The following is a 72,089-nucleotide window of genomic DNA, read 5'->3' as shown; positions in this document are numbered from 1 at the left end:
AATTTGAGGAGACAAGATTCTCAAATCTCGCTCTCTTAAAGATGAATAAAAATCCTCTGGACGGTTGTATAACATTGGAATAAACGCCAAGATTTTTTGGTTATTTTCTTCAACCGGTGACTTGCATTCAAATTCGCTCGTCCGATCTTTGTGTCTCCGGAATTCCTATAATACTGGCCACATGTCTGTATCCAATATTAATTGACTACTGACTTATATTCAACCTGCCACCACTGCCACATGTCTGCTCAAGAGATGTCCACCTATAAACTCTAAATTTTACCCAAGACAGATAGTCCCCCTACTTTCCGGTGACTTAACTTGATGTAACTGCAAAATAGATAAGACATTCTCTTTTTTTTGTGGCGAGAAAATTATTGAACGGCTTCTGACACTTGAAAGGACACATGCCTTTTTGCATTTGATGATCCTGACATGTGCCTCTCCGTGATTTGTCGAACAGTTTCGCCAATTACTAAGGTAATGATGACTTTGCCTTTTGAACCACCTATAATGTTACCCTTCTCATCACTTTTACGTGACTCTATTAAAAATTTCTTCAGCAAATCCTTCAATTCTCGGCAGCATCTCCTTCTAGAAAAACTCCAGATTTTCAACAACAAATTTCTCCGCTTCTGCCATTACACTTTGATCTATTCCATCATGTCTTCTGTTATTTCCATCTATGGTAACTCATTTGATGTCATTAAACAATAGACCTTGTGGTGGCCATGACTTCACAAGGTATAGACGTTGAGCCCCCTACCATAGGTACGATCATTCCTAAAGAATAGTATTTTATCAAGGATCTTCAGATCCAAAACACCTCTTCTAATCTAAAAAATGACAGAGATAGAACTGTCGGTGAGTCTCCTTCGTCCATTCAGTCGGCCAACATTCCTATTGTAAAGGAGGACTGTGGCTGGAGAAATATTAAAGTGTTGGCCCCACTTGAAGTGGAGAGGGCCACTATCAGCAAACCAGGGTATTTCATTTTTATACATATCATTTTACCCTCAGTCTCGGAAAGGAGATTAACCCCATTATTCTCAAGTATTTTCGGAATTACCAAGTCTATTTAGCTCAAGTAAGTCCGGTAATATGGTGTACTGTAGCGTGTCTCTGGCATCTAACCACCCGAGCATAAGAAAATCTCACCCTTGTGCATCTGATTCTTCTTTATGCTCCAAAATCTTTCGAGGGTGGTCGCAAAGCTACTATCACCAGCGTGGATGATGACAATGACCGTGGTTGGATGAAGAAGTTTGTTGTCATCTCTCTCGAGAACATTGTATCCATATCAGAATCTCCAATTCCTGAGACTTGGAACTATACACGTATGTTCTTTTAAATGCAGAATGTTTCTTTATTATTTTGAAAAAGTTTTTTTATCCTATTGATTCTTCTTTCTTTTCCTCTTTCTCTTTAGTTGTGATTTGGGTTCCCCTAGTAGTTGAATACCTACCCCGATGGGCTTAACAAAGTTAGGATACTTCCATGTCGGAACTCCATACGTGAATAGAAAGTTTAATAAAGAAAAACTGGAAGTGCAAGAATCACGATGAGAATTCCCTTTTTCAACATCCTTCTTAATGTGTACCTTATTTTGGTAATAGACTCTTGACCATTCCATTTTGTGTTACATATTAAGGCCTTCCAAAAGGATCATCTACCTGTCCGATATTGGAAGTTTCACTCGACCCCAACAACAACGTCAATAAGTCTTGATAAAAAAAGGGCTCGTGATATAGCGTCTGCTTCTGGTGAAGCTACATCATTCGTCTGTCCCCAACCCCAGGAGAAGTGGACAAGAAGAAAAACTCCTCCAATACTGGGGAGAAAGTGCAGCCTTCGTGGCAGAGGAAATTCCCGAAGGACCGAACACAGTGGTCCTTGATGAAGAGGAAACTGAGGATGATATTGAAACGATTTCTCTTCAAATAAGAAGAAGAAAATATACAGCTCCATTAGTCCTTCCGGAGGTGACAGAGAGACTCTTTCAAGAGTCTGAATTGGCTAAAAAGGCCGACTCTCCTTTCCGGTTTATGATTGTTTCTCTTAGCCAGGTGGGTGTTACTCCATGTGCTACCCCAACTTCTGCTCCACCATCGATCGCTGATGATCGGGAATAAGGTATTTGTTCCCCCGGTCACCGGACCATAGGAACATATAAAATATGTTTTTGTATTTAATCTGACCTAATGGTAAATGTAGTGTTACCATTATAGTTTTGCGTGAATGCTACATTCTTTCTAAATCATTTGGGGTAGCCAATGACATGAAACCTTTTGCTACGGAGAAAGACTGAAAGAAAATGGATGCTCTTTCTACTGAGTGTCTCATTAACAACAACATGCACCTTTCTACCCAGGTATCTTTTGTCTTCCTCTTTTTTCCAGGATTGTTTTTACTTCTTTTTCTTCTAACTTTAAACTTTACTTCTCAGGCCAACCTACTTGCCTCCAAAGGTCTCCAAAGTATGATATTGGAGAAAACAAATCTTCGGTTTGAGCGGGATCAACTTATAGAGCGTCTTCTGGCCTTAGAAACCCAACTTACACAAATGGAAGAGCTCGAGGCTCAGTTGGATCAAGTGGAGCAAGAAAAAAGAGCTCACAGTCAAGAGGCCACTTAACTACTTGCTGAACTTGCTGAGGTAAAGGGCAAGTGGGCGGAGCTAAAGGATGCTCTAACTTTGGTCCTTAGAAGATGATTTGCATTCTAAAATCTAAGAACCTACAGTGGCTGAAGAGAAAAGGAATACAATAATCACGAGTGGCTGCATCACCTTGACTCGAGCTTTAGAAACAACCTCCTTTGAGAATATACCTGCCCCACCTACTGCATTGAGTTCTTTAGAGACATGCTCCGAATTTTCTGAACTTGAAGAAGAAGATGAAGATATTGAGCATGAACATGAAGAAACACATGAGCAACCTTCTGCTATGAAAATTTTGGGTCCGCGGAATGCTCCAACGTTATAGACTTCCCAACTCTCGACATCAGCTGATAAACCAGATTAATTTATCATGTAAAAAGAATTTTTTAAAACTCTTGTATCTTTTCTAGGCTCTCTTTTGGACCCAGAACTATCAAATGAAAGATATTGTCATTATACGTTTGAGTTGCCTTAGCTTCTCAGGGTTTTAAGTTAGCAAAAGATGTCTCTCGATCCATGCTCTTCCATTGATAAAGTCTGATAAATTTCACACCTGGTTGACTTTATTATCGGGTATTCTAGCTTTCGATTTTTAACTTTTGACAAGTTTTATAAGTGAGGGCCCTTATGTTTATGGTATTGTAGAAAAGGATGTCTCATGTTCATTCCAGCACAATTACTTGATGTTTTTGTAACATTCAAATAAATGAAACACATAACTATTTGAACAAGAAATAAGAGATGAATAAGAACAAAAGGAATTTTTTTGTTATTTCTTCTATTTACAAAAGTACATTTGGACAAGTAAGAAAACTACATCTGCCAAATAACTGAACTACCAGTTCATGTGGCTAACTCGTAACTCTTATTTCTATGGGGCTGGATGTACAGTCCTCAGTCCCAGCCTTAAGTGATCCAAAATGATTGAACTTCTAAGTTCAGAACATGTTACCCCGATTTCAGTAGTACACTGTATTAATGCGTTTTCGGATAATATTTTCCACTTGCTTTTACTTTTAAGCTAGCATCAACACTCTCAGTATTATCGAACACGATTTGTTATCGATAAGGATAGTTCCCCTCCAGTGTTGGAATGCAATGTATGAGGATTCGAAAATTGAATTTCCTATTTACAGTAAAAATTTATCCTCGTAATATGATGTACATTGCTACCTCATTTAAAACCTTACAAGAAAAACCTATTTTGGAGAATAATGGACGAAGGAACAAAGAGTGCATAGCGTATTTTTAATTTAATCATCAACTTTCAACAGTAATACCTTTTGAGATGGCTCCCATTCTAGTTGCTTGACAATTTAACTCCATTTTGATTTTCTATTTAATACCAGCCTTTTCTGGTTATAGCTGAAATCTAGTAAGGTCCTATCCAATTTGGTCTCAACTTTCCGGCGTTGACTTCTCGAGTGTTATGAGTTACTTTCCATAGAAATAAGTCATCTACTTTGAAATAACGGAGATTTTCTCTACAGTTATAATACCTTTTCATTCTTTACTTTTGTGCCATCATCCTTACATAAGACAAATCCTGGTGTTCATAAAGCAAATCAAGGTTAATCAACATAGCTTCAACTTTTTTTTGTTCGTTTGTCCAAGTAAATCTCACAGTTGGTTCACCTATCTCCACTAGAATCAGAGTCTCTATCCCATATACAAGAGAAAAATGTGTTTCTCTGGTGCTTGATTTTGACGTGGTACGATACGCCCAAAATACTCATGGTAACTCTTCAGGCCACCCACCTTTGGCATTGTCTAACTTTTTCTTCAAATTCTGAATTATTACTTTGTTAGTTGATTCTTCTTAACCGTTAGCACTTGGATAATACAAAGATGACGTAATACTTTTGATCTTAAATTCCTCTAAGAATTTTGTGCTTTTAGAGCCTATAGTTGTGGCATATCGTCACATACAATTTCTTTTGGTACTCCAAAGAGAAAAATAATATGATCCCAGATGAAATCTATCAGCTCATGTTCTCAAACCTTCATGAAAGCTCATGCTTCAACCTATTTAGAAAAATAATCATTCATAATTAAATGATATTTTACCTATCCGGTTCCCGGAGGCAATGGCCCGACTATGTTCATACCCATTTCATAAATAGCCATGGTGACACAACCGAATGCAAGAGTTCTGTCGGTTGGTGTACTTGTAAGGCCCCGTAAAGTTTCGCCAAGAAATTCAAAGTTTCTTGTTGCCAAGGTAGGCTAATAAATTTGAGGATTGTACAAAACGAGCCACGGTACAGACGTTTTGGGTTGAAGAATGCACTAAAGTGTTGATGGAAATTTATGGCAGAAGAAGGCGATTATGCGGTCAATTTTGCAATCGCAGAACGGTTCCGCGGACCGCATAGGCATCGCAAAGTGGAGCAGAGAATGGGCAAATTTTGAAAAACAGTTTTGCTGGTCGCATAATCATTTTACGGGCCGTAGAAAAATTATTTTGCCTACATAATCATTCCGCTGACCACATAATCGATTTTGATGCCCACATAACGATTCTGCTACCACATAATTGACTTCGGGGGTCATTTTTGAAAAATTTCTTATCCGACCCTATTTTGATATAAGGCCTTAGGGTTCATTTTACAAGGTAAAAATCTGATTTTTAGAGAGATGAGAGAGCTATTATAGAGTGAGAAGGAGAAGACCTAGCATGATAATCATCCATTCTTGCCCCAATCTTCAAGAATCAAGGAATCCAATCACAAGATCTTCATCTGTGAGTTAATTGGAATTGCTAGAAGTGTTGGGACGTTGTGGTAATCTAAGGGAAGCTCAAGCAAGGTATGTTGGCTAAACTTCTCTCCTAGAATTGAATCCTATGATGGTCTTGTAAGTCCCGAGTTATTCATTATAAATTGACTATTCCGAATAAGCTTTGTGTCGAAAGGTATATGTTCAAAACATGTTCTGAACGCTCTTGTCATATTATGATATCATACGAGAATGTGTTCAAGTATGGGATATGTGTTAAGATGTTATGGCTTCAAGTCCAGTTTTGAATTAAGGCTATTATGCCAAATTATGTAAGAAATATCGATGTGCTTAAGACTCTTAATTACTCATGTGTATAATGAAAGACGTGATTAGAGATGCTTTGCTGTTGATAATCTGTAAAGATGCTTGAAAGTGAAAGGAGTGAGTTGGGGATATGAAGTATGGCCACCGTGCCAAGAATGAAAGTTATACTTGTGGCCAATAGTGCCAATGAAATGAAATGATGTGTGAAAGATTATGATATGAGTCTTGATTCAACTGTTCCAAATTGACTCCGTAAATAGAATTGTCCAAAATCTTATGTACTCAAGTCATATCCAAATGTGGTTGTTCTAACTAATACTATGCTTGGTAGGTATTTTCAATATATTTTGAGTTCTTATATATTATTCTTGAGTGAAAATTGTGTATTGCCCTTTTGGGGAAAGGCATTTCAAGAATACTCTATATGTTGATGTTTATGATGATAATCCTTGAAAGTAAAGAATTTAAAGTGTGTAATATGATATATGACTACAGTGCCATGAATAAAGAATAATATGTATGGCCAAGGGAGCCAATGAAATAATGATGTTGTAAGTATTTGAAACTACTAATGAAGTGATATATGGTGTGAAAGGTTATGAGATGAACGTATTCGTACTTATGCTTTCAATATTCTATAAGCTCCTACGCTCTCATGAGGAGAGGCTATGGTGTTACTAAATGTTTTAAATGTTCTTAATGTCCTATGATCACCCATGGCAAGTATAGGCAAGTGATAGTATGAACATGAAATGCGGCCGTTTGCCAAAATAAGAATTATGAGGCATTGTATGTCCCAATGGTTTCAATCATAGCATGTATGCTTCTAAAATAATAAATACAAATGACTTCGATGTTAAGTCCCCAAGAATCATGAACATAGCTAATGACCTTAAGTTGATAAGAGGGTATATAATGAGGTGAAAGAGAGATGTCCTATGCTAAATGATGATAAATCTTATGAAAACAAATTTGGGCCATGTGCCATTGAAATTGACTTATTGATTCACCATACATATGCTAACGTAATGAGCTATGTTTCTCCATAATGAGCATGAAGTGTTCCAATGATCCAAGAACTTACGACCTTAAAAGTAGTGTTAGTCATGTCGCTTGAGTTTATTTATGGTTATGTGCATTATAATGTGTTATGAATCCTATGAATGAGCTATGAAATGCATAGGTGTATTGTATATGTGATACTATGGATGGGCTATGAAACGTATAGGTGTATTGTATATGTGATCCTATGGACGGTCTATGAAACGCATAGGTATAATGAATCCTATGGACGGTGTATGAAATGCATAGGTGTATTGTGTATTGAATCATATGGACGGTCTATGAAATGCATAGGTGTATTATGTATGGAATCCTATGGACGGTCTATGAAACGCATAGGTGTATTGTGTATGAAATCCTATGGACAGTCTATGAAACGCATATGTGTATTGTGTATGGAATCCTATGGACGGTCTATGAAACGGATAGGTGTATTGTGTATGAAATGTATAGGTGTAAAATAAGAGAGGGATATGGACGGTCTATGAGACGCATAGGTGTATAATATGATATGTGAATACTAAGAACGGTCTATGAAATTTATGTGTAAAATAAGAGAGGGATATGGACGGTCTAGTGAGACGCATTATTAACGCAGACAATAGGTGCCACTTTCATTGCCCTTTTTTGTACATGTTGCTTCAATTACATTATATTATGTATTTCACGTATAGTTCATATGGCTCAGTTGATCATAAAAGAAGTTTAAAATGATGCAAATATAATAAGACTTGAAATGTGATTTTATAGGATGTTTTTGTAGTTTCTTGATGTACTTCATTTGCCTCTTATTTGAGTTACCATAACTTCATATGTTGTTCTGTTTTCCTTCCATGCGAGTACTATTCCACATGTACTCATGTCCCTTTTGTCGGGGGCGCTACATCTTTAACGGATGCAGGTGGTTCCACAGCATGTGGCATTGATCAGTGATAGCAGTACACCCTCTTCCCCAACAGATAATGGTGAGCCCTCTATAGTTCCAGTGGGTATTCGAGTCTAGTTTGTTTTATGTACTTAGGTATCTATTTTCATAGAAGCTCCATGTACACTATGAGTCATGTAATTAAAGATTTGAGTTTTGTCATGTATTTATGTTCACAATATTTGTGAGGCTACGCACCCATCATGAGAAAGATTGTAGGCCGTTGAGCCAAATGTATTCAATTTAAAAGTCATGATCTAATGATGTTTTGATAAATCATGAATGAGTTATGATGAGATGTTGATGTAAAGTAGGCTTGTTCGAACAGGTTTACTCGGTTGAGCACCGGTCATGATCGCCAAGTTTGGGGCGTGGCAGTACTATTTGAGCATAACGTTGGCATTTATCATAATTTTAAACAAATATTTTAGTGTCTTGCTCCATTCGGGGCCAATAGTAACCGGCTCTCAATAACTTGTGCACCAATGAATCTGCTACAAAATGATTACCACAAAATCCTTCGTGAATTTCTCTCATTACATAATGAGTTTATGCAGGACCTAAGCACCGGGCTAATGGACCCTGAAAAGATTTCCAATATAATTTCCCATCGACAAGACAATACGGGGCAGCCTTTGTTCTGAGTTTCAAGGAGGCTTTAGAATCTTCATGCAATTTGTCGTGTCTTATATAATTAATAAATTCATTTTCTCTAATCCCAAACAAGATTTGTCGAATTAGTTTTGAAATATCCATCCATGTCCAGAAAGGAATGCAACAATTGCACAACCAAACCAACATTAGCGCCTTTTAACACTGTTGACAAACCCAAGTTGGCTAATGTATCTGCCTCTATGTCCTCCTCTCTCAGGATATGAATTATTGTCTATTCCTTGAAACAAGAAAGCATGCTTGAACTTTGTTTAAGTATCGCTGCGTACGTTCTTCTTTGGAGTCAAATCCCATATATATGATTGACCACCAGCTGAGGATCACACTTTAATTCAATCACCTCGTTGCCCAATCCAAGGGCTAATTCAAGTCCTACAATCATAGACTTATACTCAGCTTTATTGTTAGTTAAAGGAACAGTTTGTATGGCCTACCTTAGAATTTCTCCATATGGAGATCTAAGTACTATACCCAAACCAGACCCTTTAACGTTGGATGCACCATTCATAAACATGGTCCAGACATCGGGCATAGTTCATTACACCAAAACTGCTTCTTTTGCAGCTCGAGACATCATTCTGGCACCGAAGTCAGCCACGAAGTCGGCCAAAGCTTATGACATGATAGCAGTATATGGTTTATACTTAATATCAAACTCTCTAATTTCTACTGCCCATTTAGCCGTTTGACCTGATAACTCACACTTATGAAGGACGTTTCACAAGGGAAACGTTATCACACCAGATATCCGATAACATTGAAAGTATGGTCTAAGCTTTTGCGAGGTAACTACGAGAGCCAGAGCCAACTTTTCCAGGTATGAATATTGAGTTTCCGCACGTGACAAAATTTTAATAACATAATAAATAGGATATTGCATACCTTCTTCTTCCATGACCAGAACTGCACTTACCACAACATCTGACAACGCCAAATATACTAACAATTGCTTTCCATCTTTTGGTTTGGACATCAAAGATGGACTGGATACGTATTTCTTTAAATAACGCAATGCTTGTTGACATTCTGGTGCCACACAAAGTCATTCTTCTTTTTTAATAATGAAAAGAATCGGTGAAATATTTTGGAGGATCTAGATATGAACCTACTAAGGGATGCCAGTCTCCTGGATAACCTTTGCACTTTCTTTTTGTTTCTCCATTGGAATATCATCGATGGCTTTGATCTTGTCCGGATTTACTTCAATCCCTCGTTGTGATACCAAAAAAATCGATGAACTTTTGGAACCCAACTGAGAAGCACATTTCTATGGATTAAACTTTATGTTATACTTCCTCACATTTTCAAATGTTTCTTGCAAATGACTCAAATGATCCTCTGCATTAAGAGACTTAACCAACATGTCATCAATATGGACTTCTATTTTCTTTCTAATTTGATGTTCAGATATTTTGTTTATGAGCCTATGATAAGTGGCTCCATCATTTTTAAGCCCAAAAGGCAATACATTATAACAATAAGTAGTGAAATTAGTGATAAATGATATTTTTTCTAAATCATCTGGATGCATTCTTTTTTTGTTATACTTGGAATACGCATCAAGGAAACTCATCAACTCATGCCCAGTCATGGCACAAGTCATTTCATCAATGTTCGGCAATGGGAAAGAGTCTTTAGGGAAAGGATTATTCAACTTTATAACATAAATGCACATTCTAAATTTATTCTTTTTTTTCGGGAGCACTACCACATCATCCATCCAATTAGGGTACTTAACTTCTCGGATTGAACCAATATTAAGTAACCTAGTTACCTCCTCCTTGACAAACTTGTTTCCAACCTTAGCTATTGGTCACTTATTTTGCTTTATCAGAGGGAAACTGAGATCCAATCTAAGCTTGTAAACTGCCACTTTGAGTGGGATACCTGTCATATCTAAATGGGACCACACACAATAATCTACCTTAGCTTTAACGTATTCAATAATTTTACTTCTGAGTTCGGGGTTTAACCCCATCCCCAAGTAAAGCTTCATGTCGGGGAACTTAGTGAAAAAAATGACTTGCTCGAGCTCCCCTGCAATTCACTTTGTTTCATCCGTATCTTTGGGTACCTGGAAAGGTCTAGGTACTTGGTACTCATCCGGTGTCTTTCCCTCAATAACTTCTTCATTCGATGACATCACCAGAATCGACTCGAGATTTGATACCAGAATCTGTTGTTGCAATTTATCAACTCCAACTACCTTGCTGCTAGATAAGGTAACTACATTCAGTTCCTTAGCAGTGGGTGGATCTTCTCTGACTAATCTACTTGACTCCATCAGATGTTGGAAATTTCAACATCTTATGGTAAGTCGACGAAATAGCTTTTATATCATGAATCTATGGCCTATCAAGAATCACATTAGATCCCATATCTCCGCCCACAACTTCAAAAGTTATTGGCCTTATCACCCCTTCATCGTACGTAGGCAACACGATCTCCCCTCAAGTCTTCACACTTTTTAAATTGAATCCAGCCAAAAGCTTCATAGCCTGAAAAACGTTATTGCTCAACTTTTCTTGCACTAGGACTCTTAATTGAATGATATTGACCAAACTACCTGAATCAATCAACACAACTTAATTTAACATATAAAACATTTAAAGATATTACTGGAGCATCATTATGGGGTAACGTAAGGTCGTCTGCATCTTCTTCATTGAAAGTAATTTCATCATCTTTTGGTACCTCGTGGAACTTCTTTCCATGATTGACCGATATGTTTCTCTTTCTTGTAGCCAAAAATGTCACACCACTCACTTCAACTCCTACGAAAATCATGTTTATTATGAGACGGCGAGACCCTATCGATTTCTCCAATTCCATCACATAACAACCTTTGTTGTAACTATTCTTAGCCCGGTCACTCAAGAACTTTCTATGATATCCATTTTAAGCAATACTATCACTTCTTCATAAAGGTGCCTACAGTTCCCAGTCCTATGACCATGGGTACCATAAAATTCACACCACAAGCTTGCATCTCACTGTTTAGGGTCCGACCGAATTTATTTTGGGAACCTTGCCTCTTTTATGTTTTATGGTAGAAACCAGCTCCACAAGGCTAATATTGATACTACAATCAGACAACTTGCGATAACTAGAGTCTTGGGATCCAGATGTCTCTTTATCTTGCAAACTTCTACTACTCTTTCCACAGTCAATTCTCCTATCTGGGCCAGGTCTTTCCAACGACCGATAACTCTAATTCCATGTCCTTGCCTTGCCCGAGAATCTGATCTTTCCTTTGACACATACAATCAGAAATGGCTCCATGAGGACCTCCGATCCGTATCAAGGTGAGTTTATTACCTTTCTAGCTTTCGGTCGTTCTTATGAACTTTGAAAGATACCGGAGAGCTCAAAGGATTCTATCCTAATATTTTATTCATAACAATTATGAACATCATCCCATGTGATTGCCTGAAACTCCAACAAGCTTTTCTTCAACTTCCTTGAGGCATTAGAGCTTAAAGGATTAAGACCCTTAGTAAATGCTTTCGCTTCCCATTCATCTGGTGCTACCGGTAACAATATTATTTCCTTCTGGAACCTTATCACGAACTCTTGAAGTAATTTTTAGTTTCCTTGAGTGGTTCGGAGGATGTCTTCCTTCCATGCTTGAACTTTCCTTGCTCCAGCGTGTGTTTTAATGAAAGAATCTGCAAGCATTTCAAAAGAATCAATTGAATATTTAGGTAAGAGTGAATACTATGTTAAAACACCTTTTGGTTAAGGTCTCTCCGAATTTGGTTAACAATACTGATGTGATCTCATTTGGAGCCAAATCGCTTCCCTTTGCTACAATGATGTACGTTATAATGTACTCCTGTGGATCTGATGTCTCATCATATTTAGGAATGTCAGGCATCTTAAATATTTTTGGGATCAACTCTGAAGCCACACTAGGTTTGAATGGCAACTTTATATACTTCTTTGAGTCGGGAACCTTAAAGATCAAATACGCTATCGGAATCTAATCGATCCGAGCATGAACTTCTGTAGCATTTTGATCGATTCGTGTATTTATCTCTCTCATGCCCCTCATGAGTTTAACAATGAATGGATCGTCTGCAATGTTTTCATTTTTGGATCCATTGCCTGTGCCGCCTACTTGGTTGTTATCCGATCTAAACTCACCCATTGAAACTATGTTATCAGTTCCTAGAGTCATTTCATTTGTAGGCACGTCAGGAGGGGCTCAAACTCCTCCATTTGAATTATTTGAAGCTGCCGATATTGCTTGTTGAAGCTTAGTCATTATCCAATCTTGTCTTGACAGATGATTCATAATTTTCCTTTGCCGAGCTCTCAAAATATTCATGGTATGAGCAACGAGCTCATCATCCAAATTATCAGGAGTGGGAATCATTGCATGCCGAGTATTCCTTTCCATCCGACATGGAGTTGATTCGTTCCCATCATAGTGAGTTTCACCAGTTGAATCGTCTTGCTGCGACCCACTACGAACACGATGCTCATTACCATAGACTCGTTGTTGTTCTTGATACCAGCATTGAGTAAATTGTTGACATCATTATGTGCCATAACTGTTGTATGCTTACAAAAATAAATAAACTTTTAAGAAAGTTAGTATAATATAAATAAATCAAAATAATACCACAATTGTCTAGTCCCCACGGTGCGTGCCAAAATATTTATCCCTAAACAGGTATAGTTGAATTTGTATACGTGATTTATAGATACATGGATTAAGATAATCTAATGAATAAAATCGCAAAGTATAAATATATTAAAATAAAGATACTCAAAGAAAAGAACAAGCATGTATTTCAGTTGTACTCCACCAGAATCAAGCTAATAGCGAAGCTTCGACAAAAGCCTTTTAGTATATAACTATGGAAAATAAGAGAAAGATAACTTTGTTCATTCTTGTTCATCGTGTCCTACAATGAGTAAAAATTCTGTTATTTATAGTTAAATTTAAGGATACAAGATACTAAAATCCCGCCCTCTTAAAGATGAATAATAATCTCTCTTGATGACTGCATAACGTTGGAATAAATGCTGAGATTTTCTATAACTATTCCCCTTTAATGTTATTTTCTTCAACCATTGACTTGCTTTCAAATTTGCTCCTCCGATCTTTGTGTCCCCGAAATTCCTATAATACTGGCCACATATCTGTACCCGGTATTAGTTGACTGCTGACTCATCTTCAATCTGTCACCTCTGCCACATGTCTACTCAAGAGTTGCCTACCTATAAACTCTGAATTTTACCCAATTTAGCAACCTTTATAATATACAAACTTATAAGCAATACCAACCATCTAACCTGAGCGTCGATTTCAATTGGGCTCAATCGAGTTTACGGTAGTACCTAGGCAAGCCCAGCCTAAGCCTAGTCGAGATTTGTACTGTATCAAACTGAGTAGAGATGGAGGTGGAACATAATTGAGCTTTCAATTTAACCGAGAATAACGTAGCATTATATAATCGAAAGTTAATTTATATTATTCTATGTTAGTGATTAATTATGGATTTAAACTAAACTCTTAAATTAGGTGATAGACGGCATTAACTTACTGCCGAGCTGTAGGGAGACATTCAATCTAATATCAAAGGGGCCCCTGTCTTGAAGATCAGAATAATGTATGATATAATCAAGTACCGTTTATGAAGATTCATAACAATATAATAATTATCATGTCTCATTTCTAAAGATTGAAGACGTAGATACTGAAGCTAAAAATATTGTTATAGAACATACATTTAATGTATCATATCTCAAGAAATTTAGAAATACTTGTTGAAACTAGAATCATGATCATCACATGTATCTCAATGGAAAAAATATATATATCGTAGATACTGAAACATATAACTTTACTCAAACACGAACCTGCTCCAAAGCGACTACTTCGCCTAGTCTATCCTCTTATTCGCCCTCGGTTTTCTATGCTAGGTTCAACAATCAATCTCAGATCCATCTATTTGAGGGAGGTCCAATTCACGCTTTTCTAATTTCTTAGAAGGGTTCAACAATCCCTCTACATCTAAAAAAGCCTAACAAAGAAGAAAGATGATAAGATCGTCAAAAAAGATCTAGATGCACCGGAAAATGCATCTTGTGATGATTCTATTAATGATAATGTGGAGGAAGTTTAATCCTTGATGGACAACGATGAATCTCACTCATAGAATTAAGACATTCATTCCTTGATAGCCAAGGATGAATCTGATTCAAACAATGAAGACACTCTTGCCTTGATGGCCAACTTAGATACAGATATGGAAGACGACCAAACTGATGTAAATTTTCATAACATAAATGAAAGAATTTATACTTCAAAAAGAAACTAGTTTCGTTATTTAAGGTCTTAATTGATGCATAACTGTCACGACCCAAAATCTAACCAAAGGTCGTGATGACGCCTAGCTTGTTTGCTAGACAAGCCAATACTCAATAACAACAATATATGCCAAAATAGGAAGTAAAAGTGGAATACGTCTCAACATATTATCATGAATACATAAACCAAGATAAGGTCTAAACGCGATCACAATTGTCTCAAAATATGCTTAAAACTCGATTTCACATCGTCACAAGCATCTAATCAAGAGTGAATGGTTTCAACTAACAACAATATCTGTCTGGAAATAAGTACACAGACAGAGAGTAGATATATCAAGGGAGGGGGACTCAATGTGCTGTGGATCGAACAAGAGGGAAGCTCACCACGAAGTCTCTAATGCAATCTCCTAGGTAGCTGGATGAGTATGACTCGGACCATACTTAGAATCTGCACAAAAATATGCAGAAGTGTAGTATGAGTACAAAACTACGCTACTCAGTAAGTATCAAGTCTAGTCTCGAAGAAGTAGTAACAAGAGATCAGCACCGACATTTGCTAAACACTATAAATAACCAAGTGATAACATAAATAAATCAGGGAAATAAAGCATGATGACACCAAATAAGATCAAAGGTCACAATAAATTCAGAATTTAGACATGCTTTTTAGATAAAAGAAATATAATACAATGTTAAGTAGCTCAATTACTGGAAGGACTCGACCGGTCATTTTGAGTACTTGAGCCTCGTTCCCTTATTTGATGATTTCCGTATGTGTGTTTGTTGTTGCGGGGTTGGTTGGTTTGGCTTCGGAAAGGATTGAGATTTATTTGGGCCACTTAGTCTCAATTTGAATCAAGGTTTTACTTTTGCATAAACGATATCGGATCAGAGATTGGGTGATTCCAATAGGTTGGAATGATAATTTTGGACTTTGGCATATGTTAGTATTTGGATTTTGTGGTCCCTATAAGATTTTGAGCATATTTGCCGAAAGCTAGCAATTTGAAGAATTGGATAATTCTTAAGTTTGATAGATAGTTGACTTTGATAATATCAGGCTCCGAATATTGTATTGAAACTTGGAATGGTATTTTTGTTGTTGTTTGCAACTTGTGTGCAACATTTGGATGTAATCCGAATTGGTTAGGCTTGAATCGGACGTTTGGTTTGAAGTTTTAAAGTTCTTGAACTTAAAAGATGTTCAACTTGTGATTTGATCTTTGATTTATTGATGTGATGTTATCGTATGCGTTTCGAGGCTTTGGATAGATCCAGGTAGCATTTATGGACTTGTTGATATGATTGTACGGGGTCCTAGGTGGCTTGGGTGAGTCCAGATATTCTGGTGTCTGGTGCTTATCGCATGCGCGAAAGGAGTCTCATGTGAAGGACTTTTAGGGAGGATTTGTCCTTCGCATTCGCGCCTGGACGGTTGTGTTTGCGATGGATTTTGGATTTGTTCTTTACATTCATTTCTGGAGGGTCGCGTTCGTGACGTAGAGTTGGGAGCTGAGGGCTTTGGCTTTCGCATTCGGGGGGCTTGGTCGCGTTCGCATATGAGGTTGGCAAGGAAGCTTCACGTTTTCAAAGGGGGATTCACGTTCGCGAAAAGGAATTTCCGGCAAAAGCATATTTGTGCTTCGCAAACATGAGTCTTGTAGCGCGTTCGCGAAGAGTACCCCTGCACAGAATATTTAAGTAGTCATTTCGGGATTTTAGTCCATTCTCTGATATTTTGAGCCCTACACTTGGAGAGGTGCGATTTTGCTTAAATATTTTGATAGAAGATTTTGGGTTAAGTGACTTCTACTTAATTTTGGTATTATTTCAAGAATCTACATGGAATAATAACACCAAACACTTGGAATTTTTAGGTAAAAGTTGGGGGGGTTTTCTTACAGCTTAAGAGAGTGAAAATTGATGATTTGAGCTATGATTTGGACTTGGATTTGAAAACCAACCAAATATTTAGACTCATGGGGTTATGGGAAGTCAGGATCTACCTATTGAATCGTGTTTTGACCATATTGGCCCGGGTTGATTTTTGTTAATTTTTTGGGAATTAAATAAAGATTGAAACTTTATTGTTTGGAATTGATTCTTATGGCCTTGATTGATCTTTCAAGTGGTATTTGACTAGATTCTTAGCCGATCGGAGGTGGCTTCGAGTGGAAAGCGATGTATATGCATTGTGACGAGCGTATATGCGGGAGCTTTGTATGATTTATTAAATTAGACTTTAGGCTTCTAATATGCCTTGTTTGGATTAAGTGCTTTATATGGTACATGTTTAAACATTTGTATGATTACGTGAACTTATCCTTCTATGCTAGAGACCATGTTTTGGATCATTATTTCCTAATTAGCCAAGGTAGGCTATTGTGGAATTGTTGCTATAATTGATTTACTTGTAGTTGTGTCTCACATTCTGAACACACATCCGCGCTTTATTATTAAATGTCCTTGTGCACCTTATTGATGAATTGTGAGCATATATCGCTTTTATTATAAATCGGCATCTTGAATTGTTATGATTATGGAACATATGGACACATTGAGCGGATTAATTTGGTGTTGGCACGATGTCTTTTTTGTGCGGATATTGTGGTGATGATGATGGTGTCGCACGAGGTCTTTGCCGTGCAGCTATGATGATATTATTACTATTTTGCATGATATATTATACCGTGCAGCGTGCGGATTTGGATCCATCCCTTAGGGTCGCCTTCTCATATTTCTCTCTTGATGGCGTACACGCGGATTGTGGTAAGTTGACAAATATTGGTTGATTATGATATAAAATCCGGTGATTGTGAGTTTTGAACATAAAGGTAGAAGCTTTGACCGTTCAAGTGAATCATTTATGCCTTATTATGCACTTTATATACTTCTACGTTGAATTCTAACATGCTACTCTATGCCTTTGTTACTGGTTGATGACTCGATTACCAAGATTTATTTATCTTGCAGAGTTGATGGTCTTGATTTGATAGTTGATTATATTGCATCTTATTATATTCTTGTCGCAAGTTATTATTTATTGCATAGGTTCTTTGATTAGTCAGTATCACATGACTTGAACTTCGTCAATACTTCATCGATGTTAGTCTTGATACTTACTAAGTACACGTTGTCTCGTACTTATACTACACTTCTGCATTTTATGTGTAGATTCAGGCATTGGCAGCAACAGATCTGAGTAGTGAGCATTATTGTTGATATAGAGGATTCAAGATGATGCTGCACGATCGCTGCAGACCCTTTGAGTCCCCTTCACTTGACTTCATACTGTTATTTATATATTCAGACAGTAACATACTATTGAGACATCTTCTTGTATTTAGTTTTAGATCTCATGACTTTATAGTACCTGGTTTTGGGAATTTCATGTTATGGTATCATGGTATTAGCTATTGTTGGGGTTTTTCCCGCTATTTATGTTATTTTAGATATATTGTATCTTGTTGTTTTGTTCTAAATCCTTATTGCATATTGGCTTACCTAGTCTTGGAGGTTAGGTGTCATAACAACCTTTGTGGGATTTTGGGTCATGACAAGTTGGTATTAGAGCGCTAGATTCATAAGTTCAGATCCCTAGGTTCATGGGTTTTATGGCTCACGAGTATGTCTAATAGAGTCTAGCGGATCGGTACAGAGACGTGTGTACTTATCTTCGACAAGCTCCAGACTATTAGGAAAACTTCTCTTTCATTTATTCTTTGTCACGCCAATTTTTCTATCATGAAGTTTGAACTTAGTGCCCCTATTCAAAGCCGCAAGAGGCTAGGGCATCGACCGAGGCGGGGCACGTGTCACAATTGGGGGTCGTGCTAGAGCAGCCATTGTGGAGCCACTGATAGCTCCAATCGAGGACCAGATACCTGATCATATTGAGCACATGGGACCAGCTCAGGCACCTGAGGGACCTATTGCCACACCTATACTCTAGGAGACTTTGGCTCACATTTTGAGCGTGTTTGAAAATTTAACTCAGGAGGGCTTGATCCCAATTGTATCAACTACTTCACAGGTTGGGGAAGGAGCCCAGACTCCCGTCGTACGTACACCGGATTAGCTGGATCATGGTTATCAGACCCCTAGGATCCTGTCGGTGCAGCCAGTCATCGTAGTTAAGCCCGAGATTGGGCCAGCCTTGACTATTGAGATGCAGAGGCAGATGGAGAGGTTTCAGAGACTTCGTCCTCCCTATTTCAAGGGAGAACCTACTGAGGATACACACGGCTTCTTTGATCAGTGTCATTGTATTTTGTGCACTTTAGGTCTAGTAGAGTTGAACAAGGTTGACTTTACTACATTCTAGTTTTCCGGGCTGGCATACAGATGGTGGCGGACTTATGAGTCGAGTAGGACAGCTGGTGCACTACCACTCACATGGTAAATTATCTTCTTGGAGGAGTTTATCCCACAAATTCGCTGGGACGAGTTGCATAGTAAGTTTGAGCAGCTGCGCTAGGAGGGTATGACCGTGACCTAGTATGTTATGGGATTTATAGAGCTATCACATTATGCAATTCTTCTGGTTTCTATTGAGATGGAGAGGGTTTGTGGATTTGTTGAGGGACTCAGCTACAGTCTAAGGTTTGGATGGAACAGGAGATAGAGACTGAGACTACCTTTCATCATGCTATGGAGATTGCTAGGAGGGTGGAGTGTATCCGCAGGCAGAAGAGGGAGGACAGGGAGGCCAAGAAGCCTCATGGTTTTAAGGGATTTAGTGGTGCCTAATCTAGGGGAAATGGTCATCATGGTAGAGTCTATTTCAATCGACCAGTACAATCAGTACTTCAGGTTTCACATGGTGCTCCAGCTAGCTATGGACTTTAGAGCACTCGTCAGGGAAGTCATCCTTCAATGCACCTCCCGCACGTGGTCCTTATAGTGGTTATTCCAATCATCCGGGGCAGGCTCGATCCCAATATCTATGTCCTTAGTAGGGTACATAGGCTATGATTCCCATGCCAGATGCTACACCACCTGCATAGCCAGCTAGAGGTGGGGGATAAACGGGTAAATGTTGTCCTAGAGGGGGAGACTAGACCTTTTTTATGCTTTCCTTGGTAGGCCCAAGGATGTCGCGTCAAGTGCAATCATTATAGGTATTGTTTCTATATTTCATATAAATGCTTCAGTAATATTTGATCCGGTGTCTACTTATTTGTATATGTTATCCTCATTTACATCATACTTGGGTATGCCCCGTGACTCTTTGGATATTCCAGTTTATTTGTCTACACATGTTGGGGAATCTATTGTGGTGGATCATTTCTATCGTTCTTATGTGGTTACTATTGGGGGTTATGATACTAGGGTTGATCTTCTGCTGCTTAATATGGTTGATTTTGAGGTGATTTTGGGTATGGATTGGCTATCTCCATACCAAGTTATTCTTGATTGTCACACTAAAACCGTAATGTTGCCTATGCCGGGGTTTCCAAGGTTGGAATGAAGGGGTTTGCTTGGTCATATTCCTATTAGAGTGACTTTTTTTTTGAAGGCTCAACGGATGGTTTAGAAGGGATGTTTGGCATACCTAGCCTTTGTTAGAGATGTATGTGTTGATACTCCTACGGTTTATTCAGTCCCCGTAGTGAGAGAGTTTCTAGATGTGTTCCCTGCAGACCTACCGGGCATGCCACCCAATAGGGATATTGATTTTGGTACTGATTTGGCACCGATCATTTAGCCCATATCTATTCCACTATATCATATAGCTCTAGCTCAGTTGAAGGAGCAATTGCATGAGTTGTTGGATAAGGGTTTATCAAGCCAAGTGTTTTTTCTTGGGGTGCACCAGTGTTGTTTGTAAAGAAGAAGGATGGCTGCATGAGGATGTGTATTGATTAAAAGTAGTTGAACAAGGCTACCATCAAGAACAAGTATCATTTGCCTCGCATTGATGATTTGTTTGATCAGCTTAAGGGTGCCAAGGTGTTCTCGAAGATTGACTTGAGATCGTGGTATCATCAGTTGAATATTGGGACTTTGGACCTTCCTAAGACGACTTTCAGGACCCGTTATGGGGATTATTAGTTCTTAGTGATATCATTTGGTTTGACTAATGCCCCAATAGCCTTCATGCATTTGATGACTAATGTGTTCTAGCCCTATTTGGATTCTTTACTTATTGTGTTCAATATGATATCTTGCTATATTCCCGTAGTAGGGTGGAGCATGACCAATATTTGAGAATTGTGCTTCAGATTTTGAGGGAGAAAAAGTTGTATGTAAGTTCTCCAAGCATGAGTTCTGGTTGGATTCAGTGGCATTCTTGGGACATATGGTGTCTAGTGATGGGATCAAGGTGGATCCGAAGAAGATTGAGGCGGTTCAGACCTTTTACAGCCATGAAGATCAGGATTTTCTAGGTTTGGCTTGTTACTATCATTGCTTAATAGAGGGATTCTCATATATTGTAGCTCCATTGTCCAGGTAGACTTAGAAGGGCACTACGTTCAAATGGTCTGATGGGTGCGAGGAAAGCTTTCAGAAGCTCAAGAATGCTTTGACTATAGCTCCAGTTTTGGTATTTCCTTTAGGATCGAGGTTGTATACAGTCTATTGCAATGCTTCACGTGTTGGTCTTGGGTGTGTATTGATTCATGATGGTGGGGGTGATTACCTATGCATCGTGCCAGTTGAAGCCCCATGAGAAGAATTATTTTGTTCCTGATTTGGAGTTAGCAACTATTGTGCATACCCTCAAGATTTGGAGGCATTACTTATATGGTATGTCTTTTGAGGTTTATACTGATCACCGAAGACTTCAGCATTTGTTTAAATAAAAGGATCTAAATTTGAGGCAACAAAGATTGTTGGAGTTATTGAAGGATTATTATATCACTATTCTATATCCTCCGGGGAAGGCTAATATGGTAGTAGATGCCTTGAATATGAAGGTAGAGAGTATGGGGAGGTTGGAATTTATTCTAGCCGTGGAGAGCCCTTTAGCTATGGATGTTTAGGTGTTGGCCAATATACTGGTGAGATTGGATATTTCAGAGCCGAGCAGAGTCTTTGCTTGTGTTATTGCATAATCATCCTTGTTTGAGCGCATTAAGGCTCTCCAGTATGATGATCCATATTTTCTTGTCCTTAAGGACATGGTGCAGTGAGGTTGCGCTAAGAAGATGACTATTAGTGATGATGGTATATTGTGACTTTAGAGTTGGATTTGTGTTCCTATTGCTGATGGCTTGAGAGAGTTGATTCTTGAGGAGGCTCACGGTTCGCGGTATTCTATTCACCCAGGTGCTACGAAGATGTATCGTGATTTAAAGCAGCATTATTGGTGGAAGAGGATGAAGAAGGATATTATTAGTCATGTATCACGGTGTTTGAACCATCAACAAGTCAAATATGAGAAACAAAAATTAGGTATTTAATTCAGATGATTGATATACCAAAGTGGAAGTGGGAGTGCATTACTATGAACTTCATGGTAGAGTTTCCACGGACTTTAAGAAAGTTTGATGCCATTTGGGTCATTGTTAATCAGTTGACCAAGTCGGCGCATTTAATTTCGATTATGACTTCTTACATTTCATAGAAACTGGCTCAGATCTATATCTGAGAGATTGTTCACTTGCATGGGGTACCCGTCTCTATCATCTCATACTATGGCACTCTGTTTACCTCGTACTTTTGGAGAGTTGTTCAGTATGAGTTGGGCACGTAGGTGGAGTTGAGTATTGCATTTCACCCTCATATGGATGGACAGTCTGAAAGGACCATTCATATTCTTGAGGATATGTTGAAGGCATGCATTATTGATTTCGGAGAAAAGTGGGATCAGTTTCTACCATTAGTGGAGTTCGCCTACAGCAACAACTACCAGTCTAGTATCCAAATGGCTCCAGATAAGGCCTTATATGGGAGGAAGTGTGGTTCTCCGGTTAGTTGGTTTGAGTTCAGTGAGGCCAGGTTATTGGGCAGAGACTTTATTTGTGATGCTTTGGAGAAGGAGAATTTGGTTCAGTAGAGGCTTCGCACAGCTTAATCCAAGCAGAAGATTTATGCTGATAGGAAGGTTGGTGATGTGGCTTCATGTTGGGTGAGAAGTTTCTTCTAAGATTTTTGCCTATAAAAAGGTAGGATGAGGTTTGGAAAGAAAGGCAAGTTGAGCCCAAGGTTCAATGGCTCATTTGCATTTTTGGAGATAGTAGGTGAGGAGGCTTATAAACTTGCTTTGCCACCTAATTTGTTGGCAGTTCATCTAGTGTTCCATCTTTCTATGCTTCGGAAGTATCATGAAGATAAGTCACATGTTTTGGACTTCAGCACAGTACAACTAGATAAGAATCGGGATATGAGAAAAAGGTGAGAGCCATTTTGGATAGATAAGTTCAGAAGATCAGGTCTAAGAAGATTGCATTAGTGAAGGTTCTTTGGAGAGGCCAACCGAGCGAGGAGGCTACTTTGGAGGTCGAGTCAAATATACAAAGCAGAAATCCACATCTTTTCAGTTGTGCAAACCTATCATTTTGAGTACTTGGATCCTGTACCTTATTTGATGCTTCCCATATATGTGTTTGCTAATTTTTGATTTACGGGGTTGGTTCGTTTGGCTTCGAGAAGGTTTAGAGTGATTTGGGTCACTTTGTCTCATTTTGAAAGCTTAAGTTGCTAGTGTTTACCAAGGTTTAACTTTTGTGTAAACAACCTCGGATCAGAGATTTGGTGATTTTAACAGGTTCGTTTGGTGATTTTAGACTCAGGCATATGTTCGGATTTTGATTTGGAGGTCCCTGAAAGATTTTGAACTTATTTTCCACAAGTTGGCAATTTAAAGAGTTGGAGAGTTCTTAAGTTTGACCGAAGAATGCATTTGATGATATCGGGCTCCAAATATTTTTCCGAAACTTGGAATGTGTTCTTTGTTTTGGAACTTCTGTGCACAATTTCGATGTAATCCAGATTAGTTAGGCTTGAATCAAACGCTTTGTTTGATGTTTGGAAGTTCTTAAAATTAAGAGAAGTGTAACTTGTGATTTGATGTTTGTTTCGTTGATGTGATGTTATCATATGTATTTTGAGGCTTTGGATAGGTCCGCAAAGCATTTATGGAATTTGTGGTATAATTGGACAGGGTCCCGGAAGGCTGGGGTGAGTTTCAGACCACCCTGAGCATGTTATGAGTTGGCTGATGTGCTGGTGTCTGGTGTTCATCATGTTCGCGAGGGTTTAATTATGAAGGATTTTGGCTAGGAATGGTTTGTTCTTCGCATTTTCACCTGGAGGGTCACATCGCAATGTCTTGTGGAGTTGTTCTTCGCGTTTGCGCCTTGAGGGTCGCATCCGCGATGGAGAGTCGAGAGCTAGGAGCTTTGGCTTTCACATTAGCATGGGCTTGGTCGCGTTCGCGATGGGGGATTTGGGTTTGTGAAGAGGAATTTGAGGCAGAAGCATTTTTGTTCTTCGCGAACGCGAGGCTTGAACCACATTCAGAAAGGGTAACTTTTGGCACAATATTTAAGTTGTCAGTTCAGGATTTTAGCCCATTCTGTCATATTTTTAACCTTAGACTTTGAGAGGGGTAATTTTACTTGGAGATTTTCATACAAGATTTTGGGTAAGTAACTTCTACTCATTGTTGGTATATTTCAAGAATCTATATAGATTAATACAACCCAAAACATAGAATTTTGAGGTAAAATTTGGGGGTTGTTCCTACAACTTAAGAGAGTGAAAAATTGAAGATTTGAGCTATGATTTGGACTTGGATTTGAAAACCAAACACATATATAGACTCATGGGGTTATGAGTAGTCGGGATCTACCCCTTGACTCGGGTTTTGACCATATGGGCTTGGGTTGACTTTTCTTGACTTTTTGATAGTTGATTAAAGATTAAAGCTTTATTGTTTGGAATTGTTTCCTATAATTGATGTTTTTGAGTTGTATTTGTCCAGATTCGAGTAGGTCGAAGGTGGTTTCTAAGGGATTGACTATTTAGAAGGATGATTTGGGTTGTTATGATAAGTATCTTTCCTAATCTTGTGTGAGGGAATAACCCTTAGGATTTGAAAGTATTTGTCTAATTGTAATATGTGGAGAGCTTATATGTGAGGTGAAGAGCGTATATAAGGGAGCTATGTATGATTTTTGACCAGATAAGACTTTAGGCTTCAAATATTCCTCGTTTGTATTGTGTTCTTTATATGATACATGCTTAATTACTTTTATGACTACGTGAACTTATCTTTCCATGCTAGAGACCATATTTAGAATCATTATCTTCTAAATAGCCAAGATGAGTTACTGTGGAATTATTGCTTTAATTGATTTAGTCGTAGTCGTGTTTTACATCCTTAACATACATCCGCACTTTATTATTATTATTATTATTATTATTATTATTATTATTATTATTATTATTATTTATTATTATTATTTATTATTATTATTATTATTATTATTATTATTATTATTATTATTATTATATAATTGTGCACCTTATTGATGAATTGTGAGCATATGTTCTTTTATGATAAATTGGTATCTTGGATTGTTATGACTATGGCGCGTATGGGCATATTGAGTGGACTGATTTGGTATTGGCACGAGATCTCTTCCGTGCGATTATTGCGGTGATGATGACATTGTGGAACGAGGTCTTTGCCGTGCAACTATGATGATATTGTACTGTTCAACGTGTGGATTTGGATATTATACTGTTCAGCATGTGGATTTGGATACATCCCCCTAGAGTCATCGTCTTATGTTTCTCTCTTGATGGCGTACACGCGAATTATTATAAATTGACAGATATTGGTTGATTATAATATAGAATCCGGTGATGGTGAGTTTTGAGCATATAGATAGAAGGTTTGACCATGCAAGTGAATCCTTTATGCCTTATTGTACACTTTATATGCTTCTATGTTGACTTCTAACACACTACTCCACGCCTCTGTTATTGGTTTATGATTCGATTGGCAAGATTGATTTATCTATGCTGACTTGATGACTCTTGGTTTGATAGTTGATGATATTGCATCTTGTTATATTCTTGTTTTAAGTTATTATTTATTGCATTGATTCTTTGATTAGTGAGTATCACATGACTACGCTTCTGCATATGTTTATGAAGATCAGGGCGTTGGCAGCAACACATCTTAATAGTGAGTATTATTGTTGATACAAGGGATTCAAGGTAGTGCTACACGATCATCGCAGACCCTTGGAGTCCCCTTCCCTTACCTTCACGCTGTTACTTATATATTAGGAAGGAACTGTACTATTGAGACATCTTCTTGTATTCAGTTTTAGAGCTCATAACTCTATAGTACCTATTTTGGGAATTTAATTTTATGGTATCACATTATTAGCTATTGTTAGAGTTTTATTCTGCTATTTATGTTATTTCAGACATACTAGATCTTATTTTGTTATTCTTAATCCTTATTGCATATATGCTTACGTAGTCTTGGAGGTTAGGTGCCATCACCACCTTTGGTGGGATTTTGGGTCGAGGCTTTTACTTTCAAACCCATGATATCAATCAATCAACATTTAGATATAATAGCTACTGCATGATTCTAGGAAGCAAATGGATGATCATGATCCACTCTCAATACCTCATCGCACACATCCTGACACTCACAAGGCCCAAAGTAATATGGGTAATCATCTGACTCCGGAGGGACGGATCCATTTTGGCGCACAATCCGATCTAATGTGTTTGGAGTGTTGTATATAATTTCATGACGAGTTGTACATACTTTTTCTATTGTGCAATGAATTATGAAGTTGGTGGAAAATTGCAGAAAAATGGCAATTTTATGGTCCATTTCACGATCGCAGATCTGTTTCACTGGCCGCAGAGCCGTCGCGGAGTTCACCAAGAGAAGCTTAATTTTGAGGGTTATTTCGTGGTCCAATGTGAGACTGCATAATTGTTTGCGGACCGCATATCTGTCACATAATTAGCATGACCAATTTTGGATGTAGATTCTGCGGTCTAGTGTATGACCCCAGGATCGGCCGCAGACTTGATCAGGCCAGCCTAATTTTAAAGAATCTTTTCGCGGACCACATTCCTATTTTGCAGTACCATCTGCGACCGCATACCCTACTCAGAGGGTTAATTTTTTGGGAAATTTTACCCTACCCTATTTTTAATAAAAAGGCATCATGGGTTATTTTAGAAGGCTTCAGTTGTTGTTTTAGAGAGAGGAGAGTTATCTTTAGAGTAGGGAAGAGCTCCAACATTCCTACTCTTCAATTCTTGCTCAATATTGAAGATTCAAAGAAGCTATTGATGGTAGGTAATCTCGTATTTTAGTAATTGCACTCTAATTCACTGCACTTTACTTGTGTTTGAGCTTTAATTGATAGTGTTTTTAACTTATTGTGTGTTTTATGTCTTGTAGGAGTGATTCCGAGCTATTTAGATGTTATGGAATGAATTTGAGCGATTTGGAGCTTTAAAGTCTGAGTAAAAGCCCAGGGGATTAAACCAGGACTGTGTTCAGGGGTCGAAGACCAAATCTGGACGTCAAAAATCGAAGTTTGAGCCGTACTCTGAGAAAAACCCTCTGCCGCGGCTCGTAGGGCACCGCGGCTGCCTAAATCCCATTATATGTCAAATTGTTAGCTCTCTGGATTTCCCCACTAATGCCCCGCATGAAGCGTCGCCCCATGCGGCACGCCTGTGCAATGTTTACAGAGTGAAAATCCTATTTCGGCTAGGAGAATGAGGTTTCATTTGGGCCCGACCCTATTTGGTATAAATACATGAAAAATTGTTATTTTCTGTACTTTTGACACATATTCGACCTAAGGAGGCTAAAGAGGAGTTGGAAGAATACAAGAACAATGATTTCATCATTCCTTCCTCAGTCAAGACCCGAGTTTAGATTGAATTTATGTTTTCCTATACTTTAATTTTATTTGTGATGAATTGCTCCATATCTATGGATTAGTTCTCTTTAGGGTTTGATGGATTTGGTGTATTGATGATTGTTTGTGTATTATAACTCTAGTTTTATGTATTGAAGCGTTTTTGGATGATATAATTGTTGCATCTATATTCACTAGTGCATGTAGTCGAGAGAGGCATAACTTGTGATATCTTTGCATTATATCGTGGGTTGTATTCATAGATTCTTTTAAGTAATTGAAAGAGGCTAGTTGAATCATTGATTAAACCTAGTTAGGAGAATAATCGAAAGTGATTTTCCTAAAGACCAATCCACCATGCATTCTTGCATATTTTCACGTGCTTATATTGGTTCATCTTGTGAGGTTAAGACTTAATCGAAAGAGGAGTTTTTGCTGAACGGTTGAATTAATAATTAAGTGAATTCGAGAGACTCACTTGAACATTTGAAGTGAATTATCTAGAGTTAGATCCCGAACAACTATCTTGCACCTTTCCTATCAAAACTCTAGCTTCTCACATTGATAACTTTCTTTGCTTATTCCTTGTTTCGATTGTCATTAGTCAATTGCTTTAGATTCTTAGTTAATTTTAGTTAATAATCATATAAATCTCAATGGTTGATTCTCCTGGATAGCAACCAAGCTAGAAACTACGAGAACACTATTTAAATCCAATCCATGTTGATACGATATTATACTATACTATATTTAATTAGCGATAAGAATTTAAGAGTGTTTTGCGCTAGTCAAAGTTTGGCGCCATTGTCGGGTTTGGCAATCAATAGTGTTTGAAATAGTTTGTAGTGCTAATTCAAGATTTTTTTCTTTTTATTTCTATTTTCTCTTTTTACGTTTGGTGTTCTTTGGCTGTGCGCAGGTCACAGGTTAAGATTGGTGAATGACTCGAGCTTCTACGAAAGAAGTGATACCATACGAGCCAGAGATAGAAAACCAATTGCGTGTCACGACCCAATTTCCCCTCCGTTTGGGTATCGTGATGGAACCTAGTTTTAGGGACTAGGTAAGCCTAACATTTATTGAAACAACAACAGTAATTAAATAACATCTAACAATTTGAATTAGAAATCTCTTAAAATTTACAATTGCCAAAACCGATAGTACAAGTCATAAGCTCTACAGAGTGTTTGCTAGAAAACTTCTAAATACAACTGTCCAAAAATAAGAATAAACAGTGCAAAATGAAAACTTGAAGGTGACTCCAAAGCCTGCGAGCACTGCAGCAGGTCTACCTTGAGTCTCCACAGTAACGACCCGCACAGCTACTAACGAATAAATACATGGATCTGCACAAAAATGCACATAAGTGTAGAATGAGCACACCACAGCGGTGCCCAGTAAGTTTCAAGACTAACCTCGGTGGAGTAGTGACGAGGAACAATCAAGACACCCACTGGTCTAATAAACTCAACAAGTATAAGTATAGGAACAACAGAAATATGATATCTACATGAAAACTATGCAACATGACTAAAATAAAGTAATTGCAATAAGAAAGGAAACCACAAGTATCAGCGGAATACCATAAAAATGACACAAAAAAGTGAACGGGGTACAACCTAAATCCGGAAGCACAAATACAGCAAGGACAAGTAATAACTCAGCAACTACAACCCCCTTTACATCAGGTTTTTAGTCATCAAACTCCACGAGGTACCGAACCTCGGATAAATCACAACTCACGGGTCTCAATACCTGGACCCTAAAACTTGGCATCCTGTGCCATCATAACACCTCATAACCGCACTAACGACTCACGTGCCAATAGAGTCATTCTCACATAGAAGGCAAGTAAACAAGGGTAAGAATCCATGCTCAACAATATCAAGAAAACCTCTTATCCGATAAGAGTGCTCAACTACATGTAGGTTTGTGCAAGTGTCCTAACATAGTCCATACCAGCAAATAAGCATAAGGAAAAAGAACGGAGAGAAAGTAGAATATTTTCTCACAACTTTCACAAGATAAAGCTCACACATGTAAGTGTACTACTACACAAACATCAACAACAAGAATGCCCCTAGGCAATCACAAATCATCACAAATTAATCCCTGACACAGCCCACCTTGTCTTGCCACACGTGCATAATAATGTTCCCACCTTGTCTCGCCCCATGCGCAACCCACATATATATATCCCGCCTTGTCACGCCGCATGTACAAATATCAATAGTAACAATAGCACGGCAGAAACCTCGTGTAACCCCATAACAAAGAGATATCAACAAAAGGCACTCCCGAGATACCGTCTCGTAGTCCCAAAAGTAAATGCTCAACAGGGGATCTCCCGAGGTACCGCCTCGTAGTCCCAAAAGTAAATATGCAAGAACAACAAGTACAACAGGAACAATAACACTAATACAAGGGTACGACAAATAAAGTAACTCAAGAACCTTCGATCGCAAGAAACGGTAAAACTAGTTTGCAAGGAATAGCGATAATAAAGAATACTAGGCGTAATAAGAACAGCTCAACAGGGAAGAAAATAATATGTAACAATGATCCCACAATATACGGTTCAACAACAAGAAAACTAACACTAGTCAAATAATTCCAAATAAGGGAAAATCAACTAAGGCATAGGATATCTAAGCTTCTTTTAAGTTTGGAAAATTACGAATGAGATGCAACAAATTCAAATAAAGGTAAGCGGCAGAAAGATAACCATAACCTCAATTAAGGGTGAACATTTACAAAAGGGATAACTACAACTTCAAATAAAGATAAGCAGTTAGGGGAAAGATAACATGGCAATAGAAGAGATAACAATTTCAGTTAAGGCACAGATGACTCAAATAAGCATCAAGGGCGGATCATGAAGTAATTAATTCTAATTAAAACAAGTAGAGGTGAAACTAGTAATTTAGAAACGTAATCATAACGAAAACAACTGCATATTCAGTGAATACAAGGACCTAAGAACCCTAAAAGGCCAACTTTTCACAAATAAATCCGAGCATGTACTCGTCACCTCGCGTACACAGACTACAATTAGCATAGAAGACTCAAATCCTAAGGGGTACTTGCCCCACACGAAGTTAGGCAAGATACTTACCTCAAAGAAGACAGACCGATACTCTAAAAATAAACTTCTCGGGTGAAATGACCTCGGGCAGCTCAAATCTAACTAAAATAACTTCAAAGCACAATTAAAACTCATAAGAAACTATTCCAGATCATAAAGCATCAATCTTTATCAAAAATCTAAAAATCGACCCAAAGGTCGACCACCGGGCCCGCACCTCGGAACCCGATAAATTTCACAAAACCCGAACACTCATTCCGATACGAGTTCAACCATACTAAAATCATCATTCCGATACCAATTCGTCCCTCAAATAATGATTTTTCATTTTGAAAATGTTCTTCAAAAATCACTATTTCCTCAACTCAAAACACAAATTAAATAATAAAAATAAAGATAAAATCATGGAATATATTAAATTCTAGGTGAAGAACACTTACCCAATCGATTTGCTTGAAAAACCCACAAAGAATCGCTCAAAACCGAGCTCTAGAACTCCAACAATGGTGAAAATGGAAAACCCTCGGAATAGAGTACTATTTATTCTACCCAGGTCTTAAAGCATCGCGAACGAGGAAGGGTGATCGCGTTCGCGAAGAAAAAAAATGAAGGCTGCCAGAAGACCCTTCATGAACGCGAGAAAAGGTACGCGAACGCGAAGCACAAGGGACATGGATCTTTGCGAACGTGAAGAGGACACGCGAAAGCGAAGAGTAAATAATCGGCCGGGTCATTACTCTGCGATAGGTGAGGAAGGAAATAAATCTCATCGACACATTAAGAAAGGTTAGGCAATACTCAACCAAAGAACTTATGACTGGAAACGGTGATGATAATTTAGATTTGGCTACAAAAGAGGCAGCCTAACAACGAGAAAAAGCTGCACAGGATGCTGAGGAGACAGCTATCAGAGAAGCGCAAATTATCTATGAAGAAGAGAGGGGTCAGAGAATTGCTCAAAATCAACCTTGGATGCAGAACAGTTCAGAAATATAGCTCCCATGCCTAGGAGATCATTGGGAGATTATGCTAGACCAGTCTACAATCAAAGCTTATCAAGTGTTAGACCACCTCCAATTGCAGCAACAATTTCGAGTTGAAGCAAGGGTTGCTTCAAGCACTTCAGAATTTTTGTGTCTTCAGAGGTAAGATGAACGAAGATCCAAACACATATCTAATGGACTTCGAGGATATTATGAATACCTTTGAATATAATGTTGTGTTACAAGATGCAGTGCACTCAAGGGAATTCCCCTTCACACTCAAAGATGATGCAAAGCAGTGGCTTCAAAGCTTACCCATATGATCGATTAGAACATGGGAGGAGATGACCAGAAATTACGTGATAAATATTTCTCCTCAGCTAAGACGGGCAAGCTTAGAAGAGAAGCATCCATAACTTCTGCCAGAAAGAGACCGAGACTATTTTTGAAGCATGGGAGAGGTATAAGGAGATTGTTAGAAAGTGTCAACATAGTGGAATTGAACATACTTGAAAAAGATCAATATGATACTTGTCGTAAAATAAAAATAATACATGTTATATAAATAAAATAAACAAGAGGAAAAAATAATATAGTGTTGGTGTTGGGATCGTACAAATATCTCTAAAGCACGCGATTCGACCCATCCTTCTCTTGTGCCGTCTTTTTTCTTCTTCTTGTGGGTCTCCGCAAAGACCTCAGCATAAGTCACATCTCTCCATGTTCCTTTTCATGAAAATTAAGAAGTAATTATATATATATATATATATATATATATATATATATATATATATATATATATATATATATATATATATATATATATTCAATTTGCATACTTGTAAAACTATGAATATTTTATAATAAAATTACCATTCTCAAACGATGGGCTGCAAAGCTAATTGAACCTTCAGTATGCAACGCTCCACCCTTAGTAGAAGCTCTATTTAACTTTGCATGTTCACTCTTCTTGTTCCACTCAGGGGTATTCCACTTCGCCAAGAGCTGACTCCAGACATCTTCAAGTATCTAATCAGACCTGGTACCACCTTTCCTAGCATCATGATGTGAATCTGATATCTGCTTTTGTGCTCTCTTCTCGAAGTTCTCATTCACCCAATTTTCAAGTGTAGGCTGCCATACGTACCTAACTTGCAAAGTTGAATAAATAATATTAGACGAATGAGGATAAGTAATAATAAAAATTAACTTATTCTTACCTTAAATTGTTACCACATATTCATTCTGATCTGGTACGACATCTGTCACCAGGAATTCTACGGCTCATAAAAAAATGGCTTCATAGATTCCATCACCATATACGTGGCCTGAAAGGATGGCAAAAACTTGCATTTAATTTAACATATAAAATTTCATTAAATTCATTATATGCAAAATTTTATTGAAAGAGTTTAAAAGGAAATTGAAGGAAAACTCACCCGTAGCCATAGGGAACGATAACCAGCTAATGAAGATGATCGTATTGTACAGTCCTTATAGTACAGTGTCTCACGGTACCAACAATTGTAGAAGTACTGGTAGATGGGGATGCAGCTGTGAGAGAGCCTCCAATATCCAAGTTCGATATACTTGGAGTGGATGATGATGGAGATGATAATTGATTGGACGATGTATGAGGCACAAAAGATGAACCACAATGCTGGCTACTATGATGGCTCGGGGATGCAATCGATGGTGAGCCACCGAGCTGACTAGTAGGATCGGGTGGGGAAGAAGCTGGGAAATGAGGCGTAGGTATAAAATTAATGGTGGTTGAAGCTGAGCCACCATGAGAAGGCATGGAGTAAAACTGAAGAGATCTAGACGGGGAAGGGACTTTGAAAAAGTCAGATGACTGTGAAGCTGGCATGGAAGGACTAGGAGGCATATGAGGAGGTCTCATATTTGGTGTAGGTGGAGGAAGCTCACTTGATCTAGGTAAAGTGTATTTTTTCTTCTTAGATTTTTTTATTTCTTTACTGTGAGAATCCATCTGTTTAATAAATATAAAATATTTACATGTAAAAAGAATTAACATAAAAAATATAAACATAAAGTATACATAATAAATATAACAATATAAACATAAAAACGAAGATGTCATTAATAATATAAAGTAATATTATTACATATTACAATGAAGCTCATCATAACATATAAATACTGAACAAGTCATAAAACACACAAATAGCTTAATCCTCATCACTTGTTTCATTTTTATTTTCTTCATCATATAATTCTTCATCGCTTGTTTCCTCACCATGCTCAGTTAAAATTGATCTTAGGACAGAAGGATTGAACTCTTCGTATAGGCCGTTGCTATCCTGCAATTCATCTGCTAATTCATCATCCACTACTGTTTCAACACTTGAAATATCATTTTGGTACGCTACATCTAATGCATCCTCGACTTCAACTCAACCCACTGGATTAGATTTTATCATTACCCGCCATGCTGACTTATTCTTGCACAAAGGATAAGGTACATAATACACTTGTTTTATATTTTGTACAATAATAAATGGGTCATAGAGTATATACCTCCCCGTGTGCTTTATTTCAACAATTTTATATTGAGGATGCACTTTCGTACCTCTAATTGTTGTTGGGTCTTACCACTTACACCGAAAGAGTACCGATATTTTCATTGGCCAACCCACTTTATACTCAAGTTCTATGATCTCTTGAAGCACACCGTAATAATCAATATCCCCATCGGCTTTCACACACACACCACTATTATTTGTTTTCTTATCCTTAGACCATTCTTCTGTATGAAACTTGTACCCATTCATAAAATACTTTTACATCTTTATGACTTTAGGATCAGGTCCCCAAGCTATATCTTGTAAAAAATGGTCATTTACGCCATTAACTGGATTATGAACCTATAAAGGGTAAAATAATTTAGAATTATTTAAATATATATAACTTATTATAATTTACCGTTAATAAGACCATATTGAAAATTAAGTAACACTTACAAACTCTTTAAACCATTCTGAAAACTTTGGATAAACAAGCTCTTGCCCATATGTACCAACAAACCAACTGTCCGACAAAATAAAAAATGTAATTACTTAAAACGATGATGAATCTTTAATATATGTCGGTAATAATATAAATGTATACTTACTTATAGTAAGGTTGGACCTCTGGGCATTTCAAAATCACATGTGTTGTAGCTGACTTTAGTTCCATCTCACTCAAAGGTCATTTTGAACTACGTTTTGGATCGCCTTTACCTAGTTGATCGAATATCGAAAATGGTGGATATGAAGGATCGGGGCCTCCATCATCATGCCGATCAGGTCTATTTCTCAAACATGGAACGTCATGTTCAAAATAATATGAACAAAAACAAGAAGTTTCTCTAGCTACATATGACTCACAAATCGATCCTTCAATCCTAGATCTATTTTTTACAGTCCGCTTACATTTGCCAATAATCTTGCATATTAGCATTATTTTTAGAAGGAATAATGTTAAAATGAAACACATAAGGATTAATGATTAATAGTCACTAATTACCTCTCAAATGGATACATTCATCTGCATTGAACTGGCCCTCTAAGCCATGCCTCTTGTGCAAGGTGAATAGGAATATATTCCATCACGTCAAAAAACCAAGAGGGAAAATTTTCGCCAACTTGTTTTAAGTTACGCAAATGTTATGCTCCATGTAATTTAGGTTCTCCACCCTCATGGTGCTAGAACACAACTCCTTGAAAAATAATCTTACCTCTGTGATGGGCTTCCATATTCTATCAGGCAATGCACTAAACGCAACAGGCATCAAAGATTCAATGAAAATGTGACAATCGTGGCTTTTCATAGACGTCAACTTTCCTTCTTTCATATCAACACACCTAGACTGGTTTGATGCATACCCATCAAGCATATTCAAATTATTAACCCAATCACAAATCTCTTCAGGTTAAATGTAAATGTAAAACTGGCCTTGGGTTTCTGAATCTTGCTGTTCAAATATGTCAGGTACAACTCACTTCGCCTACAATATTCCTTTAAGTCCATCTTGGCCTTCAAGTTATCCTTTGTCTTGTTGTTGACATCCATCATAGTATTAAACAAGTTGTCAAAAAAGTTCTTCTCGATATGTATGCTATCAAGATTATACCAAAGAAGATTGTGCTTCCAAAAAGGTAACTCCTATAATATGCTCTGTTTAGTCCAGTTGTGTGTAACACCATAACCAGATATCTTTTTAGCCAAGGGATACTCTGTTACCTTAGGTAGATCCCTAACTCTGTTCCAAATCTCTTCTGGAGACAAGAAGGATGGTGGCTCCTCATAATCAGTTTTGTTCTTCATAAATGCACTAGTATTTCTCCTGAACTCATGATCCATTGGCAAAAAGCGGCGATGGCAGTCAAACCATGTATTATTACCTCCATGTTTCAAAGTGAATGCCTTTGTATCTTCCATACAAGTCGGGCAAGCTAACTTTCCGGCAGTCGACCACCCAAACATCATTCCATAAGCAGAAAAATTATTTATAGTCCACATCAAAGCAGTACGCAATCTGAAGTTTTTCTTTGTTGACACATCATATGTTTCTACGCCTTGATGCCACAATAACTTCAACCCATCAATCAAAGGCTGCATGTAAACATCAATCAACTTTTTTGGATTGCGTGGATCTGGAACAATACAAGTTAGAAACAAATATGGACTTGTCATACATAACTCAGGTGGAAGATTATATGGCGTAACAAACACCGACCAACATGAATATGGTGCAGCAGAGACTATAAATGGAGTGAATCCATAAGCGCATAATCCCAACCTAATTTTTTTTGGTTCACTAGCAAAGTCCGAGGACATCCTATCGAAATGCTTCCATGCTTCTCCATCTGATGGATGACATAGAACACCATCCGACCTTCTATGCTTATAATGCCATCTCATATGATGAGCAAAGCTCATTGATGCATACAACCTCTTTAACATTGGTATAAGGGGTAAGTAGTGTATCGCCTTCACTGGGATCTTATTCTTTTTATCATTTATGGCATCCTTGTAACGAGGCTTGTTATAAAATTTATAGTTCTCTAGAGATGCATCATACTTATAGAATAGCATGCAACCATTCTCACAGCAATGAATCCTCTCTGATGAAAGACCCAACTTGGAAACCAATTTTTTTGCCGTGTAGAAATCTTTGGGTAGATAAATGTTACTCGGATTAAGTTCATTCATAAGCCCAATGATAGAATTCATGCCCGATTGAGTAATAAAACTATCCGACTTAATCTGAAGTAATCGAACAGCAACAGACAACTTGGAATGCACTGAGCCTTCATACAACGGACAACTAGCTTCCTCTAACTCTTTGAAGAACTTCTTAGTCTCATCATTTAGTCCAGATTGAGCCCCCAGAAACATCTCAAGGCATCCCTCATCATGTCATTGAATCTAGAATTTTCAACATTATTCTCCATTACGGGACTACCCTCCTCACCACCAAAAGAATTATGAAAATCAACATCATTTATGCTATCTAGATTCTCCCCATGAGCAGTCCACACATAATAATTTTTCATAAATCTTATTTTAAAAAGATGACATGTAATAACATCTTCTCCCAATAACTTAACACACTTGCATTTCACACAAGGACACCTAATCGTTCCTTCAATACGAAAATCATCAAGTGTCCTTCCCTTAGCAATAAATCTAGAAACCCCTTCTTTAAATTCATCCCTTAACCCCACACGATTAGGATGATTCCTATTATACATCCATCTACGATGCGCAAATGTCATCTACACAAATAAAAAAAATTAGAAGTTTACATATTTATTTTATTTATACTACTTACTAAGTTATATTCTCCCAAAGGTTATCTAAATAGTTTAATTATATATTTTACTATAATACGTGAGTGGTTTCAATATTAATATGTACATTAAACAATTGTAAGACAAAAGAGTCCTAAAACATAAAACTTAATCTAATTTATTTCAAATTAGCATATGATAGCGCTCTAATATTTAATTGATTGCATTTTCTTCATTTTGTTCCAATAATAAATAATATAATTAACACATTGATAGGGCATGGAGAATTTTCAAATGAAAATTCGAAACAGAGAAGTATTAGCACTTAAGTTGTTTGTTAACTAACATAACTAGAATGTAAATTCTAACTCTTTAAAATATTTTTCTACCCTAACTATTATAACCTAAATTATACCAAGTATTAGCACTTAAGTTGTTTATTTAGTTATTTTTTTATATAAACAAGAATTCCATACTTATTCTAATTTTTTTTTTGATTTACTATTGGATACATACAAGTATACTAGCCATTTTCACAAAAACATCTAACTAAAAAGAAAAAAATAGCTAATTAATCTAAACAAGTAAACTTTTAACAAGTCACTATATACATATTATATTTCAAAAATTATTGCTAATTTATCTATACTATATTGGAAATTATATAGCTAATTTACACATACTATTTTGTTAAATTAATGCAAAAAACAAAACCTGGAAAACGACCAACGGATCTGCTGCCGAACCACCACCGAAGGGGAGATGAGCCGCAGGATTCCTACACCAAAAATGAGTTAAACAACTTGGGAACAAACAATTTAGGTGGGATGGGATGGGGGATGGCTAGATGGGGAAATGGAGTGGGTGAGGGAGAGGGAGAGTGAGAGAGAGAAAAATCATACGTTATATGGTTAGATTAGAGGAGAAAATCAAGAAATAGAGCGGGCGGGGGCAAAAGAGGAGAGGGGAGTAGAGGGGAAGAGAGGAGAAAAATCTAGAGAAGAAAGAAGAAAAATGGGTTAGGGTTGTATTACAAAAAACGATTTGCGACCGAATCGGTCGCAAATTTGAAATTTAAATTTTCAAATTGCGACTGATTCGGTCGCAAATCCCGTTGACCATCCAGACCTCGTTTTTATTGCAGATTCCGACCAAATCGGTCGAAATATTTAATTTTATTTTTTTAATTTTAATTTTTTCGATTGATTCAGTCACAAACTATAAAACTATTTTCGCGGTATTTTTTGCGTAATTGAGGGACGGAATCAGTTGGAATTTTGAGCCAAAAATTTAAAAAAAATATTAACATGTATTTTTAATAAACTTTCCAACCGAATTAGGCGAAAATTGCGACTGAATTAAATCGGTCGGAATTATTCAGTCTCAAATTTGCTGATTTTTAGTAGTGACTTACCATTCACAGAAGTTCTCTCACAAATGCCTGCTTATGCCAAATTCTGTAAGGAGATCCTTACAAAGAAGAGGAAGATAGAAGAGCCCTTAGTGGTCAAGCTCACAGAGCATTGCAGTGCGATATTGCAAAATAAACTCCCACAAAAGTGTGGAGATCCAACGAGTTTTAATGTTCCTTGCTCTTTAGGAACTATTAATTTTGATAAGTCTTTATGTGATTCTGGTGCCTCAATTAATTTAATGCCTCTATCTATTTACAGGAAATTGGAGAAGGAGATCGGAGAGATAAGGTCCGCACCAATATCTTTGCAGCTGGCTGACCAAACGACTTTAATACCCGAGGGGATAGTGAAAGATGTTTTAGTTCGGGTGCATAAGTTCGTATTTCCTGTGGATTTTATAGTAGTAAAAATGGAGGAAAACAAAGAGGTCCCCCTTATCCTAGGAAGACCAATCTTAGTAACGAGTAGAGAAATATTGGATATACATGAGAGGAAACTCATGCTTATAGTGGGTGAGGAAACTGTGACGTTTAAGATGGATATAGAAACGGGGGTGCGAAAAGGAAAACCAGCTGCAAGTGTTCAGTGGAAAGTGAAGTTCTCGAATGAGAAGTCTGCAGGGAGTGAGAAAGATAAGTGTAGGGGTGTACCCCAAGAATACTAAGAAGAAACTGACTGCATGTATGTGTATATTAGCTCGGGCATGGAGAATGGAGCCCAACTTCGACTCAGATCCTGACTAGATATTCAGGGAAGTTTCCTCTACCTTATGCTTTTTAAGTGTATGTCATGAGGACATACCACAACTTAAAGTGTGGGGTGGGGGATATGTTGTATGTATGTATGTATGTATGTATGTATATTAGTATTAGTATTAGTTTTTGTTTTGTTAGTTTTAGTAGTTAGAGATACAAAACAAATTGGAAAACTCATAAAATTTTTAAATATTTTCAATTTTTTCCGACGATGGATAACAATCGACAGGTTTCTTGAGGGATTAAAGACGAAAGAAAAAGGCAAAAAGATTTTCGTTTGTAGGCCGTGTGTTTGCAAAGAGAATTAGTAGTTTTAGTTAGTCTTGGAAGTGATATAGGCATTTCTTTATTGAGCCAGATACATGCTATCACCCACTTAATTGTTATGTATATTAGTTAACCCCATTGAGCCTTTAATCATATTTCTTTGGCAACCACATTACAAGCCTTACCCATTTGTTTGAATTGACCATCTATTTGAACCTTTACCTCTCGTGAGTACTTGCATTTTTTATGAACTTTGTAAAAGTTGAAGTGTGGGGTGGTTGGTTTGGCTTTTGAGTGGAACTATTGAACTAAGGAGAAAGGTGCACTGTTTTGAAAAAGTAAGATCCACTTGAAGTGAAAAAGAAAGAAAAATAATAATTGTATGATTGTGAAAAACATTCCTTGATAGTGGTAACTCTTGATGTAATTGTTCTTAAAGAAGTAGGGAGTTAATGTATATTGATGTGAATGTGGGGTTTGGTTCCACATAAGTATGGGGTGAAATTGTTAATTGTATGTATTAAAGTGCTTAGGGAGGTATAGTCTCTTATATCTAAATGTATCCTACCCATCTTGCAGCCTACATTACAACCAATTAAAGTCCTTCTTGATCCTTGACTGAATGATCTCAATTAGTAGAGTAGTACACTACGGGCAAGCCTATGGTACGTCTTTTGTGGCATATGAATGTTACTTCTGAGAATGAGTGTATTTTTTATATCTTGAGTTCCTAATTGGTCTTAAATTTCATTGTGAGTGGAACTACTCTATATTGTTCTGTGAGGGCACTTGATTCATGAAGGGAAGGTAATGTCGGTGACCTCTGTGTTATAGTGAGTGAGTGGGTTGTGAACTATGCATGGTGATTTTGAGTCAACTCTTGAGGCGGGGATGTTACGTTATTGTACTCAATCTGTTTTTAATATTCTTGATGTAATGAGTTATGAGAGTTGTTGAAAAAGGTCGTGTCTATATGAAGTGTAGTTTGATTGCTCGAGGACGAGCAATGATTTAAGTGTGGGGTGTTGATGGTAGGCTATAATCTCATATTTTAGTCGCTTATTGCACTCTAATTCACTGCACTTTACTTGTGTTTGAGATTTAATTGATAGTGTTTTGCACTTATTGTGTGTTTTATGCCTTGTAGGAGTGATTCCGAGCTATGTTGATGTTATGGAATGAATTCATGAGATTTAGAGCTTTGAAGTCTGAGTAAAAGCCCAAGGGAATAAATCGGGATCGTGTTTGGGGGTCGAGGACCAAGTCTGGACGTCAAAAATCAAAGTTTGAGCCGTACTTTGAGAAACCCCACTGTCGTGGCGCGTGGGTGTAATGACCTGGCCGGTCATTTCGAGGGTTATAGCCCCGTTTTCCCCATTTCTACTTCTGTTTGTGTTATTCATCTATATTATGTTATATCGAGTTAGTTGGTTAGAAACCGGAGTGGTTTCAGAGTGAAAAGAGACACTTAGTCTCTTAAGTAGAAACTTAAGTTGGAAAAGTCAACCAGATGTTGCCCTATATGTAAACGATCTTGGATTTGGATTCTGATGGTTCCGTTAGCTCCGTTAGGTGATTTTGGACTTAGGAGTGCATCCAAAATGTGATTTGGAGGTCCGTGGTAGAATAAGGCTTGAATTGGCGTAATTTGGAAATTTGGCGATTTTTGTCGGCAGTGGAAAATTTGATATAGGGATCGGAATGGAATTTCAGAAGTTGGAGTAGGTTCGTAGTGCCATTTGTGATGTGTTTGCAAAATTTGAGGTCATTCGGACGTGATTTGGTTGGTCTCGACATCCTTTGCCGAATTTGAAAAATTTAGAAGTTCTTAGGCTTGAATCCGAGGGAATTTTGATGATTTGATGTTGTTTTGAGTGATTCGAAGGTTCGACTAGTTGGTATGTTGATATATGACTTGTTAGTATTTTTGGTTGAGGTCTCGAGGGGCTCGGGTGTGGTTTGGATGGCTAACAGATTGAAATTTGTGAAGTTGAACTGCTGGAAATCTGCTGGTGCACAGTCTTCTGGTGTGTCCGCACCTGCGGATTGGGGACCGCAGGTGCGATGGTTGAAGATGCAATGGTTGCAGATGCGGGAGTCTTATCGCGGATGCGGAATTAGTCAGCTGGGCAGTTGGCGCAGGTGCAGAAGAAGTGTCGCACCTGCGAGCCCGCAGGTGTGAGGCCTTGAGCGCAGATGCGGAGAGGAGGATTTTGGGCTGGCTTCGCAGATGCGAAAAGTAATGCGTAGGTGCGTAACCGCAGGCGCGCGCTTTGGACCGCAGATGCAGAATATGGGCTCTTTAGTGAGTTCCTGCATGGGATGGAATTTTCCGCAGGTGCGGCTTTGCAGAAGCAGAAAAAGAGGCCGCAGGTGCGATTGTGCTGGGCAGAAAAGCCCCAGCTAGTGGTTTTGTCTTCATTTTTCAATTTTTGGATATGATAAACTCGAGAGAGAGGCGATGTTTCCGAGGGTTTTCAAGGAGCAACGTTGGGGTAAGTGATTCTAACCCATAATGGTATAAATTTCGTGAATCTATGGCTTTGTTCATCATTAATCAGTAGGATTTTGGAGTGAATGTAGGGGGTTAGGGCTTGGAATATTTAAGAGTTCAATTTAAAGATTTGAGGGACCAAACGATGTCGGATTTTGATGAATTTAGTATGTTTAGTCTCGTGAGTGAATGAGCTTTCTAGTTTTGTAAATTTTCTCGGATTTCGAGACGTGGGCTCGGGGGCCGGGTTTGAGCCAATTTTGGGTTTTGGTCTAATTTTGTAGCTTTTCATGTGGAATTCATTCCATTATAATATTGTACTGATTGTGAATAGATTCAGAGCATTTGGAGATCGAGTCCAGAGACGAGGGCATCCCGGAATAGGATTTTACGCTATTAAGGTAAGTAACATCTTTAACTCTGGCTTTGAGGGTATAAACCCAGAGATTTGACATCACGTGACTGTTTGGAAGTGATACCCACGCTAGGTGACGAGCGCATGGGTGTGCACCTTGAGGGATTGTGACTTGGTCCGCCCCGTGAGGCTGTGAGGCCTAATGGCTATTATCTGTGGTTATGCGTTTATTTGCTGTTCAACTTGTTTGCGTTCATGTTAGCCAGCTATCGTTAGAGACTGCAAGGTAGCTGCTAGCAACCGCAGGACCTTGTCACTCTTTTTTTCATTTCTTCTCTTGGATTGTATTGACAGTTAGACAGTTTTATTTCTTAGTTCATAGATTTAGATGCTCATGACTTAGTGACACCCCGATGTTTGGGGCTTATTTCTGTATTTTTCTAGATTATATTTAGAGTTGATTTAGTTTATCAAAAATTTAAATGTTGAAATATTTTTATTAAATTCTTATAATCGATTTAGCAGTAATATTTTGGGAAGTAGGCTTGCCTTGTAACACGATAGGCGCCATCATGACCATGGTTAGATTTTGGGTCGTGACAAGTTGGTATCAGAGCCTAGGTTATATAGGTCTCACGAGTCATGAGCGGGTTTAGTAGAGTCTTGCGGATCGGTACGGAGACGTCTGTACTTATCTTCGAGAGGCTGCAGAACCTTTAGGAAAATTTCACATTCTTGGATTCTTATCGTACGTTCTGTGTATTCTAGGAACTAAACATCTGTATTTAATTCTCTCACAGATGGTGAGGACTTGTGCTACCGGTCAAGAGGGTCAGCCACCAGTTCGGGCCGCAAGAGGTCGAGCCCGTGGTAGAGGCTGTGGTAGGGGCAGAGGTGCAGCCCGTACAGCAGCTAGGGAAGTACCTGCAGATCCACCGGTTGTCTCAGATCAGGACCAGGTTCTAGTTGTTGATGCACCAGCTCAGGCACCACCTGTACCTATTGTGATTCCGAGCCTTCAGGAGGCCCTAGCTTAGATTCTGACAGCATGTACCGGCCTTGCTTAGGCGGTCCCTATCTCGACGGTCGTAGCCACTTCTCAGGCTGGGGCAGGCACTCAGACTCCCGTCGCTCGCACACTCGAGCAGGTTGTTCAGGGACTTCAGACACCGGAAGAACCACCAGCCCAGCCAGTTGCAGCTGCACAGGATTATGTGGTTCCTGCTATGCCTGAGAAAGATCGGCATAGGTTGGAGAGGTTTGGGAGACTCTAGCTACCACCTTTCAGTGGAACAGAGAGAGAGGACACTCAAGACTTCTTGGACAGGTGTCAGAGGATACTCCGTACTGCTGGTATTCTGGAGACTTGTGGGGTCTCATTCACTACCTTTCAATTTTCTGGGTCTGCACTCAGATGGTGGGAGACTTGAGAGAGGCGTAGGCCTGTTGGCGCAGCACCCCTTACTTGGCGGCAGTTCTCCGTTCTCTTTCTAGAGAAGTTTGTACCTGAGTCCCGCAGAGAGGAGCTACGTAGGCAGTTTGAGAAACTTCGCTAGGGTGAGATGTCTGTTACACAGTATGAGATGTGGTTCTCCGAGTTAGCTCGTCATGCGATCTGGTTGGTTCCCATAGACCGAGAGAGGATCAGGAGGTTTATAGATGGCCTCAGTTTTCAGCTTCGATTGCTTATGACCAGGGAGAGAGTATCTGGTTACCTTTGATGAGTTTGTTGACATTGCTCGACAGATTGAGATGGTTCGAGGTCAAGAGAGGGCTGAGAGGGAGGTTAAGAGGCCTCGTGGTCAGGGTGGTTTCAGTGGTACTCCTCAGAGAGGTCAGTTTCAGCAGGACCAGTTTCAGCAGAGTCAGTCATCATTCAGTGCATTGCTAGCGCTGGGTTCTCATTATGCCCCGCCCACTCAGGTATCATCGGGTAATTCTTTTAGGCATAGGAGCAGTAGTTTCATCAGAGGAGGGGTTCTTCGACTGCGGGGATTTTGGTCACATTGCAAGATATTGCCCTAGGCTGTTGGGTGGGACTCCACAGCGGAGTACTCAGCCAACGGCACCAGCACCAGTTCCTCCACCACCCGCCCAGCCAGCTAGGGATGGAGCCCAGTCAGCTATGGGTCACCCAAGAGGGGGAGGCAGATTCGGGGGGTGGTCAGGCCCGTTTCTATGCTCTCCCAGCCAGGCCAAACGTTATTGCTTCAGATGTTATGATTTCAGGTATGTTCTCCTGTTAGACTCATTCGAGGATGAACGTATGTTTAAGAGGGGGAGGATGTAACGACCAGGCGGGTAGTTTTGAGGGTTATAGTCCCGTTTTCCCTATTTCTACTTTGTTTTATGTTATTCAGCTATATTATGTTATATCGGGTTAGTTGGTTCGGGACCGGAGTGGCTTCAGAGTAGATTGAGACACTTAGTCTCTTAAGTAGAAACTTAAGTTGGAAAAGTCAACCAGATGTTGCCCTATATGTAAACGATCTTGGATTTGGATTCTGATGGTTCTGTTAGCTCTGTTAGGTGATTTTGGACTTGGGGGCGCGTTCGGAATGTGATTTGGAGGTCCGTGGTAGAATAAGGCTTGAATTGGCGAAATTTGGAAATTTGGCGATTTTTGTCGGCAGTGGAAAATTTGATATAGGGATCGGAATGGAATTTCGGAAGTTGGAGTAGGTTCGTAGTGCCATTTGTGATGTGTTTGCAAAATTTGAGGTCATTCGGACGTAGTTTGGTTGGTCTCGGCATCGTTTGCCGAATTTGGAAAATTTAGAAGTTCTTAGGCTTGAATCTGAGGGAAATTTGATGATTTGATGTCGTTTTGAGTGATTCAAAGGTTCTACTAGTTGGTATGTCGATATATGACTTGTTGGTATTTTTGGTTGAGGTCCCGAGGGGCTCGGGTGTGGTTCGGATGGCTAACGGATTGAAATTTGTGAAGTTGAACTGCTGGAAATCTGCTGGTGCACAGTCTTCTGGTATGTCCGCACCTGCGGATTGGGGACCACAGGTGCGATGGTCGCAGATGCGGGAGTCTTATCGCGGATGCGGAATTAGTCAGCTGGGCAGTTGGCGCAGGTGCGGAAGGAGTGTCGCACCTGTGAGTCCGTAGGTGCGAGGCCTTGAGCGCAGATGCAGAGAGAAGGATTTTGGGATGGCTTCGCAGATGCAAAGAGTAACGCACAGGTGTACAAGCGCAGGCATGCGTTTTGGACCGCAGATGCAGAATATGGGCTCTTTAGTGAGTTCCGCACCTGCGATGGAAGTTTCCGCATGTGCGGCTTCGCATAAGCGAAAAAAGAGGCCGCAAGTGCGATTATGCTGGGCAGAAAAGCCCCAGCTCGTGGTTTTGTCTTCATTTTTCAATTTTTGGATTTGAGAAACTCGGGAGAGAGGCAATTTTTCTGAGGGTTTTCAAGGAGCAACATTGGGGTAAGTGATTCTAACCTATAGTGGTATAAATTTCGTGAATCTATGGCTTTGTTCATCATTAATCAGTAGGAGTTTGGAGTGAAAGTAGTGGGTTAGGGCTTGGAATTTTTAAGAGTTTAATTTAATGATTTGAGGGACCAAACGATATCGGATTTTGATGAATTTGGTATGGTTAAACTCGTGAGTGAATGGGCTTTCTAGTTTTGTACATTTTGTCGGATTTTGAGATGTGGCCCCGGGGGCCGGGTTTGAGCCATTTTCAGGTTTTGGTCTAATTTTGTAGCTTTTCTTGTGGAATTCATTCCATTAGCGCGTATTGATGGTATTTTACTAATTTTTAAAAGATTCAGAGCATTTGGAGACCGAGTCCAGAGACGAGGGCATCCCGGAGTAGGATTTTACGCTGTTAAGGTAAGTAACAGTTTTAACTCTGGCTTTGAAGGTATAAACACAGAGATTTGACATCACGTGACTGTTTGGAAGTGATACCCACGCTAGGTGATGAGCGTGTGGGTGTGCACCGCAAGGGATTGAGACTTGGTCCATCCCGTGAGGCTGTGAGGCCTAATGGCTATTATCTGTGGTTATGCGTTTATTTGTTGTTGATCTTGTTTGCCTTCATGTTAGAGATCATGCTTAGGCTTTATTCATGCTCACACGATTTGTACTCAGTCATAGAAACTATTGTACATGTTTACCTCAGTCTCTATTAATTGCTAATATGCGATGATACTTGATGTGGGTTGTGTTCCCTTATTGTTGATAATGGTGAGGCTAGTGAGGTACATGATTGAGTGAGGCCGAGGGCTTGGTTGTGAGGATATTAATACCATAGAGCATGAGTTGCCCGCGTAGCATGTGAGTTGACCGTGCAGGTCCAGGTATTGATACCATAGCGCGATAGCACGTGAGTTGACCGTGCGGATCCAGGTATTGATATTATGGCACGTGAGTTGTCCGTGCAGCACGTGAGTTATCCGTGCTTAGAACTTGGGCTTTGGGAGCCCCTCCGGAGTCTGTACACACCCCAGTGAGCGCAGAGTGTTGAGTGTTCTGAGTGTTGAGTGCTGAGTGCGAGTATGAGTGATGGAGTGACATTACTATGAGGTTGTATTTATTTGTGTTGTTGCTACATTTATCTGTAGAATTAACCTGTTTATTTCTGTTTATTTTTAAATTGTGAAAATGAATAATTGGACTGTTTTACTTAGCTCGTCACTACTGCTCAGTTCCTTAGTTATTTCTGTTACTTGCTGAGGTGGTTGTACTCATGCTACACCCTGCACTTTATGTGCAGATCCAGGTGAGTTAGAGCGCGGCGATCATTGAGTTCAGGCCGGCTATCATTGGAGACTGCAAGGTAGCTGCTAGCGACCGCAGGACCTTGTCACTTTTTTTTTCATTTCTTCTCTTGGATTGTATTGACAGTTAGACAAAACCCGAGTTTGGATTGAATTTATGTTTTCCTGTACTTTAATTTTATTTGTGATGAATTGCTCCATATCTATGGAGTAGTTCTCTTTAAGGCTTGATGGATTTGGTGTATTGATGATTGTTTGTGGATTATAACTCTAGTTTTATGTATCGAAGCATTTTTGGATGATTTAATTGTTGCATCTATATTCATTAGTGCATGTAATCGAGAGAGGCATAACTTGTGATATCTTTGCATTATATCTTTGGTTGAGTTCATAGATTTTTATAAGTAATCAAAAGTGGCTAGTTGAATCATTGATTAATCTAGTTAGGAGAATAATCGAAAGTGGTTTTCCTAAAGACCAATCCAGTACGCATTCTTGCATATCTTCACGTGCTTAAATTAGTTCATCTTGTGAGATTAAGACTTAATCGAGAGAGGAGTTTTGCTGAACAATTGAACTAATAATTGAGTGAATTCGAGAGACTCACTTGAACATTAGAAGTGAATTATCTAGAGTTAGACCCCGAACAATTATCTTGCACCTATCCTATCAAAACCCTATCTTCTCTAATTGATAACTTTCTTTGTTTATTCCTTGTTTCGATTTTTATTAGTCAATAGCTTTAGATTCTTAGTTAATTTTAGTTATTAATCATATAAATCTCAATTTTTGATTCTCCTAGATAGCAACCAAGCTAGAAACTATGAGAATACTATTTAAATCCAATCCCTGTGGATACGATATTATAGTATACTATATTTGATTAGCGAGCAGAATTTAAGTGTGCGTTTTGTGCTCGTCAGTTACCTCACAAGGTCATCAACTAACCGGGCAAGACTTCGCCCCTAATGTTTTATGCAAGATTTGTAATGGGTTTAAGTATGATTTTATAGTGATGGGGCTTATGGGATTATGATCGTAAGCCATAAGCCCTCAAACTCGAATGTGGGTGTATGTGAGGGCTAAGAAGTGTGATTCTTCAAGTTTTGAATAGATGGTTGGCCATGCATGTTCCAGTAAAGGTAGAGAAGTGTTGTAGGACTGCGTAGATTGATTTCTTGTTGTTGAAATTGGTTTTGAGGATAGGGAATTCCATTATAGAACCTTGTATTATTATATTTTGCGCTTATTGTTTGATGAAATATCAATAATGGCTAAGACTATGAATGCCTCCCTAATAATTGTTTAATTTAGTTATGTTTATATAGATTGAAGTTGCTAAGAGTAGGGTGATGTTGTAATAATTCTAAGGAAAGCTCAATCGAGGTATGTTGGCTAAACTCTTTCCGTAGAATCGAACTCCGCGAAATTCCTTTTAAACTCGTAGCATGCTTTGTTCAAGTCCCTACTTCTAATGTTCTGAATTGCTCCTAGCAATTGGTTTATCCAAATGCTTATGTACTCAAGTCATGTTCCAAATTGACCCTATTATAACACGCTCCATTGGAAGAATGTTTCATGTATGGTTATTATATGTAATGTTTATGATTTGAATTCATGTTTTAATTTAAAATCACTTTGCCCTCTTTGTGGAAAAACCTCAATTTGTTTAAGGCTTTTATCATTCATGTATTTAAAGTCATGAATTCAAAAACGTTCTACATAGTGATGTTTTATGATGATCTTGAAAGTAAAGAAAAGGGAAGTATGAAATGTGAAATGCGGCTATCATGCCAAGAATGATGATTTACATGTATGGACAAGAGTGACAATGAAATTAAAGGAAATATGAAAGGCTATGAAACGAATATGATCCTTTTATATGACAGTTATTTTTAGGAGTATCATTAGAGCATCGAGAAAGGCTGGGTTATAAATGCCCAGTCCCGAAACTCTACGTGTCGATGTAGGAGTTGAATGAGGGGTGAGTCCCCATTATATTATATTGTGATTTTTCCCTTGATTTGGATGAGTTTATAGCTAGCAAGGACCATGTCGACCCACATGACATTGTGTTGATACGGCTTAGCCGATCCGGCGGGGATCAGAAGCCTGATCCACGTCCAATCTACACACAATAATGAGTGGAAATGGTCGTTGCAAATATAATACCCAACTAGAGTCGGGGTTGATTTTCTTAGGGAGTTTATAATGGGTGTTGAGGTAGATACTTGAAGAGAGAACGTGAAATAACTAAACTATACTTCCAAACAAAAAGTGATTGTTGTCCAAATAACACTAAGAGATTAAACTAATTAAAACCAACTAGAGAGGGTAAATTGTTTTTGGTATTTTTAAACAAATGGGGAAAAGCCTAGGGATGTAACCTTCGCCTAGGTGCAAATCTAATGTGTATACTAAGTTAATGCTTGTTTTGCGGATCGGGGTGTATTATAATTCTCAATTCTCAAGTACCTACTCAATACCTCTCAGTTATAGAGTGGTTATGCCCAAATTTGCTTTCTTAAGTCCAATTGGGTAGAAATACAAACAATTGATATGAGTCTAAGTCAGACTTTCCCTATCTCTAGTTCAAAACCTTTAATAAAACTAGCCAAAACCATAACTAGCTCAATTTCTTGTAAGCTAAGTTTTCCCAGACCAACTTCCTTTTTCTCAAGTAAGAACTAAGTGAAATAGGCATGAATCAATGTTTGCAACCATTAATTCTAGAAAATAATGCATAAACAAGGCTAAATAATAAACATCCAATCATAAATAAGTATACGAATTAATAACCCATAAGATTTACACACTAGGGTTGGGTCACAACCCTAGATAAAATCTAGCTACTCATGCTAGAAAGCAAAGAAAACAAAGTAGAAGAAGTAATTAAAATCGTAAACTACAATTAATTGATAAACTAATGAATCTTCTCCAATTTTGGTCACAAATTTCCCAAAAGGGTAAAATATAACTTCTACAACTGCTATGAATGCAAAACTTGCCCTAAAAATGTATTTCCCATCTATTTATATGTCACGACCCAAATTCTCCTCCGTGTGACGTCGTATCGGCACCTAGTCTCTACAACTAGGTAAGCCTAACATCTGCGGAATAATGAAATGAAAACATACATTTAACCAACTATTCAGAAATACATAACAAATCCCAAAACGTGAAACATCATGAATCACAAACTACAGAAGGAATCTAGTGTCTCTATACATCTTAGTCTAACAAAAGAAAAATACAGAAGATAATGGACATAGTGAAGAGTAGAAGGGGACTTTGAGGTCTGCGGACGCGGCAGATATAGCTTGAAGTCTCCAAAGCTGTACCGGTTCACTGATAGTGTGGTTGATAAGGAGTACCTTGATTTGCACACGAAAAAAAAACATGTGCAGAGAGTAGCATGAGTACACCAAAATCGGTACCCAGTAAGTGCCAAGCCTAACTTCAGTCGAGTAGTGACGAGGTCAGGTCAGGGCCCTACTGGTAAATATATAATAAAACAAGATAGAGTGTAATACCACAATAAGATAAAGGCTGAAATTTAACCACAATGAAATCATAGAAGGTAACAACTCAGTACACAAAAACACAACAGGGGAGCTCCCGAGATACCGTCTCGTAGTCCCAAACGTAAATGTGCAGTACAGGAGGATCTCCTAGAATACCGTTCCTTAGTCCCAAAGTAAATATACAGTACAGGGGGATCTCCCGGAATATTGTTCTGTAGTCCCAGAGTAAATATGCAGTACATGGGGGGATCTCCCGGAATACCGTTTCGTAGTCCAAAAGTAAATATGTAGTACAAGGGGGTCTCCTATAATACCGTTCCGTAGTCCCAAAGTAAATATGAAGTACAGAGGGATCTCCCGAAATACCGTTCCATAGTCCCAAAGTAAATATGCAGCGCAAAAAATAGAAATACAACTACATGAAATCTTACGATTTAGACTAAGTACCAGTCAAGGAAGAAACAGAAAATTCGCTAAGCATGTTGCACAGAGTTCACATAAGCAATTAAGACATGTAGACATGTTGTATCAGACTAAACAAGATAGCTACACATATTAGAATAACTCAATTAAGAATGAAAATAAATTAATACTCATTAAAATGGTGTAACTCAAAATAAAAGGAAAACGGCTTGCTGCTCAGTAAGAAAATTGGGTTTTTCCACAAATAGCCCGTGTAAATACTCGTCACCTCACGTACACGGCTCTCACATATCAAAATAGCTCCAAATCTTAAGGGGATTTCCCCTCACACAAAGTTAGGGAAGTCACTTACCTCGAACCAAACTCAATCAATCAGCCACAATGCCTTTCCCACGAATATCTGGCTCCAAATGTCCCAAATCTAGCCAAAAGCAATGGCATATCATAAATACAGTCATTATAGACTCATCTAATTAATGAAATCAACACTTTAACACAAATTCCGAAATTAACTTAAAATTTGCCTGTGGGGCCCACGTCTCGAAATCGTGTAAAAGTAACAAAATACGAACACCTATTCGCTCACGAGTCTAACCATATAAAAATTATTCAAATCCGAAATCCCCTTTCAAAACTCGAAATCTTTGTTGAAGAAGTTCTTCCAAATTTTTTCCAATTTCGACCCCAAAATCCGAAATTAAATGATGAAATCAACCATAGATTAGTGGAATATAACCATAAAGGAGTTAAGAATCATTACCCAAAAACTTCCTCCGAAAACCTCTCCAAATTTTGCCTTCTACCGAGCTCTCAATCAAATTTTGAACTTTAATTTTGCCCAGATATTTTTCCTTAATCGTGATCGCGAAGAACAACTTCGCTACCCCATTTTTTTACTCTACGTGAACGCGTAACTCTCCACGTGAACGCGGTGAAATAGCTCCTCAGACTTACGCGATCGCGACTGACCTCACATGATCGCGAAGAACAACACCCAATTCCACTGCTGCCTTATTTCTTCTTCGCAAACGCGGCCTAGCCCACGCGTCGATCGGGCCGAGATCGGACGCCATGCTGTACACATGGTGGAATTTGTATTGGAATTGTTGAATTACATTGTGGATATGGATATGTCTCACTTGAGATGGCTTAGCCGGTTGGGTTAAGACCGGACTCCGTGTAAAACCACGGTGGCATTGTGAGTTGTGGCTTGGCACTAAAGATTATTAATCTAAAAAGATGGAAAGATTGAATTGGAAACTATGTGATCCTTACTTGGTGTTTTCTTTGTATTTCTATGAAGTACTTATTGATTATTATGACTGCCTTCTCTTTGTTTCACTATTCATTCTACAAAGATTAGTGTTTGCCTTACATACTAGTACTATTCGACAGTACTAACGTCCCTTTTGCCGGGGGCGCTACATCTTTGAATGGATGTAGGTGGTTTCATCGCAGATAGTGCCCATCGCAGATAGTGGTGCTCTCTTTCTCTCCTCACAACAGTTTTGGTGAGCCCCATTTCTCCCAGAGGTCATGTAGTCCTTCTTTGTATAAGTTTTCACATTTTGAGGTATAGCCGGGGCCTTGTTGCCGGCATTGTCATGTTGCTCTTTTGTATCCTTAGAGGCTCCGTAGACGTTTTTGTGGGTCATGTATGTATGTTGGGGCAGTCGTTGGATCGAGTTGTATTTTGGAAACTTAACTATGGCATAATGCATATAATGAAAAATGAACTAGCAACATTTATATATTTATATAACTGATCTCTCCCCTGTTTTACAAATGGTGACGCATTCCCTTTTTAAATCATGAATGAGTCGAGTAGGAAAGGTTTACTAGGCTTGCGCGACCAGGTTCAATCGGTTGAACACCGGTCGCACTCCCCGAGGTTGGGGCATGACAGCAAGCTCGCCGCGGTTCGAACTTTTTGGATTGAACAGTACCCTACGGACTTAGAGGAAAATGTTTCGCAGAAGAATGCGTTTCTGCTGCCCATCATGCGGCCGCATAATCACTCGGCGGACCGCATAATGGCCGCAGAGTGAAGCAAAAAGTTTGGCCAATTTGAGGTCAGGTTTGCGGTCAATTATGCGACTGCATAACCGATATGTGGACCGCATATTGGTTGCATAATTCCTCTTGGGTTTCTACGGAGGGAGTTCTGCGGAGAATTATGCGACCACAGAAAAAGTATGCGGACTGCATACTGGTCGCATATCTGGGCCGAAAGTTTAGGCCCCTGAGGGCCATTTCTGCGGTTACTTAGTGGACCGCATTACCATTATGTGGTCGCATATGCGACCGCAGACCTGTGTTGGGGCACCCTTTTTCTTAAATTAAAACCCGACCCCCATTCCGTTAAAACACCTCTTTAGTCTATTTTGAGCTCATTTTCTGATATTTCTAGAGTGAGAGCGAGAGGGTTCAAGAGGGAGGGCCTAAGTTTTCATCAAATTGATCTTCAATCATGGTGGAATTTGTATTGGAATTATTGAATTACATTGTGGATATGGATATGTCTCACTTGAGATGGCTTAGCCGGTCGGGCCGAGACCAGACTCCGTGTAAATACACGGTGGCATTGTGAATTGTGGCTTGGCACTAAAGATTATTAATCTTAAAGATGGAAAGATTGAATTAGAAACTACGTGATCCTTACTTGGTGTTTTCTTTGTATTTCTATGAAGCACTTATTGATTATTATGACTGCCTTCTCTTTGTTTCATTGTTCATTCTACTAGGATTGGTGTTTCCCTTATATACTAGTACTATTCGACAGTACTAACGTCCCTTTTGCCGGGGGCGCTACATCTTTGAATGGATGTAGATGGTTCCATCGCAGATAGCGCTGATCGCAGATAGTGGTGCTCTCCCCCACACTCATCACATCAGTCTTGGTGAGCCCCATTTCTTCCTGGGTTCATGTAGTTCTTCTTTTGTATAAGTTTTCACATTTTGAGGTATAGCCGGGGCCTTGTTGCCGACATTGTCATTTTGGTCTTTCGTATCATTAGAGGCTCCGTAGACGTTTATGTGGGTCATGTATGTATGTTGGGGTGGTCGTTGGATCGAGTTGTATTTTGGAAACTTAACTATGGCATAATGTATATAATGAAAAATGGTCTAGCAAAGTTTATGCATGTATATCCGATCTCTCGCCTATTTAGCAGATGGTAACGCGTCCTCTTTTTGTATCATGAATGAGTCGGGTAGGAAAGGTCTAATAGGCTTGCTCGGCCGGGTTCACTCGGTTGAGCACCGGTCGCGCTCTCTAAGGTTGGGGCGTGACAAGAAGAAGGATAGTTCAATGCGGATGTGTATTGATTACCGCCGGTTGAACAAAGTCACAGTGAAGAACATGTATCCATTGCCTCATATTGATGACTTATTTGATCAGCTACAGGGTGCTAAAGTATTTTCTAAGATTGACTTGCATTCAGGTTATCATCAGTTGAAGATTCAGGAGCCGGATATCCCGAAGACTGCTTTCAGGACTCAGTATGGCCACTACGATTTCCTTGTGATGTCATTTGGGTTGACCAAATGCCCCAACAGCCTTTATGCACTTGATGCACAGTGTGTTACCGCCCTATATTTATTCTTTCGTCATCGTATTAATGGATGACATTCTAGTGTATTCCCGGACTCAGGAGGATCATGAGCAGCACCTAAGGACTGTGCTTCACACCTTAAGAGAAAAGAAGTTATCTGCAAAATTTATAAAGTGTGAGTTTTGGCTAGACTTAGTGGCATTCTTGGGTCATATAGTATAGAGTGAAGGGATCCAGGTGGATCCGAAGAAGATTGAAGCAGTGCAGAGTTGGCCCAGACCATCCTCAGCTACAGAGATCCGGACTTTTTTTGGATGTTCAAGCCTTAGCCAGCCAGTTTGTCAGATTGGATATTTTTGAGCCGAGTCGGGAATTGGCTTTTGTGGTCTCTCAGTCTTTTCTTTATGATCATATCAGGGAGCGTCAGTATGATGACCGCCATCTGCTTGTCTTTAAGGACACGGTCCAGCACGGTGATGCTAAAGAGGTCATTATTAGAGGTGATGGTGCATTGAGGATGCAGGACATGCTATGTGTACCCAATGTAGATGGTTTGCATGAGTTGATTCTTCAGGAGGCTCACAGCTCGCGATACTCCATTCATTCGGGTGTCGCGAAGATGTATCAGGACCTGAGGCAGCATTATTGGTGGAGGAGGATGAATAAGTACATAGTAGAGTATGTGTCTAGATGTCTAAATTGCCAGCAGGTGAAGTATGAGCATTAACGACCAGGTGGATTGCTTCAGAAGTTAGAGATTCCGAAGTGAAAATGCAAGCAGATCACTATGGATTTCATTGTTGGACTCCCACGAACTCAACGGAAGTTTGATACAGTTTAGGTGATTGTGGACAGGCTGACCAAGTCAGCTCATTTCGTTCCTGTGATGACTACCTATTCTTCCAAGCAGCTAGCTCGAATATACATCCGTGATATCGTCAGGCTTGATGGCGTACCGGTATCTATCATCTCTGACCGAGGTACGCAGTTTCCATCACGGTTCTGGAGGGTTGTACAACATGAGTTGGGTACTCGGGTTGAGTTGAGCATATCATTTCACCCTCAGATAAACGGACAGTCCGAGTGCACTATTCATATATTGGAGGATATGCTTCATGCGTGTGTGATAGATTTTGGAGGTGCTTGGGACCAGTTCTTGCCACTTGCAGAGTTTGCCTACAACAACAGTTAACAGTCCAGTATTCAGATGGCACCATATGAGGCTCTGTATGGTAGGCGGTGTCGGTCCCCAGTGGGATGTTTTGAGCCGGGCGAGGCTAGTTTATTGGGTACGGACTTGGCTCAGGATGCCTTGGAGAAGGTTAAGGTGATTCAGGATAGACTTCGCACAGCCCAGTCCAGACAGAAGAGTTATGCAGACCGGAAGCTTCGTGATGTTGCATTCCTGGTTGGTGAGCGGGTCTTGCTCCGGGTTTCGCCCATGAAGGGTGTTATGCGATTCGGAAAGAAGGGCAAGCTGAGCCCAAGGTTCATTGGTCCTTTTGAGGTGTTGCGGCATGTTGGGGAGGTTGCTTATGAGCTTGCCTTACCTCCCAGTCTAGCAGAAAGTTCATCTGGTATTTGATGTTTCGATTCTCCGAAAGTATCACGGTGATCCGGCTCACGTATTGGATTTTAGCTTAGTCCAATTGGACAAGGATCTATCTTATGTTGAAGAGCCAGTGGCTATTTTAGACAGGCAGGTCAGAAAGCTAAGGTCAAAGAACATAACTTCCGTGAAGGTTCAATGGAGGGGACAGTTGGTCGAGGAGGCAACTTGGAAGACCGAGCAGGATATGCACAGCCGTTATCCTCATCTTTTCACCACTTCAGGTATGTCTCTATGCTCGTTCGAGGACGAACGATTGTTTTAAGAGGGGGAGGATGTAACGACCCGGCCGGTCGTTTTGAGAGTAATATCCTCGATCCCCTATTTACTGCTTCTCCCATATCTATGTTTGCTATTTTGACTTGCCGGGAGGTTTCGTTTTGGTTTTTGGAGTGTTTTGGGACACTTACTCCCTAAATGAAGGTTTAAGTCTTAAGATTTTGACCGTAGTTGGAACTGTGTGAAGAGTACTCCGGAATGGAGTTTCGTAGGTTCCGTTAGCTCCGTTGGGTGATTTTGAACTTAGGAGCGTGTCCGGATTGTGTTTTGGACATCCATAGTTCATTTAGGCTTGAAATGGTAAAAGTCAATTTTTTTAGTTTTGGACCGGTAGTGGAAATTTTGATATCGGGGTTGGATTTCGATTCCGGAAGTTGGAGTAGGTCCGTAATGTTGAATATGACTTGTGTGCAAAATATGGGGTCAATCGGACGTGGTTTGGTCGGTTTCGGCATTGGTTGTAGAATGTTAAAGTTTCAAGTTCTTAAGATTTGAATTGAAGGGTGATTCACGATGTTTAGCGTTGTTTGATGTGATTTGAGGGCTCTACTAAGGTCGTATGGAGTTTTAGGATTGGTCGGTATGTTTGGTTGTGGTCCCGGAGGCCTCGGGCGTGTTTTTGATGCTTAACGGGTCATTTTTGGACTTAAAGATTTGGCAGTTTTTGCTGGTTTTCCTTCATCGCGATCGCGTGAGAAGGCTCGTGATCGCGTAGAGTAATTGGGAGACCAGCTGTGTTATCTCTTCGCATTCGCCAAGAATGGGAAACGATCGCGTAGGTTCGTCAGGTTATGCATAAGAAGCGCAATTGAGGTATGTATGGCTAACTCTCTTCTTCTTAGAATCGAACTCCTGGTGTCCGAATAATTGGTGTAAGTTCCAACTTGATTATACTAGAATTGTTTACCTTAGTGTGTTTGATTGAAAGATTCATGTTCCCTCATTGTTTTAGATGGTTACCATGTCATCATGCTATTTGAGAATGTAATTATGATTTTCCAAGCTCCTTCCCTTATGTGTGAAATGCCTTATGTGATGGTACTTATCGACATGAATGATGATGTTGTTTGAACAAATAAAAAGGGAAAGACTTGAATTGTAAAATGTGCCCAAGTGCCAAGAACTACTTAATAAATGAGGTTGTTTGTGCCATGTAATGAAGATGGGAAAGAAATGTGAATTGAGTGGATAGTTGAAAGAGGTTATGTCTCAAGTGAGATGGCTTAGACTCTACAATTATCCGGAACCCTTAGCAACCTCAATCTATTTTTGCAATATACAAATTGAACCCATAATTAGGAAAAATGTTCATAGTTCTAGTTCACTTTTTATTTTTTCCACACTCTTTATCACATGCATGCAAGATGAACCACTCTCATACCCATGAAGTATTACCTTAGTACCCCATTATAGCTATGTTTGAAATTAAGCGTTGGGGTGATGAAATCTTACCTTTTTGGATGAAGAAATTGGGTGCTATACTTGAGTATTTCCATGCTTTGAGTGATGGTTGAAGATTGATTGATGAAAATTAGGCCCTCCCTCTTGAACCCTCTCTCTCTCTCACTCTAGAAGTATCAGAAAATGAGCTCAAAATAGACCTAAGGGTTGTTTTAACGGAATGGGGTCGAGTTTTAAATTAAGAAAAATTGTACCCCGACACAGGTCTGCGGTCACATATGCAACCGCATATGCGGTCCGCAAAGTGACCGCAGAAATGGCTCTCTGGGGCCTAAACTTTTGGCTCAAGTATGCGACCAGTATGCGGTTTGCATACTTGTTCTGCGGTCGCATAATGCACCGCAGAACTCCCTCCGCAAAAACCCAAGAGGAATTATGCGACCGATATGCGGTCCGCATATCGATTATGCAATCGCATAATCGACCGCAAAACTGACCTCAAATTGGCCAAACTTACTGCTTCACTCTGCGGCCATTATGCGGTCCGCAGAGTGATTATGCGGCCGCATAATGGGCCGCAGAAATGCGTTCTTCTGCGAAATATTTTTCTCTAACTCCGTAGGGTACTGTTCAATCCAAAAAGTCTGAATCTCGGATCGCAAGCTCGCCGCGATGAATTTCTACTATAATAACGCAGGAATATAACTTGGCACCATGAAACCCCGAGTGTTTGGTTAAAAAAAAATTACGGGTCCTTACACTTGCGAGGCCTTACACTTCTTCACAAATAAGACAGAAGCACCCCAAGGTGACACACTGGGACGAATGAAGCCCTTATCAAGCAATTTCTATAACTGCTCCTTCAACTCCTTCAATTCAGGAGGAGCCATACGATATGGAGGAATAGAGATTGGTTGAGTACCCGGCAACAAATCAATGCCAAAATCAATATCTTTGTCGGGCGACATGCCCGGAAGATCAGCTGGAAAGACATCTAGAAAGTCCCTCACTACTGGAACTGACTCAACTGTAGGGGTATCAATACTGACATCTCCCACATAAGCTAGATACGCGTCACACCCCTTCTCAACCATTTGTTGAGCTTTAAGAAAAGAAATAACTCTGCTGGGAGTATACTCTAAGGTACCTCTCCACTCTAATCGTGGTAAACCTAGCATAGCCAACATCACGGTTTTAGTGTGACAATCAAGAATAGCATAATGGGGAGACAACCAGTCCATGCCCAAAATAATATCAAAGTCCACCATGCTGAGAAATAATAAATCGGCTCTGGTCTCAAAACCACTAAGAGCAATCAAACACGACCGATACACGCGGTCCACAATAAGAGAATCTCCCACAGGAGTAGACACATAAACATGGGAACTCAAGAAATCCCGAGATACGCCCAAATATGGGGCAAAATAAGAGGACACATAAGAATATGTAGAGCCTGGGTCAAATAATACCGACGCATATCTATGATAGACCGGGACAATACCTGTAATGACAGAATCAGAAGCGACTGTCTCTGTACGAGCAGGAAGGGCATAATATCTGGCCTGGCCTCCCCTTCTAGGGCGACCTCTACCTCCCCAACCTCCACCTCAGGCTGGCTGAGCAGGTGGTGTTGCAGCAGGTACTGTAATCATAGCCTGAGGGCCCAGTGGAGAACGTTGTGGCTGCGAAGTCTGTGGAGGTGCACCCCTCCTAAATCTGGGGCAATCCCTCACCATATGGCGAGTGTCGCCACACTCAAAACAAGCTCTGGGAGGGTGTGGCTGCTGTGACTGGCTCGGTCTAGGTCTGCTGGACTGGCTGCTAGGAACACCCCGTGTAGGAGGCACACTAGATACTAGCGGTGCATAATAAGGCTCCTGGGCCTAGAAGGAGCTGGAACACCACTAGTGGCTGGAAGAGCTGAATGAACGAGGCGAACATAACTCCTACCATGGCGAGCTGCTGGAACAAGAGCACCAGAATAATGACCAGTCTCTCGAGACCTCTTGGCCTCTCTCCCCTCTCTATCCCGGGCAAGCATGCCTTCCAATCTCCTGACAATACACATAACCCACTGATAGGAAATATTTATCTCCAACTCCCTGGCCATACTAATCTGGATGTTGGGGTGGAGTCCCTCAATAAACCGTTGAACCCTCTCTCAAACTATGGCAACCATGGTCGGTGCATGTTGGGCCAAATCACTGAAACGGACTGCATACTCTAACACAGTCATAGCACCCTGGCGCAGCTGCTCAAACTACAAGCGCCATGAGTCCTTGAGGCTCTGAGGGATATACTCTCTAAAAAAACATGTCCGAGAACTGAGTCCATACAAGTGAAGCTGCCTCAGCCGGACTACTCAACTCATAAGCACGCCACCACTGATAGGCTGCTCCTCTAAGCTAAAATATAGTAAAAGAAACCCACTCGTCTCCGCTACGCCTATAGTTTGGTGAATACGATGACACTCCTCCAGAAAACCCTGAGCATCATCTATAGCCAATCCGCTGAAGGTAGGTGGGTGGTACTTCTTATACCTCTCAAGTATGAGTTGCTCCGCCTCAAAAGATGATGCCCTAACCTCAGGCTGAGCTGGAGCTACCAGCTACATTGGTACAACCTGTGGAACCTGGTCTACTTGGACCCGCTGCTCTGGAGTACCGGCGACGAGAGTCTGTGCTCCTCCCCCGGCCTGAGATGTGACAGGAGCAAGTGAAATCAAACCAACTTGAGCTAAGGTGTTGAACATGCTCAGAAACGGGGCTAGAGTCTCCTGGAGGGCTGGTGGAGAAACAGGTCCCTCAGGGGTTTGCCCTCCGACTGGAGCTACTGGGGGCTCCTCTGTAGCAGCTAGTGTGGGTGCTCTGGCTGCACCATGTAGACGTCCTCGGCCTCTACCCCGGCCCCGGCCTCTCGCGGCTCTAGCAGGGGGCGCGGGTGCCTGGTCATCAGATGCGCTTCTACGTGTCCTCCCCATCTATGAGAGAATAAAATACAAAGGTTTAGAATTCTTGAAGTCAACAATTTTCGCATGACAAGGAATCAATGTAGTGAAATTTTCCTACAAGTTCCATAGCCTCCCGAAGATAAGTACAGACGTCTCCGTACCGATCTGCGAGACTCTAATAAACCGGCTTGTGACTCACGACACCTACGAACCTAGAGCTCTGATACCAACTTGTCACGACCCAAATTCCCCTCCATGTGACGGCACATAGTCTCTACAACTAGGTAAGCCTAACATTTGCGGAATAATGAAATGAAAACAAATATTTAACCAACTATTCAAAAATACACAACAAATCCCAAAACCCGGAACATCGTGAATCACAAACTACAGAAGGAATCTAGTGTCTCTATACATCAGAGTCTAATAAAAGAAAAATACATAAGATAATGGACATGTGGAAGAGTAGAAGGGGACTCCGATGTCTGCGGACACGGCAGATATACCTTGAAGTCTCCAAAGTTGTGCCGGCTCACTAATAGTGTGGCTGATAAGAAGTACCTGGATCTGCACATGAAAAAGAACATGTACAAAGAGTAGCGTGAGTACACCACAATCGGTACCCAGTAAGTGCCAAGCATAACCTCGATCGAGTAGTGACGAGGTCTGGTCAGGGCCCTACTGGTAAATATATATTAAAACAAGATAGAGTGTAATACCGCAATAAAATAAAGGCTAAAATTTAACAACAATGAAATCATAGAAGGTAACGGCTCAGTACACAAAAACACAATAGGGGATCTCCCGAGATACCGTCTCGTAGTCCCAAACGTAAATGTGTAGTACAGGGGGGTCTCCCGGAATACCGTTTCATAGTCCCAAAGTAAATATGAAGTACAGGAGAATCTCCCGGAATACCATTCCGTAGTCCCAAAGTAAATATGCAGTACAGGGGGATCTCCCGGAATACCGTTCTGTATTCCCAAAATAAATATGTTGTACAGGGGGGATTTCCCGGAATACCGTTCTGTAGTCCCAAAGTAAATATATAGTACTGGGGGATCTCCTGGAATACTATTCTGTAGTCCCAAAGTCAAAATGCAGTGCAGGGGGATCTCCCGGAATACCATTCCGTAGTCCCAAAGTAAATATGCAATGCAAAAAATAGAACTACATGAAATCTTACGATTTAGACTAAGTACCAGTCAAGGAAGAAACAGGAAATTCACTAAGCATGCTGCACAAAGTTCACATAAGCAATTAAGACACGTAGACATGTTGTATCAGACTAAACATGATAGCTACACATATTGGAATAACTCAATTAAGAATGAAAATAGATTAATACTCATTAAAATGGTGTAACTCAAAATAAAAGGAAAATGGGTTGCTGCTCAGTAAGAAAATCGGGTTTTTCCACAATTAGCCCGTGTACGTACTCGTCACCTCACGTACACGGTGCTCACATATCACAATAGTTCCAAATCTTAAGGAGATTTCTCCCACACAAAGCTAGGCAAGCCACTTACCTCGAACCAAGCTCAATCAATCGGTCACAATGCCTTTCCCAAGAATATCCGGCCCCGAAAGGCCAAAATCTAGCCAAAAGCAATTACATATGATAAATACAGACATAATAGACTCATCTAATTAATGAAATCTACACTTTAACACAAATTGCGAAATTAACTCAAAAATAGCCCTGGTGCCCACGTCTCGGAATCGGGTAAAAGTCACAAAATACGAACATCCATTCGCTCACTAGTCTAACCATATAAAAATTATTCAAATCTGACCACAAATCCCCTTTCAAAACTCGAAATCTTTGTTAAAGAAGTTCTTCCAAACTTTGCCAAATTTCAACCACAAAATCCAAAAATAAATGATGAAATCAACCATAGATTAGTGAAATTTAACCATAAAGGAGTTAAGAATCATTACCCAAAAACTTCCTCCGAATATCTCTCCAAATTTCACCTTCTACCGAGCTCTTAATCAAATTTTTGAGTTATGAACCAAAAACCCTTGATTTTGAACTTTAATTCTGCCCAGATATTTTTCCTTAATCGCGATCGCGAAGAGCAACTTTGCTGCCCCATTATTTTACTCTACGCAAATGCGTAACTCTCTATGCGAACGCGGTGAAATAGCTCCTCAAACTTACGCGATCGCGACTGACCTCACATGATCACGAAGAACAACCCCCAATTCCACTGCTGCCTTATTTCTTCTTTGCGAACGCGGCCTAGCCCACGCGTTCGTGATGCATAACCTGATAAACCTACGAGATCGCGTCCCATTCTTTTCTAACGCAAAGAGATAACCCAGCTGGTCTCCCAATTACTTTACGCAATTGTGAGCCTTCTTACGCGATCGCGATGAAGGAAAACCAGCTGCAGAACACCAGCAAAAACTGCCAACTCCTTAAGTCCAAAAATGACCCGTTAAGCATCCGAAACATGCCCGAGGCCCCCGGGACCCCAACCAAACATACCGACCAATCCTAAAATGCCATACAAACTTAGTCGAGCCTTCAAATCACATCAAACAACGCTAAACATTGCGAATCACGATTCAATTCAAATCTTAAGTACTTGAAACTTCAACATTCTACAACCGATGCCGAAACTAACCAAACAACATCCAATTGACCCCAAATTTTTCACACAAGTCATATTCAACATTACAGACCTACTCCAACTTCCAGAAAAAGAATCCAACCCCGATATCAAAATTTTCACTACCGGTCCAAAACTCTAAAAATTTGACTTTCGCCATTTCAAGCCTAAATGAACTACGGACCTACAAAACACAATCTGGACACGCTCCAAAGTCCAAAATCACCCAACAGAGCTAATGGAACTGATGAAACTCCATTCCGAAGTCGTCTTCACACAGTTCCGACTACAGTCAAAATCTTAAGACTTAAACCTCCTTTTAAGGACGAAGTGTCCCAAAACACTTAAATAGGTGATCAGGGATATTACTTTCAAAATGACTGGTCGGGTCGTTACATTATAGTGTCCAAAAATTAGCTGACAAAAATGCCCTTCGGAGGTTCTGCGGCCGCCCAGTTCCTTATGCAGACCGCACTTTTTCTTCTGATCTTGCATGAGGAAGACATTTGCGGCTGCGAAAGTCTATCTACAACTGCACTTCAGCTTCTGCGGCCAAATAAATTGATTACGGACCGCACTTTCACGAGGCTTCACACTTGGTCTTTTTGCACCTTCTCTAAACTTTTCAAACTTTGTCAGTACGACCAGCTTTTGTGGATGCACAATTTGGTTTGCGGACCGCACTTTAACAAAAATCCTCTGAGGCTTTAGGCTTCTTCTGCGACCGCACTTCTGTTTCTGCGGACCACACTTCTGCCTACAGTTCTCGTTCTTGCCTTTTGAGCCGGAATACTCATTTCTGAGTTAGATTTCATCGTTTAACTCCAATCTTCCAAATGCCTGCAATTCACATGATTTCATTAGTTTTGGAAACAAGAATCAATACTTTCGGACTAAAACTAAAGCAAAAAGGTATTAATAAGTGGTTAAAATCCACACTCAAGCAAATAGATTAGTTCTAATTCCTTTAAGTGAAAGGTCATTTAGAAAAGTCAATTATAAGTCATTCATACTCATTTCGGACCAATAATTACTCACAATACTCATGCATTTTCAACAACGTGACAAAACATATGTTAACGTGCATATAACTTTAGTGTGACATTTGATCTTTAAAAATTGACTTCACTCATCAAGGACTCTTGTTCTAGCATGAAAATCATAGTGGAATCCAAACTCTTCCTCCTCTACCTTCCATTTGCCATGATCACTTCAAGAATTAGCACTCAAATTCCAGAGCAATGAAGGATTCACTCTTCTCTCACAAAGGAATATCACAAGTAAAGCTTCAAGTACCATAGGCTTGCCCCTTATGTATATCTCCACTAATATAAGCTCAATCGGTTAAAAATCATGTAGGACTTCTTTCGGGCTGTAATAAAGGCTTTTGGATTGGGGTAGTATACCATATGGGATAAATGGTTACATCCTTACTTAAGCACTCCACTTTTTCATTTCTTGGCTCACATTTACCAACCTTAGAGGCATTTATTTTTCTTGGGGGCTAGAGAGACTTCCCATCACTCTTTATTGTTCATTTCATTCTTTTTCTCCCTTGATGATCATACTAGAGATACTTGCCTCTTTTTGATTTCATCAATCTCGCTTTTTAAATTTTCTTTTTTTGGCATTTCCTTTTTGTTCTTTCTTTTCTTGCCTTCTCTTTTCATAGAGATCATTTCTTTTCTCTCGTTTTGGTGCCTTGATACCTCTTTTAGATTCCTCATATTTCCCCCAAACTTATGCCTTAAGCCACTTATTACATAAGAGTTTTAAGGAAGGTTCGGGTACCAATAGAGAATTATGGACAAAACGGGCAAAGGCTTGTAGTATTGTTACCTTCAGAGAAAGGCTAAAGTCTCAATGGGGTTTACTAGGGATAACAAACATAGGGTGGCAATATAAAGCTCAAACGAACCAAGAAAATCCTACAATCATCTTCCAAACCAAGAAAACCTAGAATTTCGCCTAGAAACGCATTCGATGCAAGTTCTAGACTATCCATTCAAGTACTTGGACTAGAAACAAATATCACCTCACTTCTTATGCAACTAGACCGTAAACGATGATAGAGTCTAAAGCCTACAATGATCACAATCAAGTTAAAGATCACTATGGTCCAATCAACCACTAAATGATTCTCAAAGTCAACTTAAGAACCTCAAAGTCACTAACTAGAGCTACTTTCTTCAAAAAACTTTGTTTCAAACCATAAGCATGTAGTTACGTGTGTTGGTGCCAAATTAAGCATGAATGACTCTTTTTAGAGAATGATTTAATTAGGGCTTTTATTCATTAGTACTTACTACTATTATTATCTAAACACAAAACAGACTCATTCACTTAAGAAAGTTGTCACAGCATCCATCCTCGACAAGAGTCGCCCGGTTCACACAAAGGAGCACCTTTGCAAAGAGCCATGGCATTAAGAAAACCAAAGGCTTATTATCCATACTACTATGAAAAACATAAAAACTACTAACATAAACAAAATCAAAGGTAAATAAATAAATAAGCTAATGAAAGTAACGCCTACTAAAGATGGATAAAATAAAAATAACACAGAATAATCCAATTATCACATTCCAAATTATCCAAATGGAAGCAATGTATCAAATAATCTCCACCCCCCAGAATAAAAATAAGCATTGTCCCCAATGTTTAACAAAGTAATAGCAAAAGTAGAGAGGGCGAAGAAACTCCCTAAGTGTCCTCAGTCATCACTGTCTCCCCTGCAGCATCGATCCCAATTGGCTTAGCCAACTGAATATCATAATTATGTATGGGAGTGGATGGAGAAGTGAACATCGCATGCACTGCATCAGCAGTGTCGGCGGCAAGGCATGACTCTTCAGTCGGAGCAGTGGGAGCATCCTATGAAGATTGAGCTGGGTGGGGCTGGGATGGGTCAAGCAACATGTCAAATGGAAAATCTCCGATTGTATCTAGCAGGGTCATATTAGTTCGAAGCTCATCAACTGACTTCTTACTGTCCTGGGACTTCGTCATCTTCTTCACCTGCTAGGTCAACCTCTCAATCACAACACCATGATGTACCAATGTATCCATAATCATCTTCTAGTTGTTCAAGATTTTGCTCAGCTTCTCATATATGACAAAGGCATCCCGGGGTGCCTATGTAGATGTCTGCCCTGCAACAGCACTGGAAATCTCAAACAACTTTAAAGTAGCTAACTCCACCTGGTTATTGAGACTCGCCAATGTCTGGGAGACTAGCATAACAAATAATGGGCCTGTAAGCATGGGCAGCAGTCTCGGAGCTGGAGTAAGAACTGTAATAGGAGATGTAGAAGGAGCTATAGAGGGAGCCGAAGATGGTGGATTGGGCATAGCAGATGCTGCACTGGTAGAAGGCTCAGCTGATGAGGATGGAATGTCAGATGGACCATAAACTACCACTATCGGCTCATCATACTGAACAATAGTAGTAGAAGGCTGATCACTCTTCTTCGGGTTCCGTGGATCCTGTAGTTTGTACCATTCAAATGGCCCTATTTACTTGACCTTGGTGTCAAATAGTTTGGGTTCTATCTTAGCATCACTCAGATACTAAGTGATAGTGTTGGGGTAGGGGTAAGAAGTGTTACTCTACTATGCCACAAGGGAAAATTTGGCTGACATTAGGGAACCCACATTGATCGGGTACCGGGCCATAATTGATGCCACCAAAACAGCTCGAGGAATAGGCATGTTGTTCTCATTCTAGCACGGGGTAAGCCTTCTGCATACAAAAGTTTTCCCTCCTTTGGCCTCGAAACTCAGTGTGCTCCGAAGAATAGGTACCCCAGCAGTAATCCAAGGCGGAGTGGGTCCCGGTTCTAGAATCTCTGCAAGCCACAACTTGGCCTCTTCTTTCAGAGCCAACTTCTCTAAGTACTCTTTCGAATCCATATCATAAAATCCCAAGTACACATTCAGAGCGCTGATCAAATTTCACTTTTAGGTTGCGTGCTTTGGTGACCTTTGGCCCTTTGAGAATATGCATTGTGTTGGCATAAAACTCTTGGACAAAGTGCTCCTTTACATCAATAAGATTTTCCATGAATAAACTGCTCCAGAAAAATGGAATTGTACTTGTCAAGATCTTTCAGTAACAACTGTCGCTCATGAGTCAAAGACCTCAAAGGCTGCCACATCCAGAAATTAGAAAATGCTTGGCGACTCATAAATCTATCTTCCCATGCCTCCTTTTTTTTTGAACTAGCTAAACCTTCCTGTGTACCTGTTGTCCCTCTCCCATCGTCAGGGGCGTCATTAGAGTCAGACCCCGCAACAGCTGCATATGACTCTTGATTGGTACTTATTGAACCTTGGGAAGTGATGTGGGATGTAGAAGGCACATCCATAGGCTCAGACCCCCTCCCCCCCCCAACTGTCGCCTGGATTTCTCCTCAGTGTGCTCCTCTAAAATTGACACAGAGTTACCCTCGGAGGCTTCCCTAGACGGATCATATGAGCTAGACTAGAAGAGGTCTCTACCTCACCCTCGGCCTGCTGTTGCTTTCTTCGATATAGTTTTCTGCACACTTGGGGGAAAGGCACCTCTGCCTCGACCCCCTAAACCTTCTCCTCTTACTTTGGTAGATTCACCTCGATCTTGTTATCATACCATTGTATGTATAGACACAAAGAGAATTATCAATTACAAATCATGATTTGGCATAGTTAAGACTCATGTAAGTGAATGAGAACAACATGGAAGCAGTGAGTTTTAATTTGGTTAAACATGCAGAAGAAATGGGTGAAGTGTGGTACGCACAATTTGATGTGCCGCCCACAAAGTGAAAGTGCGGACCGCACAATTCCAAGTACGGCCGCACTTCTACACAGATGTGCGAAAGGCTCTGATGCTTCTACTCTGAATGATAGTGCGGAGGTCATGTGTCGACACAGAATTCATATGCGGCCCCTAAAATTTGAAGTGCGGTCCGCACTTTTGAAGCCTAGAGGGCAAGCCTATGATACATCCATTAATTGGAACTCTCTAGAAATTTTGTAGTCTACACAATTAAAGTGCTTCCGCAGAAACACCATCCAGCCAAAGTTGCCTTAACTAGCCAACTGCGGACCGCACAAATCCAAGTGCGGCCGCACATTGAAGAACATAATGATCAGGCCTTATTTGTTTTACCCAGGTTTTAAAAAAACTTGTTTAAATCTACTTGGCAACATGTAATATATATAGAAATCAGTTAACCCAACCCAATCTAGGATTCTTTATCAATTACCCAGTACAAAACTACCCCACATGGATATAGTGATAGAATATAATAACATATGGTCTAAAAAGAAGCTAATAAGGAAAAATAAATGAAGCATACCAGATGATATAAATGTGCAAAGATACTGTCAGTGCAAATGAGTGTGTGTGTTTGAGAGTGCAAACTTCTCAGGTGAGCTTCTTAGTGCAACAGTAAAATTTCAAAGTGGGAAAAATGTAAAACTGAAGCCTTCAGTTCTGTTTATACTTAGAGAAATTGAGAGGGTAAAGAGACGAGTGCGGCCGCACAATTTCAAGTGTGGGTTGCACTCTGCTGCCTATCCCTCAGTGGTCTTTAACTCTTGTGCGGTCCGCACTTTTTCAAGTGCCTCCACACAATTCTCCAGAGGTCGCACTTTTGCCCCGCACTGACAAGTAAAAATTTCAGAGACCCTGTCATTTGGTATCTAAGTTTGCTCCAAGAAGTGCAGTTTGTAGATGAAATCTACGGCCGCACAAAGTCTTTTGTGGTGGCAACCTTTTTTCTGCCGCACAAAGAAAAAGTGCGATCCAAATTTCCTGCTTTAACGACACAACCTTGTCTACCATTCTTTCATCTAACACTCATCCCTACAGCACACTTCAAATCAAGTTATAAACAACAAATAACATCTAACTACAAATAGAGAAAAAGGAAAATAACTTGGGTTTCATCCCAAGCAGTGCCTTACTTAATGTCGCGGAACAACGCAATGTCATAGCATTCTCAAGTGAAGTAAATAACCGCTGCCACTTGGCTCTTTACAACTTTTTCCAAGTAGTGCTTCACCCGGTGACCATTGACTCGGAATATTTTCATTGTTATTGTACTTCAAATCCAATGCACCGAATGGTGCACACCAACAATTTCAAATGGACCACTCCACTTGGACTTGAATTTCCCGGGAAACATCCTCAACCTTGAGTTAAACAACAATACTAGATCACCGACCTTGAAATATTTGTTACAAATGTACTTGTCATAAAGATATTTCATCTTTTCTTTGTACAAGGATGAACTCTCATAAGCATGGTACCGGAATTCATCCAATTCATTCATGTGTGCAACCGGCAAGTTGTCTTGTGCTCTGGTTCCCTCGGAAGATAACAAGCTTTACCGAACACTAACCGGTATGGGTACATTCCGATAGGTATTTTGTAAGCCATCCATTAAGCCCATAACACATCATCAAGCTTCTTGGACCAATCCGTCCGATTTGCATTCACCATTTTAGACAAGATACTCTTTATCTCCCGGTTAGAGACTTCCACTTGATCACTAGCTTATGGGTGACAGGGAGTCGTGACCTTGTGAGTAACACCATACTTGCTAAGTAAAGTTTCAAAGCCTTGTTGCAAAAGTGTGACCCCCATCGCTTATGATTTCACGTGGAATACCAAATCTTGTAAAAATATTCTTCTTCAAGAAAGGCACCAACTTCTAGCCTCATTGTTGGGTAAGGCAGTGGCCTCAACCCATTTGGACACATAATACACCGCGACTAAAATGCAAGTGTTTTCAAAAAAACTCATAAAAGGGCCCATAAATTCAATGCCCCAAACATCAAAAATATCAATCTCCAAGATGGTTGTGAGAGGCATCTCATTTTTCTTTGAAATTCCACCGGCCCGTTGACATTTATCATATCTTTTCACTAAGTCATTTGCATCTTTATAAAGAGTGGGCCAATAGAAACCACAACGTAGAACATTAGCTACCGTTCTTGCTCCACTGTGATGACCACCATACGGTGAAGAGCGACAAGATCCAAGAATATCACCTTGATCTTCTTCCGGCACCCACCTCCTACTCACCCCATTGGTACAAATCAAGAAAACGTTATGGCTCATCCCAATAGTAATCTTGACAATCGCTTTTGAGCTTCTTTCTTTGGTTTGAAGAAAACTCATCCGGAATGATACCACTAACAATAAAATTTGTCAAGTCCGCAAATCACGGTACCTCTTTCATTGATAGTGCCAAAAGTTGCTCATCGGGGAAAGAGTCATTGATTTATAGGCCATCATGTGGCCTCCCCTCCTCCTCCAAACAAGACAAATGGTCTGCCACTTGGTTTTTACTACATTTCTTGTCTTGAATGTCAATATCAAATTATTGCAACAAAAGGACTCATCTCATCAACCGATCTTTGGATTCCGTTTGCTAATAAGATAGCGAAGCGCCGCATGATCCGTGTGGACACTAACTTTGGCACCCATCAAGTACGGGCGGAACTTCTCAATTGCAAACACAATAGCAAGGATCTCTTTCTACGTAACATTATTATTGACATAGGAACTATTCATGGTCTTACTAGTATAGTAAACCGGATGAAAACAGCCCCAACCGCTACATCACTTGCATCACACATGAGCTCAAACGGCAAACTCCAATTTGGAGAGGTAATGATAGGAGTAGTTGTCAACTTGAGATTCAATTGTTCAAATGCCCTCATATAATCATCATTGAAATGAAACTTGACATCCTTATCAAGGAGCTTACACAATGGGTTCACCACTTAAGAGAAATCTTTGATAAAGCGTCGGTTGAAACATGCATGGCCTAAGAAACTCCGCACACCCTTCACCGAGGTTGGGGTGGAAGCTTAGAAATAACTTTAATCTTCGTTTTGTCAACTTCAATACCTTTCTTTGAGATCTTATGGCCAAGAAAAATGCCTTCCTCAACCATGAAATGACATTTCTCCCAATTGAGTACCAAATTAGTTTCTTCACATCTTTCCAACACTTTGTCCAAATTTGCAAGACAATCATCAAAAGAATCCCCAGGCACTGAGAAGTCATCCATGAAAACCTCAAGGTATTCCTCCACCATGTACATGAAAATATCCATCATACACCATTGAAAAGTTGCCAGTGCATTGCACAAACCAAAAGGCATCCTCTTGAAAGCAAAAGTGCCATAAGGACATGTAAAGGTTATTTTCTCTTGGTCTTCCAGAGCAATAAGAATTTAGTTTTATCCCGAGTAACCATCAAGGAAACAATAGAAAGCACGGCCAACCA

General features: G+C 39.6%; 2 protein-coding genes across 2 annotated transcripts; both read right to left on the bottom strand.

Annotated features, from left to right (window-relative positions):
- Window positions 1-33,810: 33,810 nt before the first annotated feature.
- On the bottom strand, window positions 33,811-35,695 carry LOC138895674 (uncharacterized). Its single transcript, XM_070180389.1, has 4 exons — window positions 35,535-35,695; window positions 34,603-34,669; window positions 34,427-34,506; window positions 33,811-33,985 (listed from the first exon to the last, which is right to left on the bottom strand). Exons 1-4 carry the CDS (start codon window positions 35,693-35,695, stop codon window positions 33,811-33,813), a joined length of 483 nt encoding a protein of 160 aa, XP_070036490.1.
- Window positions 35,696-35,788: 93 nt separating this feature from the next.
- LOC104105265 (uncharacterized) lies at window positions 35,789-37,024 on the bottom strand. The gene has a single exon (XM_009613522.2). The coding sequence runs from the start codon at window positions 37,022-37,024 to the stop codon at window positions 35,789-35,791; it is 1,236 nt and encodes a 411-aa protein (XP_009611817.2).
- Window positions 37,025-72,089: the final 35,065 nt, after the last annotated feature.

This window comes from Nicotiana tomentosiformis, chromosome 7 (genome assembly GCF_000390325.3).
Source record: "Nicotiana tomentosiformis chromosome 7, ASM39032v3, whole genome shotgun sequence".
Taxonomy (NCBI): Eukaryota; Viridiplantae; Streptophyta; class Magnoliopsida; order Solanales; family Solanaceae; genus Nicotiana; species Nicotiana tomentosiformis.
This window is presented reverse-complemented; position numbering and strand designations above follow the sequence as displayed.

Bases quoted from the DNA above. Each gene is read 5' to 3' on its own strand.
- LOC138895674 (XM_070180389.1), bottom strand. From the start codon at position 35,695: ATGGATGTCAACAACAAGACAAAGGATAACTTGAAGGCCAAGATGGAC. The intron at 34,670-35,534 runs GTTAATAATTTG...TTTGTCGGACAG, and splicing joins CTGAAGAGATTTGTGATTGG to TTGGTTTGTTGGTACATATG. The intron at 34,507-34,602 runs GTAAGTGTTACT...TACCCTTTATAG, and splicing joins CAGAATGGTTTAAAGAGTTT to GTTCATAATCCAGTTAATGG.
- LOC104105265 (XM_009613522.2), bottom strand. From the start codon at position 37,024: ATGTTTCTGGGGGCTCAATCTGGACTAAATGATGAGACTAAGAAGTTC.